A 68,703-nucleotide genomic window follows, 5' to 3' on the forward strand; every position below is an offset into this window, starting at 1 on the left:
ATATTTACAAAATAATAGTCTTTATTGGAGAATTAATTTTAGGAGAGATTAGGTAATATGCTTCTCCTTGCTACAAGTTACATAAAAGTGTCTACTCACCTGTCATAAGGGCAATCAGTGAGCATTCAGTGTGCTCCAAGACATCTTAAACCTTGCTCTTCATTTCCAGCTTTCTTTGGTCTTAAAAGAGAGAATAACTAATCCAGTCAGGCTGGTCTGACTCTCTTGTTTTTCTACTAGTATAAGAGAGTGAGTTCATGCTTAATGGTTGCTAAAGAGAGATATTCAAAGAGCGGATAAGAGTCAAAACAACACTTATTTTGTGTCTGTATTGAAATGTTAATGCATTTCTGTCAAGACAAGTCTGAAATGTGTATAATGGTTATGACAGTAGGATTGGTTTTGGTGGACTAGAAGTGCTTTTATCTTGTTGCTGCACATGCATAAGACTCAATCAGGAGTAGCACTTACACTGACAGCCGGACATGTATGCAGGTGGAACTGGTGACGAGGTATGTAAAAGCTGAACAACACTCATATAGCACAGAGCTATTACACCACAAAAAGAAGGACTAGAAGTGTTTCAATACAAGTAACTCTGTGTTGCCAGCAGCTACACATGGAGTGCTGTAAGTGACATTTCATAAGTAATTTAATTAATGGTAACCTATGAGAGGGGGAGAATGGACAGAAATGAAACTTTTCATGTCTTTATTAAATGATAAAATTCATAATTATAAACAACAATATCCACTTCCTTAGACTGATTGGCCCTGTTTTATATGCAGAGCTCCAGTCTGTAAGAGTGTTTTTGTGGCGTGAGATTTTGGTCCCAATGGCCTGCAGCCTCCTGCCAGAGGGGAGTGACTAAACCATCTAGCATGTTAGGTTACGAAGAAAGGCCACTGACACTATTATTACGCTGTAACTTTAATAAAACAGCCTATTGCAAAGACAATTGTTTGACGTTTGCTACATGGTATAAACTATATTCATATATCATATTGATTCTCATTTATCTATAAGCATTCTGAACAGGATTGTTTCTGCATTCCTGGATGCTTGTTGAACAGTTATTATGTCAGGGTACAATGGCAGACTCAAATGCACGACTCAGCCAGAGGTAAAAGGTAAGTGATTTATTGTTCGAAGTCCAACAGGCAGGAAACGTGGTCGATATACAGGCAATAATGCAGGCAGTGGTAAAAGTCCAACGTGGTTGATAATACAGGCAAAGGATCAGGATACACTGGGAAAACTAGACAAGAAAACGCTGGAAGGTGAGTCACACAAGGAGCTACAACAATCTGGCAAAGGGTGAGCATATATACACGGGGGATGGGAAAACAATTAGACACAGGTGAATCACATTAGGGCGGGGACAGGTAATCAAAAAAGACAGGAAACAAACAAAGACACGAAGACAAGTCACAAACCGTGAATTTCAAAATAAAACAGGAAGTCCATGAAAAACAAACAGAAAACACAATAAGAGCGGAAGCAGACGTTCCGCTCGTCATTTCCGGTTGAGTCCCAACGGCCCTGCCGCCGACCGAACATGTCAGGTTGGCCAAAATGAACGCCGACAGCCCCTCAGACGGATGATGGCACGGGACACACCGAACAGATTTGAGTCACTGGGCGCTGACACATCAGGCCGATTATCGGCCGTGGGACAGTCTGGCGAGGTCAGTGACTCAAATCTGTTCGGTGTGTCCCGTGCTGTCGTCTGTCTGGGGGGCTGTCGGCATTCATTTTGGCTGACCTGACATGTTCGGTCGGAGGCAGGGCCATCGGGACTCACCCGGAAATGACGAGCGGAATGAAGTGACTAGAGTCTCTCAAAATCTGATGAAAATCTTTTAAACTGACCTTTGTTGAGCTGAAATGAAGACAGATTCAGCAACTGCATGGCCTATTTCTCACTTAAAATGTTTTAAGAAAGTGAACTATTTTAGTACAATATGAGATCGTATTCTGAACGGCCGCCATGGCAGTCAGGCTTTGAATTTCCGGAGAAAACAAACCCATGTGACACGTTCCTCCAATCAGCTGCCGGTTTACATTTCTTGGGCAACATTACAGATTAGCGCTGCCTGCTGTTATAGAGATGTATTACGTCTCATCTCATCTCATCTTTTTGGTCTGTTCTGTGGCAGTTTTTTGGACCTCTGGGACGCGACTGATCATATCAATGGGGTTTTCTGTCAACGGTCGGCCGTCGGCTATATGTGTCGACACCTTTAGTCTTGTTGAAGTATACATACGGGGGATGGGAAAACAACTAGACACAGGTGAATTACATTAGGGCAGGGACAGGTAATCAAAAAAGGCGGGAAACAAACAAAGACAGGAAGACAAGTGACAAACAGACAAACAGTGAATTTCAAAATAAAACAGGAAGTCCATAAAAAATAGGGTTTAATATTTTTGCCGAAAATTAGATGAATCAGATCCCGGGAAATAGACAGCCCATATTCCCAGGAATCCCAGGAAATGGCAGAGAAATGGCTGTTTTTTTGGTTTGTTTTTAGCCCAAGTACTGTATCGATATCATTCAAATATGCGTTCCCAAAATCCCAAACTGACTTTATATTATTTGTATCATTTTTAGGACTAAAGAACACAGTTTATGTCCATCATCAACACAGTTTGCAATGATCAATTCTGCTGCGTGATCAAGTGAGCTGCGTGTTGCAGCGTGACATCTGCTGCAGCGCTATGTTGGGGACCAAGAAGCTGGTTAAACAGTGATTTGGCTCAGACTGAGCTGACTGCAAGACAAAGGATCTTGGCCTACATGTGAATCCCAAAGCCAGTTTCACCAAACTCCTACAAGCCGCCACTTCGCAAAATGGAGAATGTGCATTCAACACGAGGACGGCAAGGCAGACTGGTGGTGAGACAAAGAACTGCTTCACACCTGTGATAAGATTGCATTTTTCCCATTGGCTGTCGGGTCTTTGAATGCACCACCCCGCCACTAGGAGGCGGAGGAAGGATAAAGGCTGTCGGTGCGTTGTGTTTCTTCGCTTTCACGGTAACCCCCGGTTGCTGACAGGAAGCACTAGTCCGGACTAGCTAGCCAGCATCACCTCGCTGGTCGAGTTTTGAGCTGGGACAACTTTATATCGGTCTGATATACAAAGGGGATCCGAGGAAATACTGGCTGAGGATCTCCTCATCTGCAGTGGGTTTAATCAGCCTGGATTCAAGAAAAGGACGGCGTTCTGTTTCTTGTTTTGGTCGACCTGGATCACGTTCGTCCTCTGCTCCGGACGAAACCGATCGTTAAACTCTGGCAAGAGATTTAACTGACAAACGACGCACAGTAAGAGGCTTACACAGTTCTGGGCAGATGTTAGAACTAGTGCGTTTTGGTTTGTTATTAATGAGCAAAGGGCTCGCTACCGCTTGTGCCATTTATGTGATCTGATTGTAATCATGTATTGGCCATATCTGGTTACTAATCTGTTTCTGTGAATGTATCAATAGATCACGACACGATACCGTTGATTATGTTGTGTTAAGTAGCTTGGTATAACTGTAATCGCTACCTGCTAAATCACTCCTTTCAGGAGTTTAGTTACTGTCTGCGAGAAAATCGCAAAAATCAGCTGTTAGCCACTGGAGTGGTTATAGTGACGTTCTCCTCAGCAAAACAAAAGTCTCAGAGTCTGTCCTAACTATACGTTAGCCCAGACCTGAGTGGCTGAGGGGGACTGGGTCATTATCGATAACTAAGATCAGAGTGCCTCTTTTCTTTACTCTTCTTCTCTTTCTTCTTTTACTAACACACACACACACACACACGACACAGGCTAGCCGCGTAGCTCACGAGCTAACGCTGTAGTTTAGCCACGTGGAATCGGCTTACGTTCGTAGAGAGCTAACACAGGAACTAGCTACCATACCGGCTAAGCGTGCGCGTTGCCTAGCAACCCCCCCCCCAGCTTCTTCAGCCCTTTCTCCGTGCACCCAGCACCACTACCGCCCTCTTGAGGCTAAATAGTTTGTGCAGCTAACAGGAGTAGCCATTTTTGGAGTTGTCTTTGTGTTAGAACTACATTTCGACACCGCCCCCTCCCTTTTCACTCACTCTCTCTCACACTCACACTCACACAGACACAGATGTGTCCATGCTGCTTTGTTTTCGCTTTTTTTTCGGTTGTGATATTGTAAGAAGGTATATAAGTTTATTATTGAAGGATTATTGATTAGCTACTGATAATTGTGACGTTAATAAATCTTATTATACTTAATTAGCAGTTGCTTGTGATTATTTGTGTACTTGTTGTAATAATTGCTGGTCGATCAGGTCCGTGCTTGGATTCACCCCTTCCTTTATTTCCCTTTTAAAGGATTACCACAGAGATGAGACTGTTCCACAGTTTGATTATTGGTCCCTGACTTGCAGGGTGGTGCCCCGTTTTGATTGTTTGTCGATTTGATAAAGTTATTAATAACCATATTCATAACTTTATTAATATTGATAAAACATCTTTGATAATTTGCCAATGATCAAATCTGTACCCTACGAGAATCCTACAGCTAATTATGAAATGCCAGGTGGAATGTCTGGGACTTGTCTCTGAAAATCTAGGCAACCCTTATATAATCAATGTTTTATAGAAATCTATTATACAAACTAACGAAATATGCTTAAGTAAACCATTGAATGATTTCTAAACCATTACATTATTGAAATCCATTCTGTGCCTGTTGAGGATGTGTAAGAGGCTGCAAACGGGAATAATCACTCGAAATTAACCAAATACAAATACACCTTATAAACCGGTCACACAACTTGCACTGAGCTGTTTCATTGTCCGGTCTTTCAAAATGCTCCCAAACAAAGCTGGCCGCAGACATCATTAGTGGAACTAGGTAGCCCAGCTGCGTAGTGCGTGCTGCGTAATGAACTTCTTCTTCTTTTCTTTTTTAATGAATGAATGTATTGAGCCTGTGTAATGATTTAGGGAGCCTGTATTACCGTAGCTACCGTCGCCTGCATCAACGTTACCGTATGAGAATAATAGACACGCACTCCTTGCCTTTTTTTATTAGGGCCCGAGCACGAAAGTGCAAGGCCCCAATGGTGCCTTGCACTGAAAGTGCGAAGGAACCTATTGTTTTTCATCAGATTATTATTTTTCAGAGTCCTTTGTCACGTTTTTGAGGGCGTTAGCATGCACGAAAACTCACAAAAATTTGCACACCTGTCACAACTGGTGAAAATTGCAAAGTTCTGTAGTGCTTGGCCTCGGGTGTTGCCAGGGGGCTCCATAGTGCCCCCTAACATGCGCCTTAATTCCGAAAAAAGTAAGAAGTTAATATACCAACTTTTGAGGGAACATAGGTCTCATCTTGAACTCCATGGAGCTATTTTTAGAAAAAATTACAAAATTCAAAAATTTCCAAAATCTTGGTTTTCGTGCAAAAATCTTCATTATACGAACACTTGTTTGAGGACTTTAGGATGCACGAAAACTCTCACAATTTTGCAGCCATGTGCAGAATATTAAACTCTTTCATCTGAATACACATTTAGGCCTTGGAGTGGTATGGTTGCTCTATAGCGCCCCCTAATTGGTTTTAGCACTTGGGCACATTTTTGACGGCCTCAATATATACGAAAATTCACAAAAATTCACACCTGGGAGCTTTGCGAGACTGTACAGCTATTTGGGCCATACCTCTAAGCGCCCCCTAATGCGTCTAAGGCCTTAACTTGGACAAAGTTGCTCCGATCTTCACCAGACTTAAAGGTCCAATATGTAATATTTGTACTGTAATAAATCCAAAAATGACACCAATGCCTCATCAGATATTAAGGAAACATGTTAAACTGAAATACTATCTTTTCTGACAACAATGCTAATGTCAGTATTTTTTCTTTTTGAAATTTACATTCCGTGACGGAATTTATGTTTATGTTTTGATCTGTGTGTTGTTATCAACGGCCCAGTTTGACATGCAGGCCGGGTTGCCAGATATACCTGTAAAAACGTAAACCCAGCGTGCTACAGCTGTAACGGTAGTACAGCCATGAAAGCAGCAAACAAACGAACAGGATCAACGGAGATAGATTCTACATGACATTAAAAAAAAGAAAACTGCACGTTTCTAACAGTTGCGTGACCAGAGACGTAATAACCCACTGGTAAATATTGGAGATGTGTTTGAAAGATGGAGACAGCTTAGATCCCAAAAGGACGCAGAGTTGGCTTATTTCCTCCGGAACAGGTAAGCATTAGCTTCAGGCTAATTTATCACAGCTACTAGGGACGGGCATTTTTTGTCATTTCAACATTTGTGTACTCACATAGAATTATATAGCTAGAGTACCTGAGTTGGTTACTCGCAAAAACAATTGAGACATAGCCAGTAAAGTGATCCCGACTGGTCCTGGCTAATGCCGCCATGCTAACCCTGCTAACTGTTAACGTTACCGGGAGGACCAGGCAAGCAGCCCATGGCTGTTTACAGCGTGTAGCCTCTTCAGCGGCTGGAGCCGACAACGGTGAGTTATTTTAAACCACGAGAGGGGGGCTGTAAATCGGAAAGAGGGGACTGTGAGTTTGCAGTGTGTTTAGCGATTTTTGCCGTAATTCTAAGCCAAAGAAGTGTGTTCCGTCGGCAAGGTAGTGGTATTTTTAGCGTTTCGTATTGTAATTCTAAGCCGAGGAAGTGTGCCTGACTGTGTGGAGAGGACAGTGAGGTTGTTGTGTTTTTAGCGGTTCATACTGTAATTTTAAGCCGAAAAAGTGTGTCTGTCAGTTGGTTACAGAGCTCCGCGTGAGCACAGGCTTTTATGACTGTCAATATAGCCAGCATCTACCGTTAGCTACTCCGCTGTGCTGTGGAGTAATGTCTGGCTATGTGAGAAAAGCGTCTAGCAACATTGTTGTGAATGCTGCGGTCTCAGCCTGGCAACCCCCGTGAACTTCGAGTCTGGGCAGGAGGGGGCGGGGGAGACGACTCTCCAGTATTTTGAATTGGTAGTGCAGTAACTATTTTAACCGCTAGCTGCCAGTATTACATACAATATTACATATTGCACCTTTAATACACATATTGCTCTAATCATTGCATACATATTTCCCATTTACCTTAATTAGCTCCGCCCAACTGAAAGGCGGCCATTTTTAATTATGCATATTTCAGGCGTTTTACATTCTTTCGAACTCGTCCTAGGCCGTGATTTCAAACTTCTCGAATCTTTGCAGGTAGTATCTGTTGACCCTCATGACGAAAAGTTATCCAGAGAATTTTGATAGTTGAAAAAATGCGCAAGTTATAGGAACTTCCTGTCTCAACAGGCAATTGCCTTATTGGGCAACAATTATTCGGATTGCCGCAAAACTTGACAAGGTTGTTCCTCATGGCCAGTTTAGCATCTGTGTCAAACCTTGCGGCAATCTGCCATTAGATGGCGCTGTTTAAATTTTTTAAAATTAGTCAGCAAAATATTGATATATGGGAAACATACTCTGTCTAACTACTCCTGGGGCGTGAGTCCGAGGGGCATGAAAACTTGCAGATAGACTTGGAGGACCCTCGTGACAAATACTTATCAAAAGAATATTGATAGCTAACACAATGCGCAAGTTACAGAGGACCAACTTCCTGTAGGTGGGTGTCGAAACAGGAACGGTTGTATCTTGCACACAGCTATTCCGATGGACACAAAACTTAAGACAGTTGTTCCTCATATGCCAATGAGGCTGTTTGCCAAATATGGTGTCAATCGGCCTTTAGCAGGTGCTGTTTTCATTTTTCTTAATTAATTAGCAAATTCGCTTTATGCGAGGGGCTTGAGCATCCATGCCAAATTTAGAGTGAATTGGCCATTAGATGGCGCTGTTAGAATTTTTTTTATTAATTATACACATTGCGATATATGGGAAACATACTTTGTTAACTCCTCCTGGGCCGTGAGTCCAATCTGCACAAAAACTTGGATATAAACACGGTGGACCCTCGTGACTAAAATTTATCAAATGAATTTTGATAGCTAACACAATGCGCAAGATGGGTGTCGAAACATGAACGGTTCTATCTTGGCAAAAGTTATTCCGATTTACATGAAACTTAGAATGTGTGGTCTACATGTGATGTTGCATTTGCCAGTACCCCCCGGGGCAAGAAGCGAGGGCCCGTCATCGCTGCTTGTTTTATTTTATTTCCCGTTTCCCATCATAACATTTCCCGGGAAACGGGAAATGGTTTTGATCAGATTTCCCGGGAATCACGTTTCCCGGGATTAAACTCTAATGAAAAACAAACAGAAAACACAATAAGAGCGGAGGCAGACTAGACAGAAAAGACACACAGTCATATTTCACATTGTGTGTAGTCATGTCGGTGTGCCTTTATAAATTTGGTAGAACATCATATTGTCTGTGCAAACACAAACCTCAAGGCAACTAAAGACACTAAAGAGCAAGCAAACACACAGCCAGTGGTTGAAGAAGTATTGAGATTATTTACTCTCGTAAAAGTACCAATATAATAATGTAAAAATACTTAATTACAAGTAAAAGCACTGCATTAAAAACCCTACTTACTAAGTAAAAGTACATAATAATAATAATAATAATAATAATAATTATTATTATTATTATTATTATTATTATTATTATTATTATTATTATTATTATTAAAGTACTAGCTTTGCTGAAACATGTCCCCTGTAAATGATCTATTATTATATATGACCTTATTAGATGTATACAGATGCATCGATGTGTATGCATAATTATTTTGTTGTAGCTGGTTGAGTTGGCAATTGTACATTAAATATAGTGGGGTAGTTTTAGAAGAAAAAACAAAGTGTTACATAGAAATCTGTTTTAATTTGTTGACTTTTCTCCGATCTTTTTTGTGACATTTTGGTACGTTTTACTTCTTTTGGCCTCAGATAGTTATTTGAATATAACCATCTGAGAAGTTTAGAAGGGAAATGCTAACAACTCATAGACATCTGAAACGTGACAAGAAGCCCCAACAGACACTGCTTTTCTGCAGGGAAAAGGAGTGGATGACACTTTACAGTCTACAAACACTTTGCTATAACAGAGAAATTACACATACATATTCTGTCAATAACACCTTTTTTTCTATTTCTCATAAACATGGGAGGCAACACTGAACAACATTACTAATAATAGTAAGTAATAATTTACTAAATGAAATTGATCTAGCAAATAACTTTAATAATTATTTTGTCTCCATTGGGAAAAAACTCTCTAACAAAATAAACCAACCTCAAGGTATTTCGGTTAACCATTATTTATCTGGCAACTATGTCAATTCCTTTTTTATGAAGCCTACTGATTGCCATGAAGTTTATAAAATCATCACAAACTTGCGAAGCACATACACTGCTGGTGAGGATGAAATTTGTAGTAAAATTCTGTAAGCCATTGCATTTGATATCATGGAGCCACTTACTTATTGTATCACTCTATCAATGCTATCTGGAATTGTGCCGAAAAGGGCAAAAATTTCAAGAATTATACCAGTATTTAAATCTGGGGATAAAAATGATATGACCAATTATCGTCCAATATCAATCTTGCCTACAATCTCTAAGGTCTTAGAGAGAGTAGTGTACAATAGGTTAAATGACTATTTTAATAAATTACATATCATTGCTTCATCCCAATATGGTTTTAGGAAAGGAAGTACTACATGTATGGCTGTACTAGATCTGATTGAAAAGATCAATGACGCCATTGATAAAGGTGACTGTGGTATAGGTATATTTTTAGATTTATCTAAGGCATTTGATACTATTGATTTTGATATTTTATTGAATAAATTACATCACTATGGAATCAGAGGAGTAGCACTTAGTTGGTTTACAAGTTATTTATTTGGCAGACAACAATATGTAAATATTAATGAACACATTTCCATAAGCAAACCCATCAAAGCTGGAGTCCCCCAGGGATCCATCTTGGGCCCTCTTCTTTTTATATTATATATTAATGACTTTGAAAATTCCACCATGATTTTACACAAAGTCTTATTTGCCGATGATACAAATTTATTTATGTCACATAAGAATCCAGTTGAACTACAAGAAATAGTGAATAGAGAGTTAAGAAAGGTAGAAATTTGGTTTCGGTGTAATAAACTATCTCTTAACATCAAAAAGACAAACTACATTGTGTTTCATTCCAACAAAAATGAAATGAAAAACATAAAATAAAATAAATGACCAAATTATTGAAAGAGTACATACCACTACATTCCTTGGTGTTCATATTGATGAATGTTTAAATTTCAAATGTCATATTGATCATTTAACAAACTAATTATCTAAATATGTTGGGTTATTTTTTAAGTTAAGACATTTTGTAATGTCATATGGTGTAATACTTTTCCCAGCCACTTGAAAAACCTACAGATTTTACAGAAAAAAATCATACAGGCATTAATGTGGTCTGAGCCTAATACTCCCACTCGTCCTCTATTTCGTCATCTTGGCATATTAAGGCTTACTGAATATAATGTCTATCAGAATGCCTGCATGATATTCCAGGTTATCCATAAGTTAAATTACTGTTTGTGTGAGCTTATTCCAATAAATCGTCCACTGCACATTTATGACACAAGGAAAAAATATCTATTTACTGGCAAAAAAACGATGGTTGAAGTCTACGAGGTTGAGTATAGTTTGTAGGGGACTGCAGATTTGGAACGAGCTTGAGGAAAACTTGAAAGTGTTGTATTCTGTCTCCATCTTCAAGAAAAGCCTAAAGGAAAATTGCTCATTACATATGATTGCTAATTATTCTTTAAATGTTTAGTTTGTGCTGGAATCGTTTGTGGATTGTTTGTAGTATATTGTCTATGTTAGTTTAAGTATGTCTCTATTTTGTTGTATTTTTTATTATTTATTTTGTATTTTTGTAAATTGAGTTTTTGGTTTGTATATTTTTTGTTGTTGTTTATTGTTATTGGGCCCTCCCAAAAAGCTTTTAGTAGCTTATTTGGGGTTCCCTATTTCACGCGCCCTGTACATGAGGAACATTGTACTTTATGAAATTATGTTAAATGATACATTGATGACGTGTGAAATAAACGTAAACGTAAACTATTGCTTGCTTGTGTAGAAATGATTGAGATTGGGTAAACAAAGCAATGTCAACCCTAGGCCCCATTTTAGCATACTGTAAATTTAGTGTGATGCTTGTTCTTTACTTTAGAGGCTGCCAGGGTTCCTGTAGTATGAGACAGTGAGGGTTTTAGGATGTAAGGATGCATACAAATGAGAGATGACCTGGATTAATTCCAGCTCAGTAACAGTGGATTATTACTGCTTCTATTTTTTGTTCTTTCTGGCTTCTTTCTCTGCATCACAAACTCTGTTTTGAACATTTCCAGTGTTATTCATCCCTCATTTCCTGCAGGGCAAAACAATATTTATCTCTGTCCTCGTTCATTTCCTCTTAATATTTAGATTGAGAAATAGAAAGTTGGGGTGGGAGTTTAGGGGGGAAGGTCACACTGCACAACCAAAGGGATTAGAAGAGTGGGGAACACTTTCTTTTTTCTTTAAACTTGACAACAATCTTGCAAGTTGAAACATTGCATTTATATAAATTAAGCTTGCAAATTAGTGTGCATACAGCCCACCCCTTTACAATAAACCAAGACTAAAGATTTGCCGGATTCAGATTTAAGAGCACTTAGAGGTTTGGTGTGCCTTGCTCAAAGGCAGCTTGGCAGTGCCCAGGAGGTGAACTGGCACATTACCAGCTACCACAGTGCTGACTCTGTCAGTCAGTAAACAATATTGTATGAGCTGACCGTGCATGCCATTTTCTAGCCCTGTACAGTGTGGCTAGATATTAAATAATGTTCTCAACCCCTCAGTTTTAAGCACATCACATCAATATCTTAATCAATATCTGGATCTCTGCACATTCAGGGCTAAGCACCAGCTTGTCCTGTCCAGTCTATAAAATTATAACATTTGCTAACTTTAGCTCAGCAGCCCAAAAGAGACAGAGAGCTGTATTATGTTCATTAGGAATATGAGGCTGTCCTTATTCAGTAACGTAATCATTTTTCTCACACTTATATGCCATTGCTTTGATTTTACTTATCATCATGATCGTCTGCCCCTTAACCACCCCACCCTTTTCTTGCTCTAGTTTAACACAATCACACTTGGTGCTAGAGACTCCTGCCTTGTGCGTTTTGTATTTCCTATTTCACGGTGCTGCACAGTGACATGTGTCTGTTGGGTTCTGCTCTATATAGCAGAATGCAGCTTGGATTCTTCAGGGAGTATAGAGCCTATTCTGCCAATGTTTGTGTGTGTTTGTGTGTGTGCAACCATCTCTATAATGGTTATTTATCATGTGGAGTAGACATAAATGCATGGAATCTAAGCATATGATATCAAAGGGTAGGTAGACTGATTAAATGTTGATGGTTTAGAGAGCGATATAGAGAACATGGGGTTGAAAGAGGAGCAGTGACAGCAGCAGAGTTGTGGTGAGAAGGCGAGCCATACTGTTTGGACATGATGAATTGGCCCCTGGTAAGGATAATCCATGTAACAGAGACCAAAGACAAAGAAGTAATGGAAAAGATAGTGTGGAAAGCTGTAATTTGGAGAATCCTTCACTGGCTATTTTGATGTATTCTAAAGTTGACTGAATCTCTAAAATCATCACACACAGCATGTTGCTGCAAGCTGAAAAAACAGAACTAATTGGAATTCAAAAACATCACAAAACAATTTCCTTTTATATGTATGCAAGCTCTTTTATGACAACATATGGGTTAAGTCAATGTATGATGGAAATGTTAAAACATTCCCTAAATCATTTAAATTATTTAATTTAATTAATTATTTTGCATTTAGCGCAGAGCATTTTGTGAGATGTGCTCAGATACAGTGTAAGATGAAGAAGGGAGAGTTTGCAAGTCATTTTCAATGAGTAAGCATTGAATGATGAAGTGAACATAAGCACAAGCGAAAGGTTAAACAAGTGAGATGAGACATGAGATGCTGCAACAAAGAGAAGAGGGGGAAGGAGTAATGAGAGCAGGCAAGCAGTGAAGGACATAATCAGGCATGGAAAAATGAAATATAGTCAATACAACATGAGTAAGGGTCAAATCAAAAGAAATATACATTAAGAAAAAATAAAAGGCATCCAGCTGCAAAACTGGGATTTATCATCTACCACACAAACATGCAAGCGCATGCACACATACAGTTCAATATGTTATGCTTAATTAAAATACAGAGCCATATGAATTTCAGTCTTCAGTCACTGTATGGGTCACTACTTTGCATTTAGGAGGGGAAAAAGATCATAAGGTGATCTACATTATCTAAACTGTAGCCAATTAGCCAATTTAAATGAAGGTTGGGGAAGAAAAACGTAGCTATAGTGCAACAGAACCACGTTTCAGTGTTTAAAGCTGTTAGACGATTCATGAAATGTGCTTGATGTGTACAAAGTCAATATGGCCCTGAGGCTTGCATGGATGATGGAATTTATGTTACAAGTGACTGCGGACACTTTCAGAGATTGTCTATCAGAGCATATACATATAGACATATAGTGTTCTGCCAAACAAGAAATACGTTATGTATACAGATTACACACAGAGATCTATACAGAGACAGTCCACCATACAGAGACCCTCTCTGTAGTATTTATGGTACAGGCTCATGTATTTACTGCATACATTACTTTGTTAGTGAGTGTATTTGTTTGTTCATACCAGAGGCAAATGCATTTTCCTTTTGCTTGTTTACTGCAGCCCAATGTCACTGTTATCGTTTTGTTACTTTGTAAAACTCAATTAGTCATTAATTACTTTGTTTCAGTTGGCTGAGCAGATAAACATGCTTCTGTGGGAGTTGACTCATCACTGCCGCGACAAATGTAGCACGAGGAAGAAATCAAGTCTCGATTTCCAGTTGATGTGAAAGCTCAGGCTTAAACAACTCTTCACTTGATTGCCATGACATTCTGCAAAGACGTTATGTTCTCCAGAGGATGAATCCTACTGACTTTGGTAACATCCTAGTTTTTTCTGTAATGCCACCAGCCAGTTAATGTTTTCCCTTATCCAGTAAAATATCTGAACATGTACTTGATGGGTTGGCACAGAATTGTGTGAAGGCATTCATAGTGCCCAGATGATCTTTATACATGGTCTGGCTTTTCTGGCTTTGAGTGAAATGTCTAATCAATTATGGCAACTACAACCTTCCTCTTCAATTTGCATCACTTCAATAGACCTGGCGGTGTGTCCTTGTCAACCTCCCTTTTAGGAGTACTAGATTTGTCAATAGTGTGTGCACATGTGTATGCATGTGTTGTCCTGTGTGGTCACAGGCTGTGTGCAAAATGTTCATTTCAAATCCCTGTAAACATCATTAGTGTCTTATAAGGTGTCACACTGGGCCACAAGACACAGCAGAGAGGGCCAGAGGGGTTGGAGGGGTATGGAAGGAGGGTGGTCTATCTAAACTGGATTGCTCCTCACTGTAAAAGACACAAAACAATGCCGGAACCCCTGCTAAGTCATAAAAGTAACTCTTCCTCAGCTAGAATTTAGGTTTTTCACAATAATGATATTAAACCTATTAAAATGTGAAGATAATGCTTATTGGCTTGTGCTTTGCCCCCACCGATTTTTTTCTATCCCCCTCTCATTTATTCCACATTCACAGCTCTGCACTGAATTAAGGCATATTTCTACATTCAAATATATTCATGAATGGATGCAATAATACTATCATTGTCATGATAGAGAATATATTAATTGCATTTTTTAGGGTCATACATTAATTCATTTACTGTATGCAACCTATTTTTTTATGAATAATGCTCCCAGTAGATTGTCTAGTGTGTTGCATTCAAACAGACTAGCGAGCAAAGGCGTACACACACCAGTGTGCCTTTGCTGGTGGCGAAAAACTGTGTTCGCTAGCAAATATTAACCATGACATTTTGCTTTCATTTGCACTTCAAAGCCAAACCCCTGCCCCATTCTCAACACCACCCTGCAGATCTCTCCACCTCCAGATATCCATTTTATATCATGTAATTTTCCCATTGCCTCTTGTTGTCACTGTTATCTTTCTGTCTTGGTCTTTTCCTCTTCAGTGCCTCTATATCTTCCTCCTGTATACTGTACAGTGTACATTTCAAATTAAAATGAGGGGTTCACTCAGGTTTTGTGCAGCAAGAAGAAATACTGTCAAGAGAGTGCATTTTGTGAATAAAATGAATAAAACAGGCAGTTTGAAAAATAAGTGAACTATAAAATATATAAACCCTTTGAAAGTAATTCTGCATGCAGGGTTCTACGACAAGAGCATGCTGTGTGAAGAATAAAAAACAAAACATAAAACGCTAATACTGAGAATGTGTGTGTGTGTGTGTGTTTGTGAGTGTGTGAAAGAGAGAGAGAGAGAGAGAGAGAGAGAGAGAGAGAGAGAGAGAATGTGGGGGAGATGGGGGAGATGCAGTGTGGAGAATGCATATGTGTTCAAGAAAGAGAGGGAGAGCGGAGCAACAGAGACTGGGGGAGAGAGTGGGAGCTGCAGGCTGTTAGAAACAGAGCGAGAAGGAGAGACCAGCAGCACTAGGCAGCATCACGTCTGTCTCTATCTGTCGTCTATTGGATCTTCCTTAGCACAGCTGTCTGAGATCTGCTGCCTGCGAGTGGATCCTCTCGCTCAGTGACTTTGAGGGACTGCCTGAGTGCGTAGCCCACACTAGAGTGTCCCAGCGGCTACGTACAAGTCTGTTTTGAACTGTTCTGGTTATTGTGTTGCCACACATTGGTTAAGGTCTGACCGGTTTTTCTCTGGACTTGACTCAACACCAATGATCCCCAGCCATCTCTGGCATACCCTCTCATTAAGGTAAGCAGAAAAAAAGGGTTTTATTTACTGCATGCTGTGTGGGACTTGCGCTGGATACTTTTGTTCTCTAAAGATAATTAACTGCAAACCCCAATGACATGTTTTGTTATGTAAGCATGCTGTTGATTTAGAAAAAAACAAGCTTGGAACCCAACAGCATAGTATATCCCGTTGTTCTAGGCTCAAGTTTCACTGTTTATTGTGTCTAATTTGACCTGATTTATGTGTACAAACGTCCAAATGGACTTGCCTATATAAAGTGGTGAACGCTATGCTATTTCTTCCCGGCTCTTGTGTCCATGTGATAAATATACATTACTTTATTACTAAACTATATTTGCCAAAAGGCAGTTGGCTGATTGATTTCATGTGGCTTAAGCAGATTGTGGCCATGTGCTTTTATTAGTCTGTAGAATTCAACCTCTTTTAATCACACGTGCTGAAGGTTAATTGAACACGTACAGTACAGTGAAAGTTACTTGGAATTTGCCATGTGGATTGCGTTAGCCATTAGCAGTCCTATCACGATTAAACAAACTACATTTGAGTCTGGCATACATTGTACAGAAAGTGTATGTTTAATACATCATATAGATGCAGTAGTAAGTGTCAAGTGTGAGTTATCATAGGAAGTGTTTTTTTTAACTATATAAACTGTTTAAAATCTTAATTAACAGGCAAAAAAGTGGTTCCCTGTCCCACTTTTCTGTCGCTCCTTTTCTAAGTGGATGGGGGAAGTTGCATTGAAAGTGCTTGTAATAAAGACTTTCATGAAAAACAAATGGTATTAATCAAAAGTCTCTCAGCAGCTTTTTTTACATATACATGTTTCCTTTTGAAATGTGAACCTTAACTTTCTGAAGCACTCTCTGCTGTTGCGTCTCTCTGCATCATTCTCTTGGGGTTTTGTTTTAGTCTGTTTTATTTTGCAACGTTTTACTTCCTGTGATTTTCACATCTGTTTACCACCACACCTATGTTCATGCATTATCACCTCATTCCCCTCACCTGAGTTTCTCTGACCATCTCTGCAGCTGCACTTCATCCACTTGTCAGATTAGTTTGTATTGAAGTCATGGTTTTCAGTTCAGTCTGTTGGATCATTGGTTTTGTTATCTTGAGGCCAGTTTTGCCTTACCTGCACTAACCCTGTAATAAAGAGTGGTCTGTTTTCTGCAGTCTACCTCAACCGTGACACATGTGACGTGTGTCTTCTGAATGCATCTGCTTTTAGAAGTTAGTTATTATGAACATTGCATACCCATGGCCACTACTTAATATGCATTTTCTTTAAGCTAAAACGTTTAGCAGCTTTTCTGAGCATTTTAGGGATTTTTTGTAGCCTGACATGGTCATACTCTAGTCAGAACTTCCCAACCTCGAATGTTGTGGGCGGGGCTAAGTTCGGCTGGCATCCAGGCTAGATTTTTTTGGTCATTCTAAGGATAATTATTTTATTTTGGAAAATATACTAACTGATTAGCTAACTGAATTGCTGCCTGGAATCAATAGATGTTAACTTGATTTATCTAATTGGTTCTGCTTAGTTCAATGTTGCACAGTTAAACTGTTGTATAACACAAAAGCATGGTTCAGTGTGCACATAACTGATTCAAATTTGATTTTCAAGGATTTTTGTTCTGATTGAATCAGGGCAGAAATAAATATTGATACAAGGTATTTAGGGTTCAAGGTTTTATTAAAAAAAATTAAGACTACAAAATTAATCCACTTGTGTGACTGGTATTTTAATAGTCAGAGGATGATGGACAGGACTAGAGTTGCCTGTCATCCTTGTTACAGTTGCAGAGGATTTATGTCCCCATATTAGGTTGAGGACTAGACATCCAAACATCCTATGCTGCTGATATTCTACACTTGCCCTGCTAGCCGCAAAAATAATCAATAATCCTACATCCAATATCCAACATTCAATTTTAATTCAATTTGATTTATAGTGTCAAATCACAACAGGAACAACAAATATCACTCAGCTTTTCTTAGACATAAATAGGGGGGGCGCCAAGGAAAAAAGGTTGGGAACCACTGGTCTAAACCACACTATATCCTTTACAAAGACCCAAGAGTAAGCATTTGGTGCGACGAATATCACCATGAGAGGTCTGGGGACTGAGGGTATAGACTGTGATGGGACCCACTGGAAAATACAAATACTTCATATTAATCATGGGATTGTTTTCTCTGATTTGTGACTTCATAAGTTAGGATTGATGAAGCTGGTCTGTAAGGGGACGCATATTTAGAATAAAATACAGCTTTTAGTGTTATGAGTGTCAGAGCAAGCGTAAACCAAATACTTTCCTAAAATTTTGATATTTTGATTTAGTATCTTGTATCGAGCTCAAGAACTTTGCCAATAAAGGAGACAATAAGTGCTCTCACATTTAAACACAGCAGTCATTGACTTTTTATCAGAAAACCTTCATCTTTGAGAGATACGGTTCTTACTGTTATGAATCAACTGGAGTCACAAGACACGCCTCAGGGATGATGCGACAGTGAACTTGAAGAGCACAATTGCACAGCTGAAGAATATTGTATACACTTGGTTGCTTCTTTGAACATATAAAGCTACGCTAGTCAATTATTGTATACATAAAAAAAACCTACAACAAAGAGTCTTTGAGCTAGCCTGACAAGCCAGACCCACATCAAGATGTTGGGTCTGGGAACTCACCATTGACAGGGCTCAATGCGAGGGGCGGGATAAACGGTTGTCTTTCAAATTCCCTCTGCATGCAATAGGATAGCGCTACAACCAACCAGAGCAACGAAGAAGGTAGCGAAGCTAGTTGATAGATTAAACTTTTGCTGTATCTGGTCGGCAAAACTCCGAACACATCTTCCTTTTTTAAGAATGATTTTAGTGCCATCAAAAAAAAGCTTAACTCCAAGTCTTCCAGAAGACCGCTGTTCCCAGCAGCAGCAGCAGCCATAAGCCCGACCACCGACTCTATACACGATGTGATTGGCCTGACTAGAGTTTGGTTTTTCCAGCTCGCAAGTCAACGGAGAGTGCCTAGACCCCCCTGGCTGCAAATTAAATTTGCTGCCACTAGGGTGTGACTAGATTTTTAGGCTACCTTTGAGCACCATGGCAGAAAGCACATAATCTGAGTCATTACGTTTGAAAAACAATTTGTCCTCCAAGTGGAGGTGAAAAACGTACCATTTACAGTCCTCGTCATTCTCAGTCCTAAGGTATGCCTTCATGTACTTCCATTCACTTACCATCTTCCATTCTACTGATCCTCATTGTAGTCCTAGACCTTTCGACCATGTAATGCAATGCCATGAATTGATGATGAATTATCTTTTCTGTCTTTTCTATAGGTTTGCATACAGATAAGAAATAATCAGTAGTCAAACAAGAGGCATAGCTATTTAATAGCTGTGAATTGTTATTGTAACCCTTTCCTGTGGTCAGTGGGTGTAACAAGCTAGGGAGGCGGGTTGTAAATTGAACTGGCTTTAGTCTGGCTTTAGTTTATTTTCCTTTTCATGTATATTCACATACAAGATTACAGGTTACAAGGTAAAAGGTACAAGATGTTCTCAAAGCTGGCCAAAGAACAAAGCTGGTTACTATGCCTTAAAGAGACTGTCCAAACACAACATCCAATTAACATTTTAGAAGTCACACAATGTCAGAACAACATTATTTGCTAAATTATGAAATAATCTTCTACTGTTTGTCAAAATGTTTGCAGGCACAATTGCAGTGATGTTACTCACACTCATTCCCACTGTGTCGTGGCTGGTGTGGGGTAAATCTTTAGCCAGCTGACAGAGAGCTGAGATCACATTTTCAAAAGCTGTGACCACAACTGATACCAACACTAAATGATTACATAAAAGCAAGTGAAACTGTGTACAGTGTGCTTGTTTCTCAACTGCAACTTTGTGGAATAAACTACTAATGAACTCTGATTATGGCAGTTACAGTATATATTACCATAATTAACCATTGCCTCTTAAATTATACTTAAATTAGAGTTTTTGACTGTCCCATGCTACACCGTTCCACCAAGTTTAATAAAAATTGGGCCAGTAGTTTTTTTCCCGTAATCCTGCTGAGAGACAACCAAACCAACAAACAAAAAAACAGACAAACCCAGCCGAAAACATAATTTCTTTGGCGGGGGTAATTAGTCTCAGGTTCATTAAATCCTTGCTCATTCCAAAAGAATCAACAAGAAATTGAAAAATGTAACCGGACAATGATTGGGCAGCCCTCCAAATGCTTTGTTGTGACAAGTTCCCATCATTCCCGTCACTTGTGTCTCCTCACTGAACAGCCAGTTTAAAAATAAAAGTGTGTTTCCAACAGCTGAGCAGCTGCTTATCCATGACTCTGTGGGAGTGTTAAGTGTGTGTCTATACTATGCTGTGTGTTTCAGTAGACTACATGGATTTGTAAAATAGGCTGCTTGTGTGCCGAATACGATGAGAAATGTAGTGTTGTCATACTACCAAATGTTCTGGCTAATTTTAGTCGATCCATGCCTGCCTCCAGTTAAACAACGTCACACAAATTCTCAAGATTAAATGTAAGATATTTGACTCTGAAATTACCATTGTAACAGCATGTAATAAAACTGTGAAACCTCTCTGAACCCATATTGTATAGTGTGTAATATATTACAGCATGGAAAGCTTAACAATTGTTTGTATGTTATACAGAGATTGGGGGATTTGCCTCAAAGCTTACAGTTTTTTCCAACAGCTTACACACGTTTTCAAAACTATGTCTCCTTTTTTCAAAACTCTACACACAATTCCCAAAACTGCACACAAAATCCAAAATGCCTCACATCTCCTTCAAAATGAAACACTGCATTCAAAATACCATAAACACATCTCAAAATGAAGCATTTACATCAAATGGCAAACGCTTTTTTCATAATAGTAATTTTTTGGATATACCATGTACACACTGTACAAAGCTCTTTTGACTTTCATAGGCTTATATCTACATTTACAATGTTCTAGAGAGAAAGTAATCTGCTGAAAGTGGTTGAAAAGTGAACTGTAAAAAACAATGTAATGTTACAATAACACAGAACATATTTATTGGGGAATTGCATTGTATGCAAAACAAAGTCTGATTGATTTATAATGCTGAAATAGTCATTAGATAATTGCATGCCTGTTCTCATTTCTGAAGGTTTGAAGTATGGACGCCACTCTCTCATGGTCAATCTGTGGTTGATCACATGATGAATAAGTGTGGCCTTGAGCTCATCAGAGATGGCTCTACTTCTTTCTCTCCTCCTCCTCCTCCTCGTCCTCCTCGTCCTCCTCCTCCTCCTCCTCCTTCTCATTGTCATCCCCTGTCTCTCCCTCCTTCTCCCCTTGCTCTCTCTGTCTATTGTTGGCATCCATTGTTCAAAACAGATCATCTGATCCTTGACCTATGTATAGGCCTACACTAAAGCAGTGATTGGTTAGTGTTCAGTTACTGTAAGCATAATGTGTTTGCACATGTGAGGAGTGTGTGTGTGTGTGTGTGTGTGTGTGTGTGTGTGTGTGTGTGTGTGTGTGTGTGTGTGTGCGCCATATTAAATAAGTGTACCATTTTGATTGGTTGTGTTTGGAAAAGGAAAGCAAGTCACTTCCTGTTAGATTTTTGTGACTTAGGTAGATAATTGTGTGTAGTGTTTTGACAAAATGTGTTTCATGCAATTGAAAACTGAGTGAAAGACTGAGAAATAGCTTATGGTTTTTGAGATTTGGTGTGTAGTTTTGCACTTTGAGTGAGAGGTTTCAAAAATCGAGTGACATTTGTTTGTCAGCAGTTGGAAAAAACTGTAATCAAGCCTTTGACTCTTTACAGTACCCTGAAGACAAATCGATTTGGCTTTTGTACAGTATGTGTTTGTGCATAAATACCCGCGTGTGACTATCTGCGAGCATGGACATTTCCCCAGGGTAGATACAGTATATCCTGAATGACAAGCAACCAAATGTCAGCTATCCTTATCCCCATGTACTGTGTGCATTATGTATTAGGCTGTCACAGAGATGCTCACAAATCTCTGAGCTAGAGTCCAAGTCATGTCTTATGTGTCTCATGGCTATGAGTGTAGTATTTTTTGCAACATTAATAATTAACGTGTTGGCAGCCCACAGGACGTAAATAGACCACTACAAGTTTGGCAAACAAACGCTCATTCATCTTTTTATAATATCTTGCGAACAACAGTCAAAGTTAACCTCCAGTAGGTCATAGTTAAAGAAAAAGTGCTTACAGCTTGTTCTGCTGCTCACAATTGGCCAAATACATAAATTAATATGATCTTAGGTGTATTTTTATGAGTTTTTCACAGTAAAGTTATGCATTTGGTGTACTTTTTTCAGTTATTTCTGGTTTTCTCATTTGTTCTGTGTGATTGCTGCAATCCACTGTAATAGTTGTGTAACTGCTTTCCCATCAGCATTACACCAGATGCTTTGCCATCATCAAAGCAGTTGTTCTAATGCAAACAATTTGCAATTATGAAAGTTGTTCCCAAGTTGAATCCATGGAAACAGTCATATAGTCACCATGTATTCTCCTTTATAAACCTCCCCTAATTTATTCAAACATTACAAAAGACTTTCATGCAAACACATTTGCTAGATTAAACATACACAATGAAGATACATTCAGTGCATACTGCAAACTCTCATGTATTATGCACACAAGCACTCCAATCCCATTAACTTTGAAATGACTAATTTCTGTGGATTTTGGTTTGAAGTTAGTGGAAAAAGCCACATGTCTTGCTGTCTCTTCTCATCTCATGACTTTCTTTCTATGTTGAAAAGATTATATCACAGTCTCCCTCTCAGTGTTACTCTCCCTCTGGTCATCTGCCTCTCATGTCTGTCTGACACAGATCCTAAGCTACAGTATTCTCAACACATACAATTATGCCACTGTGTCAGGTCTTAGGGTGACACAATCTAACGAGAGGACAAGTCATTTAGGAGGTGGAGTAGAAAAAGGTGTTCAACAGTTCCAGGTCATCAAATGAATTTTAAGTAGGGAAAGCAAAATGTAAGGGTAAAAGGATGAGAAGATAATTATGAAAGATGGTTGGTAAAAGTAGCGAGCCTGTCAGGGAAAACAAAGGTAGAGGGAGAAGTGCAAGGAAGACGTGTTGCAGTTTTACAAAACACTAAGGCTGATCCTAATTAGGAAATAGTAGTTAAAAGCCTGAATGGCATACCATTAAGACACAAGAGTCCTACTGGTGCCTGCAGTATGGTGAAGTCATCTATCATCAACCATGTTGTATGGTGAATTCTTGACAGGGTGGTGCTGAATGCAGCAAAATTGAATTATAATGCTTTGGAAAATGCAATAAATATCACCTTATAAACTCCCTATAAATTGCGTAGTGTAAAGTCTTATACTTATACTTATATGTCATACTGCAGAGATATCAGACGGATTACTGACCTCTATGCCTGGTTGGCCTGTTTGGTTATCCATCCATGCATTTGGTTTCTGAAATTCTCTCAAAGACCTGCAGGATATACCACAGAAATAAAAAATAAATTGATGGCCAAGCCAACTATGATGTGTAAAAAATTATCTATCTCTACATAATGATGAAAGACTTTAGGAATTATCTGTTGTATTTCCCTCTTACAATACAACAGACTGGATATGTTCTAATCCACACACAAATTCAAGTTATTACAGAGGCTCTTACACTTCATTTTAATATCATTTTCATTTAGTGGCATTGCTCTAGAGATGATAGTGTTCTTCTCTTCTAGTTGGTCGGTCGATCCACCACTTTGGTCTAAATTGAAAATATCTCAAAAACTACAGGATGGTTTGACTACTGGCATTTAGCTCAAAGCACCACTGTGCCTCAGTACAGCCTCACATAGACTATTGGTCTTGTTAAATTACCTGTGAGGCTAATTGGTATATGTTATTGAACTTTCTGTTTTTATCTACTGATAATCTACTGAATTGTGAGGGAAGCGGTGGTTTGGTTGGAGGGGTTGCTTTCATGATGGTAGAAAGAAAAATCTCTTCCCACAGTCCTCTGATGTGGAAATGCTTTGAAACTCTCCCTCAATAGGAAAAAACAACTTAATTTAACATCCCTACATGAAATCTGCTGAGGGCTGTTTTTCTCCAACACAGGAGTTATCTGTTTGCTCTAATCCAGTGACTGCAGATTGGTGTGTGGGCTGTATGACAATTTTAGGCTGAATGGAAAGATTGTGTCCTAATCTGAGGATTTACCAGAAAGTGTGAAAGACAAATTTAGTTTTATAGTTGCATGTGTGCAAGATGGGGCTTCATTGACTTGATTGGCTTGATTGATCAAGCCTTTGGGCTGTGGTCAGGCAGCAGAACTGTATGACAGTTTAAACTCTTTTAACGTACAGTAGGGTTGTAATTGTATTGGCCTTGCATTGCCAGACCAGTGTGAGTGTGCGGTGTAAGCTCTGGAGTATTTTCTGGCTGCATGAGTTAATATTCTTGTATCGGGGGGAAAAGAACGCTCTGGCTGCTTTGTATTTATTCATAATCACAATTGTCTTTAGTGGTGCTAAGCCTCAGATGCAGCGACAGTCCCTTTGCAAAATAGATTGCGGAGATAGCAGAAGTGGAGGAGAATGCCCCATGTCAGGCTTTATACCCACACTCTACATCGGTAAACCAGACTGTATCATACTGGCAATATTTTTTCTATTTGGGTGGATACTACATAGTAGGTCATAATACAAGTAACCTGCTCAGTGGTCTCACTGAAGTGAATGTTTTTTTTTGCTGCAGTGTCATTGGGTATTACTTTCTGTATGCTACACCTGTTTGTCTAAATCCATCCAACACTTAAAGGCTTCTAATCTTTTCCTTCAACCTTAAACGATTGCTTCAATTTATTTTCTAACAAGAATTGATCCAGGTTTCATCGGTCTATCAGTCACATTCTCAGTCAATACAAGCACAGAAAAGCCTTTGATGTGGAACACTCAAACTGATATCTTGAATGTATCCTGACTTGTAGAGTAATTGACACTTTGTTGCTTGCTCTTGGGGGAATTACTGGAATTGTTGGGTCCTTGTATATTATAGAGCGTGGTCTAGACCTAGTGTCTGTAAAGTGTCTTGAGATAACTCTTGTTATGATTTGATACTATGAATAAAATTTAATTAAATTGTTGAGAAAGAGCCTTTTCTCCTTGTCTAGACAGACCTAAAATACTAAATAAATGGATTTAGGGACTGCAATGTTGGTCTGTCCGTTGGTCGGTCCACAACTTTGATCCAGACTGAAGTGTTTGTTTATGACCAAATATCTGCAAAACTGGCATTCCCATCAGCTTCAGCTGCCTTTGCCTTAGCATGCTAACATGCTAGACTGACAGGGTAAACAATATACCAGTAAAACATCAACATGCTACCATTATCATTGTCAGCATGTTAGCATGCTATTATGAACATTTAGTCCTAGCTGAAATGCAGCCTTACACAGTGTGACTGTAGACTTTTAGTCTTGTTAAATTATCATTTTATCAGCTAATTATTTTTTCAAAATGATGGACTTTAGCCTTCTTCCACCAAACATTCAATTAGAGACAAGTAGAAACATTACATCCTATAATGCTGCACAGTTCACTACTCTTGCAATATCATTTTCTTATAGAGAAATAATGTTGAATCAGATAATTGAGACTTTTTGATGGAAGTTCTAAGTTCACCCTTTCACATCTTGTGACACAATACCGTTTAACAGATGTGCTTCGTTAAACTGAAATCTAGTCTAAAAATAGGATTGCAATACATTAAATTATGGAGTATGTGGGAGTTTAACATAGTAGTCAATTAATAGTCCAGCAACATGCATGCTTCATGTGCAACTTTCTAAGCGTGGTGTTTTAAGGCTTGTTTTAATTCCTAGTTGAAATTTCTGTACTCGATGCTCTCCTTTTAGTGTTTTTTCTCTGTTTCACCCAGCCACTCAGTAATTCTCAAAATCTTGAGTTTGAGAAGTCATCTTTAATAACAAAGCAGTAAAACACATTTAAAGGGATACTTCACTGATTTAGCATTAAGCTTTGTATCAGTAGAAACTAAGTATTCTCGTATTTTCGAATGACGTGCTTCCCTCCCTCATGTGCCCCTAAGACAAGAGATCTCTGTATTGTGGGTCTGGAAAAAATCTTTGATGACGTAAAACAACGATTTTTGCGTCATCAGAAGATTTTTTGCCCAGAGCCAATGGACTACAGCCAGTAGTAAGAGCTACTTCCGCATGTTTTCAACCCGCTCATGGGGGGTTGGACTGTCGTCTTTACCCGAAGCTTGTCGAAAGCAAAACGAGCGTCAGCCATCTTGAAGCTTTGCTAAACTGGCTTTCGTCTTTTCAGCAGAAAACTTTTACAACAATTATTTGCATTCAAACTACCGCACATGTGTACCACCGGGATACATTGGTACAGATCGGAGAATATGCAGGACACTTTATTAGAGATGGAATACTCGACACACTACGTGAGCTTTGCCTGCTATGGAGACCAGCACCTCAGCCTGCGGTGTCGCCCGATGCTAGCTAGCTAACCTAAAACCAACCAGATGCAGAGGAGCATGCAGAGACAACTCAAATATTATCTGTAACAATGGTATTGTATTAACAATAAAATGACCATTGCAGTAATAATGATTTAATATGTCAATTAATAACTTTTTTAATGAATGACAGTGTTACGTCATCATACATACTTAGGTCTGTTTGCAATAACTATTTCATAGGGGTATGTTTTCCCCCCTACCCCTTACCACTCGCTTTCGAGGGACAAGGACTAGGGGTAAGACGAATGGGTAGGGGTAAGGGGAAGGGGTAAGAAGAGAAATGAGATTCAGCCTTAGTGTCAACAGTTTATAGTATTTCTGAAATGTTATAGCTTTATTAATGGTGTCAGTGAAACAGTTTTTTCATCACTGTCAGACAAAAGTCTTACACAAGGCTCTGTGTCTTATATAGCATTTACAGAATGTGATCAGTTTGTTTTCCCTTAGTGTTGGTCAGCTCAGCAGTTCACAGTTAAAAGAGGAACAAAAGCTCCACTGTATGTATTGTTTTTATTCTTTCTCGATGACCTCCTCAGTGCATCATCTGCCTGATGACAAATCAAATGACCAACCAGATGACAAGAAGGCCCCTGGCCCCACCTGAGGATGCAAACTCAGTCACAGTCTGCCACATTGAAGAATGAAGCCCATTAGGACATTATTCAACGTAATAGGAATAAACAGTTTATTCACAAGAGTATTCACAAAGGGATAAGGGATTGGTTTTACCCAATTTTTGCCCTGAGTTACACAGGTTGAGTGAATTTTGTTCATACATTTAAGAAATAAATACAGGCATTTTTAACCTCCTGAAATGGTATAATTTAACCCTTGAGTCTTTATTTTACCAGTTTCTCTGTATTCAACCCATCATTGCTCTTGCTGTATTTTCATTTTTTAGTTTAACATTGGAAAGCAGAAAGGGAGACAGAAAATATAATAAAAAGGAGCAAAAGCTCTGGAAGAATTAGGTGACCTTGACCGATGGTGACATATGGATCTCCAGAGACAACAACCTTGAGAGCTGTTTAAGTAAGATTGAAAGGGTGAAAGTGGCATCAGCAGAGAGAGTAATAGTCCTTGCAGTGTGCCCCCTGGGACTTATTTCCTTTGTAAGGCCAATTGCAGTTACTAAGTGACTGACAGCTCGTTCTAATGTTAAGGTTTTTTGTCATTTTTGGACTCGGGTCACAAGCCTTGACTGTAACAGCCTGCATGTATTGGAAAATGCTCTGTATCTTTCTTCTTTATTGGTGGGTCTGAATATACACAGCCGACACAGCCGACAGCCCTATTGGACAACTGTTAGAATTCATATTATGGCAAGAACCAATCAGCTAAGTAAAGAGAAACGAGTGGCCATCATTACTTTAACAAATGAAGGTCAGTCAGTCCGGAAAATTGCGAAAACTTTGAATGTGTCCCCAAGTGTTGTCGCTAAAACCATCAAGCTCTACAACGAAACTGGCTCACATGAGGACCGCCTCAGGAAAGGAAGACCAAGGGTCACCTCTGCTGCTGAGGATAAGTTCATCCGAGTCACCAGCCTCAGAAATCGCAAGTTAACAGCAGCTCAGATTAGAGACCAGATGAATGCCAGACAGAGTTCTAGCAGCAGACACATCTCTAGAACAACTGTTAAGAGGAGACTGCGTGAATCAGGCCTTCATGGTCCAGCTGCTAGGAAACCACTGCTAAGGAGAGGCAACAAGCAGAAGAGATTTGTTTGGACCAAGAAACACAAGGAATGGACATTAGACCAGTGGAAATCTTTGCTTTGGTCTGATGAGTCCAAATTTGAGATCTTTGGTTCCAACCGCTGTGGCCTTGTGCAACGAAGAAAAGGTGAACGGATGGATACTACATGCCTGGTTCCCACCGTAAAGCATGGAGGAGGAGGTGTGATGGTGTGGGGGTGCTTTGCTGGTGACACTGTTGGGGATTTATTCAAAATTGAAGGCATACTGAACCAGCATGGCTACCACAGCATCCTGCAGCAACATGCCATCCCATCCGGTTTGCGTTTAGTTGGACCATCATTTATTTTTCAACAGGACAATGACCCCAAACACACCTCCAGGCTGTGTAAGGGCTATTTGACCAAGAAGGAGAGTGATGGAGTGCTGTGCCAGATAACCTGGCCTCCACAGTCACCGGACCTGAACCCAATCGAGATGGTTTGGGGTGAGCTGGACCGCAGAGTGAAGGCAAAAGGGCCAAGAAGTGCTGAGCATCTCTGGGAACTTCTTCAAGACTGTTGGAAAACCATTTCAGGTGACTACCTCTTGAAGCTCATCAAGAGAATGCCAAGAGTGTGCAAAGCAGTAATCAGAGCAAAGGGTGGCTACTTTGAAGAAACTAGAATATAAGACATGTTTTCAGTTATTTCACACTTTTTTGTTAAGTACATAATTCCACATGTGTTCATTCATAGTTTTGATGCCTTCAGTGAGAATCTACAATGTAAATAGTCATGAAAATAAAGGAAACGCATTGAAAGAGAAGGTGTGTCCAAACTTTTGGCCTGTACTGTATGTCAGAACTGTATTGCTTGGTGATAAAAAGTGTTTTTTGATTTTAGCAGAAACATGTCAGTGTAATTGTATGCTGCATAAGCACTTCAGTATACAGTGGTGTGCTCCTCTCATGCATGTTCAATTGGATTTTGAAGGTAACTTAAAGGTAAAACAAAAAGTGTAATCACCTTTTGTTGAGAAGCTGAAAAGGCAGTTGATCACATTACTAAGAAAATTTGGCCCGATCCGGACTCTAATTGTAATGGGTGATTTATTTTTTATTTTTTTGTGCTGTCTTGTTTTCCATTGCTTTTTGCTTAGAAAAAAAGTGAGTGAGGAGAGATGATAGTTTGATAAATGACAAATGTGTTAACGTCAGAGTTTAAAGAATCTGGGTATTTTGCATTTAAAATTGAACAGGCTATCAAAACCCACCCCTAGGGATTATCCATTTCTGATTCATTCAACAGTAAATGTGTCATGAAACTTTGAAGTGATGGTAACCACGTGAGAACCTGACGTAATCTGTTCTGTGTGCTGGCAGCAGGTGACAGACACAGACACATCCCAGAAAATCTGACCAACACTCATGGTTAGATTCACACCTTGGGCCCCTCTGTCATCCCCATTTTTTTTTTGTGTGTGTGTTACCATTCTCCCCTTTATGAACTCCGGCCCATTGCTCTGAATAAAACATCACCTTAGACTCGCTCCTCTCTCGGCTCCAAATGCCACTGCTTGTTTTCTTCCATCATGCAATAGCTGCATGGCAGAAATCTGAAACCCTAAATCCCATAACACGTACTATAAAACAACCACCGAAGCACGGACACATGCAACACGCATGCATACACAAATAGACCCAGATAAAACTGAACGTTAAATACACATAACAGAGAATGATCATCATAATAATGATGACATTTCTTTCAAAAAAAATGTAAGTTAAGGCATCAGAGCACAGAATGGGACCGCAGACAGTCAAGGATCTACAAATTCCATTTCACGTTGACATAAGTCTAGCAGAAGCCAGGATAAGCCCAGCTGCTATCTATGTATCAAAATCCCTTCGCCACAAGAAACAACAAGAACAACCTCCGAGCTAGCAAGCTACTGTTGCAAGTTTTGAAGAAAATTTGGATTGTGCATTAAGGCAGGACTGCATGGTTCTTTCAGTGAATAATTGTAAAGATTTACATAGAATATGTTTACGGCACTTACTATCTAACTGGGACGTTTTGGGAACGATTGGTGGGGATTGCTATGAACGAAGTACATGCGCTGATACACTGGTAAGAGCAAATTGCGTTCAGCCACGTATCCAGCTAATTTAAATAGCTCACATTACTGGAATTGTGTGAACAGTTAACTTCATTTATTATATATTATGTGGTGTTCTTTTGCGAGGTGCAAATGTTCCACCAAAACAAGTTCCTTCACGAGACTATTTTCCGGAGCCACCTTCACTGTACCTAAGGCTTATTGTGATTGGTTTAAATAAATGCAAACAACCCAGAGCGTTTTTCCTCCCATCCTAGAATGTATCTGTGGTGTAGCCAGACCTTACTCCACAGCGCTGTGAAGGTAGGTCTGGCAATGCGAGATTACATTGACATTGACTTTAATTACCATTTCTTACATTATTTATATTGGCTGTTTATTTAATAATTCCTCAAAACCATGATATTACGGTATGTACTGCAGGCGTTGTCAAGTCTGTGTAGAAAACTAAGAAAACTAGACAAGGAAAAAAACCGAAGTTGCGTTAAGCACAGAAGCATTTGTTCAGCAGGATGAACAGTAGATATTCATCGTTGCACTCTGAAGTAAAGAGGTTGCGCTCAACAGGTTCTTTCTTCGTAAGTATGCAAATGGACTCAAGTGCAGCAACAGCTAAATACAGCTTTTTGTTAATGCTGCCTGGTGTACCTTGGACCATCTTCATGAGCCCCACATTACCAACACACAATAATTCTCACTTGACTTTTCTTTGTGCTGTTTGGAGTAAAAGAGTAGCACACATAGTAGTGGTATGACTAAATTGAACAAGGATATACATATAAAGACACAGGTACAGTAGTAACGCTGTGTTGTGTCCAGGGGCGTAGCACCAGACCCTGGGCCCTATGCATAGGCAGTCCTGATGGGCCCCCATGCTCCTCAACATATTGCTAATTATAGACATTATAGCCTATTATTTTAAAATTAAACATGTTTTAAATTAGGCTATTACAATGGTGTGTTATATGCAAACACCATTGTTAGTGTAGTTTATTTATTTAGCCTTTACCTCAGATTATAACCAAATTATCATGTGAAAGTTTATGTTCTGCTCTTTATATGGGTTGTCTCAGTTTGTTTTTAGCACTAACAGTCACGGAGATATTCAAACAGTTTAGCACCATGGATTTCGTTTTTTAGTTTGTGCTCACCTTTCTTTGAAAAGAAGTCAGTTACCAATTGTTTCCCCTCATTTAGTTTTCTCTCCTCCTCCTGTCTTTCCTTTCTTTTTTGGTAGCATGATTTGACTTTCTTTGAGAAAGACATTTCTCTAGCAGAAGTTTGCGCTCCACCAGACGCTCAAGAGTGCAGATGGACTAAACCATTTGGCGCATTAGCAAGGGGTGGGTGAGACCTTAGTCTTTTTCTGTATACAAAATGTAGTCAGTCAATTAACCAAGTTATTCAGCCAATACACTAACTTTACATTTCATCTGACATGCATTATGAAATTTAATTAGGAAATTAAAATATCCAGGTGAAATAAAAATATATTACAGACTTTTCAAGGGTCCTCTCTCCCCTTGGGCCCTGGTAATCAGTATCGGTTTTACCCACAGTCTGACGCCCCTGGTTGTGTCCTCATTGAAATTACAAAACCACAACACCATACACTGAAAAGAGTGTGCAGGGATAGACGCTGAAAGGTGCTAAGCGATGTTGGGTGACGGCACTTCTTGTTGACGTTCGAAGTATTTTCAAACAAAACGAGGCTAGCTTGCCCCTCCCTCCTCCTCATCCCATTCCCTCTCCTTCCCTTCCGTGGTTCCGCGCACTAACCCCCCAACCCCCACCCTCAAATCCTTCTTGTCGGTTATTGGCTGGAATGCTGGAAGACTTTTTGTTATGTTTCGTGGTGCAGGTTGGTACAGTTTGTTTTTGTTGCAGTTTGTTGAGCCTGGGCTGTCTACAGAGACCGCGTTTTTTTTACAGTGTGTTCAGGGGCCAGGCAGCTCGCGGCCAGTGAGGAGGTGTTTGCTGTATGTGATAAAAAATGTTGTGACAGCGCTTAGAGCACCTTTAAATGCAGAACAACTAAGAAAGGAAGAAAGCAAGGACAGAAGTGTGATAGTACTGTATGCTTTGAACAGCAGGAGAGATTGTGTCACAAGATTTGAGCGACCCACTTTACTTGCTTGCAATGTTCAGAACTGCATTGTCTCAGTTTTTGCAGTTTACATACAAGCTTAAAATGGGAGAAAATATAGATGCTTTGTATTTGACCTGGAATTGAAGTGTCATCGTTTTCATATCTGTATTTTATTTAAAGTCAGATCAGCTCCCAATGTAGCTTTTTCATTCAGCTAAATTATCTAAAATTGATCTAAAAAAGTATCGTAAGAGCATGAGTCTGACAGCCAGGTGTGGATTGTCCAAACTGCCCAAACCCACTTTAGGTAAGGTTAATTATACATTATATATACAGTTTATAAATATAAGGTGTTTTAATGGAAATGTGCAATTAAAATAGATTTAGAACAATAGAAAAAATCCCAGCATTTCAGTCTGTTTGCAGTTCAGAAGTGAAAGCAACAGGATCAAATTCAGCTGCTTTAGGTACAATACCTTAAACAAACACTTCATAAGAGTATTCAAATACCCTCTTTATTACATCAGATGCTGCTGCTTCAGGCCATAGATCCCAGTGTAACTAACTGTAATGTTGAGTTACAGAGGAGCTGTGTCTGTAGCGTTAAAGGATGAATCCTACCAAATCCTGCTAATCCCCCAACCTTTCATCAATTTGTTTGGTTTATGACTAATTACCTGCAAAACGAATGCCATCATTGTCAGCTTCAACTGTACTTTGTGGTTAGTGTAAAAATGCAATGTTTTCTAAAACCTGCATTAGACAATATTTGTGATATTGACAATCAAGTAGCTCTATGTAAGCTAATGTGAAAGGGGTGACTCATTTTGTCAAACCACAAAGAATCAACACCAAACTGCAGTTTTTGAACATTAAGCTCTTTTAGCTCATAGTTTTGGTTTTCCATCAAATACAGCACTTAGAGAAATTGACAGAGAGAAGATTTGGGGGATTAGACAATCTTGGGTAACACTCTTGAGTGAGTGATGACTGTTTTATGTCTGTGAAGGTCAGAAGTCTTTAGAGAGATTGTCAAGACCAATAGTTCTCCCACAAAAGAGACACTCAAACGACATGATATTTAAGTATCCTGTTCCACCTCGAAATATTTCTGCTCTTCCACCCATCATGTCTGTCACAGTTTGAGTGCCTGGTTAATCAATGCACTTGTGTGTCTGTCAATGTGTGTGTAAGTATATGCTCACAAAATTGTTATGGCCACTTCCTAAAATTAAAAGTCACAATTTGAATAACAATCTAGAATATATTCAGTTGATGTAGCTGTATCCCTCTACTGTAATGATACATATTTCAGAAAAAACACATGAGAATGGAAGTGAAATGGAAAATGAAAATGAAAATGAAATTATGGCATGCATGTTTTACTGTTTTCTTACAATTTATAGACCAAACATTTAACTGATGAATCAAGAAAATAATCTTTGAATTGCCTTGTTGCTAAAATGTGCTATATAAATAAAGTTGCCTTGCCTTGCTGCTATCTATATTCATTTTTGATGAAGATCAAGAGGCCCTTACATGAATCCATTTAACTACCTGAGTCAGTGGTGTCTGGGAAATAGTATGCCCTGGAGTTGCTTTTGTAAGGTCTCAGCTGTGGTGACCCAGGGATGTTTTTATTGTCTTTTTGATGTGATTGATTGAGCTATATTATTTGAAAACAGCTATATATTTCAACTCTGACGAGGATGCCAAAGAAAGAAAGAAAATAGCATATAAAACATTCAAATGCTTTGTAAGCCATCATTGTATACTGAAAATGTTTATCAGACATGGCCAATATGTAAATCTATTTATTCACACTTGCATAATATGAAAGTATTGAGGGTAAGTAAGGCCTGCTGTGACTGCTGCATCATAGCAGCATATGAGCAAACAAGAGCAAATATTGTTCAGGTACTCAAAGTTAATAGATCCACATTTCATCAGCAAAAAGACCATGACAACAACCCCTTAGCCACATATCTGATTAGTAATGAGACGTGCTTTTGATTAGTAACAAGTTGTTCATGGATCCCAAATTCTGAATGGAAGATGATAGCTACATTGCAACAGGACTCGCAACAGGACTCTTACAATATTGCAAGTGCCTGCTGTCTAACAGTGTGCATGTGAGTGTGTCTGTCCCTCTGTCTGTCTGCCCTCGGAGGTCCTGCACCTGTCTCTTGACTTGGCTCACTCTCGTCTAACTGTTGAACTTGCCAAGCTAATCTTGCCTTGGCAGGCTGCAACAGTACATCAGTGTTGTTTATATACTGTCAGTAGTGGAACCCAGGTTGAGAGAGCTTAGTTTTCTCTGAGGTCTTAGCGTGCAAGACAAGAGAATAAGAGCCCTAGATGGGCTACTGTCAGCCACGTGCCAAACAGGAGCACAGACAAGCTGTCATAACCTTCTTGTCTTTCTTTCTTTTCTTACTTTCTCTTTCTGTTTTCTACTCTATGTGGGGCTACTTAAAAGATCACCAACCTCAGTCATAGTTTTCCCATGAGCCTGGTGCATTTTAGTTCTCCACGCCGACCCTGTTTGTTGATTATCGCTGCTCCAACAGCTGCTCTTTGGATGCACATACATGTGGGATGTCATGGCGATTGGCTTATGTCATTTGATTAAGACAAGTGAGGGTTAAGCATATATAAATCATTGAAACTTAAACAAACTGTGGTTTTGCTTTGTGCCGGCCGCAGGACAGCATGATGCAGCTGGAAAGCCCATCTGAGATTTTCTGACCATGTTTCTGCTGTAGGAATGGTAGAATTGGTCTGAGGCATACTACATCCAACAAACTAAATGCAGCCAACCTTTTCTCCTCTAAACTGCAGTTTCCCAACTCAAAAATGTATATTTGGTAGACTTTTGTGTGGTGCAAAAAGCTTTAAAGTACATTCTGATAAATGATATTTCTTCTGGAAGGATTAGCGGTGGCCATGAGATGAGAATGGGAGGCAAGAAAGATTTAAAGCTGTAGTCAGTGGGAGAGACAGAGTAGTGAGCAATATTTACTTTGCTGTATATGCACTTAGCTAGTATTGTAATTTAGTTATTTCCATCATTTACATATGCCAACATGCATGTCTCTTGTCCTGGAAGAAGGATGCTCTCTTGCTCTTCCTGAGGTTTCTCCCTTTTTAGTTGGGAGATTTTCCTTATCCAAGTTACAAGTCTATGGTAAGAGGGTGTTGTATGTTGTTCCAATTGTAAAACCCTCTGAGTTAGGTTGACTTTTTAGTTAGAGACATTCTCCATATTCACTTTGCAATTACCACTAACATTTTTGTAGTTTTGTTGACTTGCACCTTTCCAGACCTGTGTTGAGTTTAAAAAAGTTAAAACAAAGTTGATATTTGTTATATTAGTTGATACTAATGTACTTTTATGTTTTGAGGTATTCACAGATGTACTTTGCAGCTTGCAAGCGGCAGGGTGTTGTTGTGTTGATTAGGTCGTGTCTGTCATTTTGCATACTGGAAAAGACTCATTGTCTTCACAGGAAAGATACCTACTCTCTCAGCCTTCTTGGGGCCAACCCCCCTGCAGGCGTAAACGAGATTAGGACAAATGAATGTGTATTTCTGTAAGCTAGAGTGGGATTGACATTCACACGTTACAAACCTTTCATCTTGACCAGGAGTAACCTGAGAATTCAGAGGTGTGCCTTGTCTTGGGGGGCAACAGACCAAATAGAGAGAGTTTTCATTTGAGGCACCGCCCATGACTTCAAGGGAAAATAATTGTGATACTGAGAAATGTGACCCCACAAGGGGGAAGCATGTTTTCAGTCCACTGCAGAGTGCAATTTCATAATTTTGTTTATTAAACCTTTTGTTAATTCTTCATTGGACCAAGCCTCACTCCTTCCTCATCAATTCAAGAAACATGTCTTAGATTTTTTTCTAACAGACGCCAATGCCTTCTAACTTCACTCTTGTAAAAAAAATATATTTATAAAGATATAAAGATACCCTGCAGATGTTTTAATTAATTTCAAAATATTTTGCTTCGAATAATAATGTCTGAGTTTTCCACACAAAAAATTAGTTACAAATTCTTGAAATTACATTTAGTCCTCAAAAATCCAGAATATACGAATATTCAAATATTGTTAATTTCAAAGGTTTAACTACTGGACACAATGTGTCCTACTTCACTGAAAACTCTATTCTCAGTCTATGTGCACTAGAGGTTTCAGATTGGCATTCAAACTATTGTGATGTCACATAATCATTGAGTATGTACACATCTTAAATTCAGATTTCCCCCGTCATCAGATGAATGTAAAAACTAGTTTCTTCTAGTAACTACATTTTGCACAATCAAAGTTGAATTCTCAAGTGAAAGAACAATAAGAAACCCATTTTTGAGTGGATGTGGACTTTTAACATTACCTGTCGGTAGGTCACATTGTCACTGCATACCAACAACGCGATGAAAATCCTTCTGAAACACAATGCTGTCATTACGTTTTATATCACACTGATACAGTATATACACAAGACACATACAGTGTATTAGAGCTTGTTTTGTTCCAACACATATCTTTTAACCCATCCATCTCTGTCAGGTATCCTGCAGTCGCAGCAGCAGGCAGGTCCTGTGGATAGAGTAAAGGTCTGGGTTAGCTACTGGATCTCTTTGTTTCCCACATGGAACCCTCTGTTGGCCTCGTGGGAGTCCTCAGGCAGGGCAACGGCAGGGCATGGAGGAGTCAGATGGACCTACATAGCTCCACACTTATCATCATTCACCTACAAATGCACAAAAAGACACAAGTTTAGGAATATATTATCCATATTTCTTCCCATTGCTCGGTTTCTTCTTTCTTTAGAGACTGATAGATGACTGTGTATGCCCATAGATTGTATTTTGTAATAGCTGAAATATCAGATACATTTGTTTTATGTTGTTGTTGGAAGATTACACTACTTTGATACATTAGTATCAAATAGAGATCTTGTAACGCACTTTGTGGGTGGGATGTACGTGCACGGCTAGCGAGCTTAACACACTTCCAGTAAAGGTTGAAGAAAGGAGTTGGCCTCTGAAGTTTGTACTAGAAGCTATTGTAAAACTGAAAATAGTGTTGGAAAAAGCACAACAAATTCATGGATAATTACTACAAACACACATGGGAGAAGTTTCTGCTAGAAAGCCTTTTCTCCCAGAATAATTCTTAAAAAACAAAACTACTTGGTTAAGTTGAGAAAAAAGATAGTGGTTTGGGTTAAAATAAACCCTTTCTGGCAACAAGCCCTGAAGGCTAACTTCTCTGGTGTGCCCTTTGTACTCCCACCATTCACCACCGACCACCTCCCTATGTCTTGTGTGCAATTAAAAAAAGTAACACTTCCTTCAACAACTTTGTCACTGAACATAATCCATGCAGTATTTACATTTGCATCAAAACATATTTGACAGCAACAAATCTATCTATAAATATATGTAACAACAGAGTTAGAGAAGTCCCCATAGGATGAGCAATCAGCAGCCTATTTAGCTGTATTTTCAGATTGTGTTAGTTGTTTTCAAAGGGAAAACAAGTGTGCTGAAGTGTATTGTCTATTTTACTGCTCATCTTCAGTACATAATCGGATAAACCAAAGATGCTGAATACAGTTTGCGATACCGATTTGCAGAGCTGAAAGCAACATGCACAAAAAGCTGAACAGTGAATTTCAGACAAGATTTGAGGATTAACAACAAACATGAAAACTTCTGCACTACAATTAGGGGACTAGGATACAAAAAGATACCAGAAAAAACTAAACCTTGCTTTGAACCCACAGTTCTGTGTATACACATTAGGTTCTTACCAATCGTGTTTCAGATTTCTATTCAGAATCCTGTTTTGATGTTTTCAATAACAGTAACAATATTTGATTGTTTTTTTTTTTAATTTAATTTCTGGAACTGTTAACATATTTTTGAGACATGAACAGAAGCAAATTTCCCCTGTTGACCGAGTGTATGCACTTCTCTCTGCATGTTATGAGATTCAGGTTTGAGGTTTGCAATTTATCAAACACCTGCTTGTTGTTTGTGACACATGCTGAACATGAAAATTACTTTTAAAATGATTTACCCTTCTCCGTATTCCATGCAGTCATCATACTTAAATTGCCCTATTTAAATGTTAACACCGGAAATTATACAACATTGCATTTCTAAAAGCTCCTATAGAGAGAAGCTGAAAAAGAATGGAGAGAGCAGGAAATTGTTAGCAAATGGGAAGGATAAGGCAGGGACATACAGTACATACTTACATACTGTACATACATACATACATTCATACATACATACATGCGATATAGCAGATAATATATGGAGGAGGAACGTGTGTTGTCCTTTCGCCCCAAAGTCTTTAGCACACAAAGAGAACAAGAGTCCTGCATGATGTAGCTTGAACCCTGAACATTTTTCCAAATAAATAATTAAAACCTTTGGCTGATTCCTTTGAGAAATGAAACCCAAGTGCAACCTGTATGTTTGACACGCACATATACATATCACCGGTCTGTTTGTCACAAAGATAAATCCCTCTATGAGATATGGAAATGTTGAAGGCTTGTGTTTGGAGCAGGCAGCTGAGCTTGAGTTGAACAGATGAGTGAGGTATGAGGTACTGGAGTCGCTCTTAATGTTAAAGGCAAACCAAGAGAGAATGTCTATTTTGAGCATTTTGCTAAGATGCGAAGAGTTGAACAGATGGATGTATAAATGATAATGAGACAGGGCATGTGGGAAATGCAAGAGACTACTGCAACATATATTATTTGCCTGAACCTGAGTAAATGTTTAGATTAAAAGGAGAGTTGTTGGATCATGGCAGGATGACTGGAAGATGGAGAGGAGTGTTTGGACATTGGAGCAGGGATAAATGAAGGGACGATATAAACTACTGTATAAAGGTCTTCCTCATAATTAATTTTCAATGAGAGGCGAGCAGGCAGGTAGGGGGGCCCTGAAGATGCACGGACAGTTTACAGCATGTTATACAGTATAACCGCAATCTCCATCTCCCTTTTATACTGACTGAGAGGGAACTGCAGTGACACCTCACTCTTCAGTAATTTAAGGCCCATTTTGTCCTGTCATTTTCTACCTGTTTAACCTCCGAGTCAAGGATTGATTTTACTACATTAGTGTTCATGAGATTGACAGGCAGAATATTGCCCCTTCTTTTCTTGAGGTGAATTATAGAAGGCCTGTCAGCAATTGTTAAGTGTCCAAGGGAACAGGTGCTTGTCTTCCAGGATTCATCTGCACTTTTAAGTCATTACAGAACAATGTGTTCTCATTAACAGGTCCATATGATATTAAACAGCAGCAGTCATTGTGGTGCATAAAGCAGGAAATAATGTGGAATGCTTACAAATTTCAGTGCTTAACTTTTCATAGCTACGTATATGTACATAGTGGTTCATGAAAAGAGCCTGTACAGAGACATGTTGATATGTTTCCAATTGGAAAGGTTGATAATGCATGTATTAAATTATTTTATTATGCACGAAAGAAAATCTGTCATATTCACATTACACTGACCTATTAAAGTGTTATTTTGTTCAGAATTATTGAATACCACTGGACATTTAAAACTATAGGAACGTTTTATTTTTTATTTACCATAGTAAGTAATTCTGCATGTTTCATACTGTATGGAAGATACTGTATATGAAATGAAATGTCATTGGTACAATTTAACAAACCAAAACATTTCAAAATAAAGAAATACAGCACGTAGACTGGCACTACTCAAGTGAGAATGTGTGTTTTAGAGATGTGGACACTTTGATGGTTTTAGGGTATGGTATTTCAATCTAAATCATTAAATAGATACAAAGACTTTAAATGGATTGAACAATTCAAACTAATATGGTGAAATGTGGCCTAACAACCTGTGTTTCTGAAAAATAAAGGATTTATTCATTCAACAAATGAATGAATACCCTGAGGGAGAGCATGAGGATGAAATATGAGGACATGAGACAGTGGAGGGGAAGAAGAGAGATGGGGTAGATCTAAAAGCATTTTCACTTTTCCTCACTTTCGTTCTCTCGCTCACCAAGTAGCAACTAGCAGGAAGTGACAGGAGGTTGAGGAATGAAGGGAGCGAGCCATAATGGAGGCCATTTGGAGCAGTTTATATTCCACTCCATCATCAAAAATAGACACGTGTTAATAATGAAGGGGCACTGTCAGAACTGAGACCATACCTGGAATTTGACTCACAGCCAACATAGTATGTACAACTACTGATGCTAACTGGCAAGTTAGAAACTACCACTGAGTTATGATATTCATTATACTCATATTTTTGATTCTCCCACTGTTTTTTAAATTCTTCCAGTGATTTGCTGTTCACAGTGAGCTTGTGTCACTTTTAAAAACTGATATGACTTCCTGTGAAGGGTACTACCTGTGTGTCCTACTGTAAAGGAGTGATGAGTTTTGATCGTAGAAGGGTAAGGGACACAAGACTGAGGAGGAAAATAAAAAAGGGTGAGAGAGGGATTCTCATTCGTCTGTATCTCTTTCATCAGTAATATCTGGGGGAAACAAGATAATCACTCATGCCCTGTTTACATAATCATGGTTATTTAATAGAATTGGCTTACACTGTATCATCTCAGCTCTTGAAGATACATCCCTTTCTGGTTGTTTCTATTCTAATTTTTTTGCCCATTTCTCTTTTTTAGCACTGTGGGAAAAATATTTGCCTAATTTCTGCTCTTCCCTGTCATAGTGTAGAGCATGCTTATGTTGAATTTCCCCTTGGGGATCAATAAAGTATCTATCTATCTATCTATCTATCTATCTATCTGTCTGTCTGTCTGTCTGTCTGTCTGTCTGTCTGTCTGTCTGTCTGTCTGTCCGTCCAGAGAAAATCAGGCTCAGTTGCACCTATCTGGACCGGATGATTTGGAAGGTAATGTGTGTTCCCCCTCCAGAGGGCTGGATCTTATATCATGCAGTTTAGGTCACTGACGCAAGGTTTAAACTCATTATTCATGCGTCTAACTAGACTTGTAATTGCTCAATAAGTGCAGAGCTCTGAGTAAATAGAGTAACTTGTTTTCACACTGTAATATTGGAGTGTGTGTTTGTGTTTACAGTACACACTTTGGATCAAAATTCAGTCTTTTCTATCATTTGTCGACCTTAAAAAGTTATCCAGGCTGGATCACAGCTGGAATAGCATAACAACTGCAATCAGGATTCAGAAAACCATTTCCCAGCTCCAGCTAATTCAATATGCAGAAACTCAGCTTCATCGTAATCTGACAGCCAGGATCATGTTACATCTATCCTTGCCTGTGACACTTTAAAAAATGATGTTAAGATATCGCCGATAACATTCAAAGCGCTACAGGCCAGGTTACATTTTGGATTTGTTGGTTCTTAATGAGCCTGAGGGCCTTTAGTCAGGCCCTATTGGTTGTTTCTAAAACACACATCATTAGTGAGGATAAACTTCTGTTTGCTGTCTGGGTCTTCCACCTGTGAAACCACTTGATTTCAGGCTCAAAATGTTATTTCTTAAAATCTCATTTAATATGCACGGACATTTTCATAGTGGTATTATATACCATCTATCTATTCTTTATATTAATTGCAGTAACCATTGTGATTCTTTTTGCTTTACCTATGTAGCAGCTCATAATTATATAATTTCTTGAATATCTCTTTTTTCTTCTCTTTCTGTCTTTTTCCGAAATGTGCATTAGAAATTATACACTACAGATTTATGACAGCTGAAGATATGAGAAAACACTATTCCACAGATATAAACAGATTTAAAATGGGTGTCACTTCTACTTCATTTCAAATTATCATGGAACTGATCTGTCATTGTTCCCCCTGACTGCACTCTAACTAGCATCATGCTTACTTTGTGTCTATCTGCATACTGGAAAAAAGTGCTTCTGATGAATAACAGATATGATGAGTGATGCCTTGCGGAAATGAATGGGATGATCAGCATTACATTTACATAATCCCGCACAGTATCTTGGCTTAAAGGAACATGCCGACTTATTGGGACTTTAGCTTATTCACCGTAACCCCCAGAGTAAGACAAGTCGATACATACCCTTCTCATCTCCGTGCGTGCTGTAACGCTGTCTGACGGTTCCAGCATTAGCTTAGCCCAGCACAGATCCTGCAGGTAACTGGTTCCAACTAGTCTACTGCTCCGAATTGTGACAAAAGTGACAAAATAACGCCAACATGTTCCTATTTACATGTTGTGATTTGTATAGTCACAGCGTGTACAAAAAACAACATAATATGAGACACAGCCATCTTCTAACCGTAAACAAACCGGGAACTATATTCTCAGACAGGCTTGCTGCGAGCATATCACTCCGCCCAAGTACTATATTCTTCCGCCTGAGAATATAGTTCCTGGTTTGTTTACAGTTAGAAGACGGCTGTGTCTCATGTTGCGTTGTTTTTTGTACACGCTGTGACTCTATAAATCACAACATTAAATAGGAACATGTTGGCGTTATTTTGTCACTTATTCGGAGTAGTAGGATTACTGGAACCATTCACCTGCATGTTCTGTGCTGGCCTGATGCCGCTGGAGCCGTCAGACAGCATTACAGCACGCACGGAGATGAGAAGGGTATGTATTGACTTGTCTAACTCTGGGGGTTACGGTGAATAAGCTAAATTCCAAATAAGTCGGTGTGTTCCTTTAATGTAGCAGAGAAAAAGGTGGATGAGTGAATTAATTTATGAGATTTGTAGTCAAAATGTGTGCCAGTATAATAAAACTCCAGCTTTCTGTGGTATTAAACCTGTGTGCGTGCGTGCGTGCGTGCGTGCGTGCGTGCGTGCGTGCGTGCATGTATTTCTATGTTGTGCTTGGAATATTCTGCAACCAGTGTTCATCATTGACCAGAACTTTAGGATCGGAAAATGTGATGATCTTTAATGATTTTCATATGATGCATAGGTACAGTTGAATTAAGTAAGCCATTTTGGAAACTATTTACTGCATATTTCCTTATTTTGATAACATTATTATTTTGCTGTTTTACCTCTGTTTGTTGTTCATGTAGCAGTGTACTCAGATAAATGTGATTTATTTAGTACCTTGCTGTTGATCTCAATGGTGAGCTAAAGTTCTGATATAAATCATTATTTTTTACTAGCTCCAACTGTGATTCATCGACTGCTGCTTAACACTATAACTCCCAACCTGGAACCCTGTAAATTAAAATGTGGGTTTTGCCAGTTTGATTCCATTAAAAAAATAAGAAGGCAGCTGCTTTTGTTGTGATAGAAGAAGATCAGTCTGACAGTGAAGTTGGTGTCTAGTCTGTGTACTGTAGTATTGGAGACTCAAGGGATCAGCGTATGTGTAAATATTACTACAGTTATCTGTTTCCCAAATATATTTGACTCTCACCTTGCATTTCCTAAGGGTATTCATTGATAAGTGTGGATGATTTCAGTTTTACTGAATTTTGACATTGTCCCTTTGTCCCATTCGGCTTATGAGTAATTGCCATCATTCTGCTTTCAATCCCAACTTCTGACAGGTTTAGTTATATTATTTCCATCATCCTTCATTTGTCCTCGCTTATTCGTTCCAGCCTCCCATTCATTTATACCAGTCTCTGTCTCCTTCACTCTCCTTGACAATTTTGCCCTCTCTTTCTGTTTGTACTGTATATGTGTGTCCAACTGCCTTTTCTGCCAAGGGTCAGCCATCTGGTCAGTGTGTCTGCAGAGTTACCATAGAGAATGAATGGTAAAAGTTAAGAGAGTTAAAGGTACTGTTAGCCTTAAATTTGGTGTATTGTTAAGCATTCTTGCATAGGATGTATTTCTCATTATATTGACACTTCCATCACTACTTGTGCTACTGGTGTATTCTTTGTATATTCTATATACACAACGTTCCACTTACGGGATTGCTACGGTACTGCCAGAAATTCCGCTGGATGTCACTCTTTTCGGCAGGATGTCCTTTACCTTCTGCTTTCTTTGTGTTGTTATTTTAAACTCTGGTCAATTTAAGAGGACTATTGTTAACTGCTCCTCAGAGGGTAAATCCAGACAGCTAGCTAGACTATCTGTCCAATCTGAGTTATCTGTTGCACAACTAAAACAACCTTTGAAAGTACACGTTCCACCAAAACAAGTTTCTTCCTGAGGCTATTTCGCAGCAGCATCGTGGCTCTGTCCGTTGCTTAGCACCGCCCAAGACAATTGTGATTGGTTTTAAGAAATGCCAATAAACCAGAGCACGTTTTTCTCCCATCTCTGAATGGTGTGTGGACTAGCCAGACCTTCCTCCGCAGCTCTGTTGAGAACATATACAAGGACAATGCAAGCAAATACTTGCATTTGCACAGAAACCTGTGCACGGAGGCCACATCAAATTGTAATAGAAGGTCCATGTAGGAAAATAATAAAATAATTTCCTCACCTCTGGTTCTCTTTGAAGATGATCTGAGTTTTGTGTAATAGGGATTTATCTACAAGCAGCTCCACTCTGAACCCTCAAGTGATTTAACGTGTCTCTTCCTTTTGTTGGCTCCCTTTAATATGTAAATAGAGGTGAAGTCATTGAGTAAATAGAAAGGCTATGAATACATTTACATGTTATCTCCACCAATGAATTCCTTTAAAAAAAGATTGCCTCAACAACTTGCCTCGGCCACAATGAAAACTGCATTGACCGCAGGCCATACTGTGTATGCAAATGACTCAATTTGAAGTGAAGGATGGTATTGGATTTGTACATGGGAGCAGCCTCTGCACTTTGATCAGACTGTTTATAGCTTTCAAATTTTAAAAAGAGAAGGAGATGGAGACATTGTAAACGTCCCTCATGGTTTTTTATGTCACCACTCTTGTGATGCGGGTTATTATGCATTATCTCAAGTTTTACCTGGTAGTAAGAGTGTTGAGGGTAGATGCGGGGAGTAGTCGTGAGCAGATGTTGACACTCAAGGTGAGACGAAGATGAAAGTTTAAAGGATGGGCTTTTATTCTCATTGACCCAATTAAGGCCAGATAGGCAAAAATAACAAAAATTAACAAACTTAAGGAAAGTAACAAAAAAGATCCTTTCAAGAACATAAAATAAAAATTGACTTAAGTCACAAGTAAATAAGCTAAATATACGACAGTTCAATCATTGACATTAATTCAAGTCATCTCACTGAGGACATCCAACAGACTTACGTCCTACTTCCGCTCTCTCGAGCAAATGCTACCATGGCTCTATATAGCCTGACGCCAGCCCCTCAAATTGGAACATACCAACATAGAAAATACAGGGGTGGCGCAGGTGTGCAGATAAAGCTTAATACAGCCAAAATACATATAGCTTTAAAGCTAAACTAATACAGCGTATAATGTATACAACGGTCATTACAATTAACCACAGCCACAAGACATCTTGTTAGCTGTAAAATATAATACATGAGATACAGGACAACTTCCTGTTACCCCGGAAGTCACAAATAATTCAAACAAAAGGACAGCAGTAAACCTTCCCCCACAACAAAGAGCACATGCTGGTAAGCCCACAATATTTGACCCTCTGTATACTTTTAAACTCAATAAATGAACATTAATTACCAAAGACTTAAGTGCTGCGTTGTTATTCTACCAGGTGATGTCTGACAATCTGAACGGTTTTACACAATAAACAATGATGTATAGATAAATATAACTAGGCCTGTAGCAAATCACCGCAGTATTATATGTTAAAAAACCATGCACACCACCACGGGATTAATATGGAAAATATGATGAATAACAGATGATATTAAACCATTATACAAACCGAACATATAGACTTGTCAAACATATATATGGGCAACCTCTTCACTCAGTCTTTGTAATAAAAATAGGTAGCGTATCGCCACAGTGACGGCAGCCATGTGCCCCGTCACAAGCTCATCTAAATATTCATGAGCATACCATATTTGGAAGAAAAGCTCTTGTTACAAATAGGGCCAAAACACAGGGATGCATAAGGGCCCATAAAATATCAACCAGGCCATTTTCAGCCCAACCAATGTTACATACCCCATTAGGAGACCATAAGGAACAGTGTGAAATACCCTATATAATCATTCTATCACCCCTTTAAAGTGATTAAAGTAATTTCACCCTAGGGTCCTTTGCACCATGACATCGAGTCAAACACCCCCCCCCCAGAAGCTTTTTTCAGCTGGGTCTAGCATTGGGAGAGTTAGCGTAGCAGTGTTATCAGCTGAATAGCTTAGCGCAGGGGCTAATGGACCCACGTTTGTATCTGGTAAATGACCCCACTAATAATGCCCGAAATGATACCAAACGTCTACAGTAGTACATATAGGTTATGTACTCATAAAACGATGGATTGGAAAAGTTTGTAAGTACACCAGAAGTTTATGAACACTTGCCTGCTGGCTTCTGCTCTCTGTTGTTGTTGCTGCTGCTAGCAGTAAGACTTAGGCTGTTTACAAATTACTACACCGAAAAGAGATGCAACAAAAATATTTTTTTTATTTTTAAGTTTTTTTTTTAACTAAGTGCTGTAGTATAACTAGCAGGGGACAAGTAATAACTGAGGTAAGTTTGGAGACATTACTTTATTTAATCATTAAATTAATTAATATTTTTGTTGTATATCTGTAGTGATTTGTAGACGGCCCTAAGCACTCGTCTAACTGCAGGTAGCAGCAGCAGCAGCTGCAGCAACAGAGAGCAGAAGAGAGCAGGCAAGTGTTCATAAACTTCTGGGGTACTTACAAACTTTCCAATCCATCGTTTTATGAGTACATAACTTATTTGTACTAGTGTAGAAGTTTGGTATCATTTCGGGCATTATTAGTGGGGTCATTTACGAGATACAAACGTGGGTCCATTAGCCCCTGCGCTAAGCTATTCAGCTGATAACGCTGCTACACTAACTCTCCCAATGCTAGACCCAGCTGAAAAAAGCTTCTGGGGGGGTGTTTGGCTCGAGGTCATGGTGCAAAGGACTCTAGGGTGAAATTACTCCGAACCATCACTTTAAGAACAATAGCAACAATTTTAACGTAATCATTTTTCTCTCCCTATCTTTTCCCCTGTTTGTTTCGATGTTTGGTCAAGATGGGAAATGCGTCTGAAACATTTCTGCTTGTGTCCAGAATATCAAAAGACCTTGACTTCCTCATGGGAACTATCTACATCATTTTTGGTAAGTAATGTGATTTTGTTTTTCTCGGTTTACAGCCTTTATCTGTCAGAATGTGTGTTCAAAGTTCCTGCCACTCTGTCTCCTAGGGATGCTATCGGTGGTGGGAAATGGTATCCTGATGTTTGTGGCCTATAGGAAGAAGTCCTCCCTGAAGCCGGCAGAGTTCTTTGTGGTTAACCTGGCTATCAGTGACCTGGGCATGACCATAACCCTGTTTCCACTGGCTATCTCCTCAGCCTTTACTCACATGTAAGTGGCCATTTAAGTTATCACCACTCTTTCTCCTCTCATCTATCTATAGAAGCAGGGCTGTAGCTGCCATCGAGGATACCAATGTCATGTTTTCAGCACTTTGGTCAACTGTTGTTTTTAAATGTGCTCTATAAATAAATTTGGATTGGATTCATTGTTTTCGGAAAATCAGGGGGTTATAACAACCTTAGCCGGAGTTTACATTACCATATACATTACAAATAAAAGATCAATATTAGACAATCTGAATTTGACTGTTTTTAGATTTAAGCAGATAATAAAGTACATTTATAAATCTGCAGATTCAGGTGACAATTTTGAGTTCAGATCCATCATTGTGAGTGTCGTGGACCAAGCAGTCAAGAAACACAGGAACACAGGTTTAAAGTTCAAAAGGTTGGGTTTATTTTCCCCCAAACAAATATTCACAAGCAGATAAGGCAACCACAAGCCCCTGCTGCTGCAGGCAAAGCATAGCTCGTTAGCTCAGCAAGCAAGCAACATGTCGGTAAAGGATATTTGCCGTTTGTGTAACGAGAATTTACGAATAAAAGGCACCATTTCAGGTTCCCGGTCCATATTCCAAAAGAAGGATCCAAGAGAAAAAAGCATTAGCGAGCAGCTAACAGAATTAGGGCTACCGCTGGCTGAAAATACTGGTTAGCTGATTGGATAAACCATCCGTCTATCACCACCTAAACCTGCCTCAAAACCAACGCTGATTGGCCCGGTCGTTTGGCAAACGGCTCCAAATTTTCTCTATCTCAAGATGCCAGACTGATCTGCGAGTGGAAAACGGGAGCTCGCGAGATCAGGACGGTCTCACGAGGCTACAAGACTGGGGCTTCTGCATAAAATGTCCCATCTTTTGTTCACCAGGAAGAGAACTGCAGCCAGGTAACTTAAAGACAAAGAGAAATTAATTAATACAAAACTAAATTACAACATGACAAACACTGTAAACTGTGTGGTAGAACCAGTGTATTGTGCTAATAAAGTAATTTTAAACCAAACAAACTGAGTGTGTACAACCTTAAACCTTCAAGTGTGTGGCTGTGACCACCACAGCGACCCCTTTCAAATGGTCACATTGCTTTCACATAGTCACTTGAAACATTATATTAAAAAAATATTGATCACAGCAGCTTTAAACTTTACAAGCAGTGATGTGTGATTTTGGGTTTTCCCTCTGCATATTGCTGCTCAGATTTTATGAAGTGCACCCCACCTTGTAAAGGTGGTTAAGACTATGTGTAGTCGTCCTCTTAATATGATAAAAAATCTTTATAAAATACATTTTATGTCATATTCAATATCTCCAGATCACTACAGTGTAAAGACTTATTTTTTGTGTAGGAGCAGAGAAAAAAAATGATTGGGTCAAAATGCATCACTGCTCACTACAGTTGTATTTGACCCAGGGAAAGGTCAGCAAATGTATCACCTATTTCAGCTACTGGGTGTAAATCACCAGAAGGATCTTGCAGAGAAATCAGTCAGTAACAAATTAATGTTCTCTTCGGTTTCTCTCTCCATCCAGGTGGCTGTTTAATGAGACGACCTGTATTGCCTATGCCTTCTGTGGTGTTTTGTTTGGACTGTGCAGTCTGACCAACCTCACGGTGCTCTCCTGTGTCTGCTGGCTCAAGGTCTGCTGCCCAAACTATGGTAAGACAAACACTCTTTATGCTTTAATTCAGTATTCTATGTAAAAAAAAAAAAAACACCATCATCACAGTAAAACAATGTACTATTGCAAAGCCAACTGTGCCAATCTGCCCCACGAACCATAACAAACAGTGTTCCAGCCAATAACCGACAAGAAGGAGCTGGTTAAGCCATCACTGCAGTAGCGTTAGCACGTAGGCTACTTCCACAATGCGTATTCATGACTCAACCAGCTCCTTCTTGTCTGTTATTGGCTGGAACACTGTTTGTTATGATTCGTTGTGCAGGTTGGCGCAGTTTGTTTTTGTTGCCGTTTGTGGAGCCTGAGCTGTCTACAGAGACCGCATTTTTTTTTATAGTGTGTTCAGGGGACAGGCAGCTAGTGGATAGTGAGGAGATGTTTGCTGTATGTGACAAAAAAATGTTGTAGCCTAAAAAACGCGTCACATCACTTAGAGCACCTTTAACTACTTCATTTTCACGTTTACTACGTGTTTAAAACTGAGCCTTTTTAAACAGAATGACCACATGATTACAGTCACATGATTAAACTACCACCTTGCAACAGTAAACAGAACAGTCATATGTGTCGTTTTGGGAGTCTTTGGAAATGGACCTTCCGTGACGTTTAGGTATGAGGTGTGTGTTTTTTGACAATCATTTATTGATAATAAAGAGATTTGATTCTCCCCTGAAACCAACAAACCTTGAATCTAGAGAGAAATATTATTGTAGTTAGACCAGCACCTTAAGGGCTTGTTACTTGTTGTTAACCTCTTAAAACAGCAGGATATGTAAATGAGGAGATGTTTACAAGGCCTTATAATGTACTCCCTTCCATTTTAATGTATTCCCCTGCAGGGTTGCATATGAAAAACTTACAAACCATCCAATTATTGGAATTGCATGTTTCCGTAGCTGCATGTTTCGGCTACATCCACACTGTCAGTGTTTACTAATGAAATTTCAATTGGTGTTCATCATCAAAAGCAGAGTAAAAAGAGTAATTTATTTAGCTAATCTCATGATAGCCACAAATAACCTCTGTAAAGGACTGTATGATGAGACACTTAATTAAATTTAATTGTATTTGTTGTGTAAAATCTTCATCAGAGAGAGATAATACCTAACTACCATAAATAATATTACTTAACTACAATAAATACATACAACTTATTAAAATGATTATTATTATTAAATGATATTGGTGGCTTTTTTGGCTTTAAGGTCATCTACTCTTCTCCTTATGACCATCCCTTCTTCATCTAGTAACACTGCTAACATGTGACTATTAGTCAGGAAGAATGTATGCTTCTTAATAATTTCTTAACATTTACTTTAAATTTCCATATTTACATTTTTTTTTACATTTTTAAGCAGTATTCAAACATGTAATACATGTGTTATAACACAGTATAATGTAGTTGTATGCAGCTATAAGAACATGTTAAACTGTTAGTTAATGTATAATTATTTGTCAACAATTATAACTTCTCTTATGAAGACATATTTTACATTATTATAAACTGTGATTACTATATATTTTTTCATTTTCTGTTAATACATCAGCCTCCACTTATGGGTGCCCAAAGGATAGTTGTTGACAAATACATTAATAAATTACAACTACATTATAGTGTGTTAATCACTCATGTGTAAATAATTTATTCGCAAACAGGTTTTTGTTTAGGTTTAGTTTTCATTATAATCCAGTGGAGATTCATGTAAACTGTTCACAATTTACATTTTAAATATAACATTTAAAGCTTTGGTGCGTAACTTTTTGTTATTATTGAACGTCTGTTACATTAAAGCCATTGCCAAATGAGTTGCTACAAGGCTAATTAAGACTATCAGCTCCACACAACTCTCTCTGTATTTCTCAGTATGGCTGTGTTCAGAAGATTGTGTCGTCAGGCAACTTTCGCACGCAGAAACTCGAGTTAAGATAATTACCTCTTCAGAAGAAAAATCCACCATCAGAGCTCAGTAGAAGAAAAACAAAGATGAATGAATCTGATCAAACACAGCTGGAGATTAAATAGATCTGATGCTAAACATGTATATGCCATTAACTAATTTAGGCTTTGAATAGAATAAGAGGTCTATACCAGACTTTCAGTAGGTTCAACAATTGCTGCTAATAGGCACAGTGTATTTGAAGTCAGGGCTGTGTTTTTAAAGAGCTCCTCTTCTCGGTTTTCCAGAGGAACAGTCTCAAAATGCAGAGCATAAAACCCAAGAGACTGCAAGCCCTTCAAATAAAAGTGTGCAATGCAAATGAGCATAATTAATTACACCTTTATGAGACTTCCCTGCAAGGAACCTTGTCCAAATGTACACAGCTTACAGCAAACTGTTAAAACATGCTGTCCTCTTGTTTCTAAACTAGCTTATACACTCTAGCGGACAGCTCCTCTATTCAGACACACAGACATGCTCATTCTCACAAATACAAAATCAACAGGGACACACGCCATCATTGATGCAAAGATCCAGACAGTAATTTCAGACCTGCAGCGCCAGCGGGTTCAGACAAACTCATTTTCAAACACCAATTGAAAAACACGATCAGCAGCAGGTTAGACATGCTAATGTACACCATCAATAAGGAAAACAATTACTATGCAATAATTATGCAATCTTTACACGTGTGACACAAACCGGCAATGAGGCACAGTTCTGAATTTTTTATAGCTGTTGTGTGAGCTGTTTTGCATTTTCCCACTGGTTTGTCACTATTGCTGCATCTCCACTGCATGGTATGGCACTGCATGGCTCTTCTCAACTCAACTCGCTTAAAACCCTTCTTTTTTTGGTTTTCCATTAGCAAATGTTTTGGATAATACCTGGTACTTTTTGCTGTGCCACTTTGGTCAAGGATCGTAGCGAGCTGATGCTAGAAGGTGTAGTTAAAACACTGCAAACCACTGATTGGTCAAAGAGAATAGTCACTAGCACGACACGGACATTCTGCACAAACTTGCCATTTTAAAAAGCTATGCTACCGTCAATAATGACCGGAATGATTTTATTCACTTCAACAAGATTTAAAAAAAATGTCAGCCTGCAAAACTACGCCGTACACTACACCGTACAATTGACGAATTTCAGACGTTCCTCTGATCTGTGGTGTCGCACTGAAGAGGATGTCACGGCAGTTCCGCATGTCATTGTTTTGATGATAAGCTAAGAATCCGGCCTACACAGAGGGGGTACCAACTGCAGTGGAAAATTTAATTGAGAAAAGTACTGGTATCAGAAGTGAGTTGAGTTGAGTCAAACTATATCAAACATTGTTTTCTGGGTACTCTGGAGAGGTACCAATGGATGGGGCATGGGATACAGATTTCCCCTTGTGAAGAATCTGCCAAACATGAATGAGTATGGAGTACTTCGCATAAATATGAGAAAAGAAACAAAAGGTGTAAGAGCTGTGTTTATGGAGTAACACCAAAAATGTCAGAGGATTGGGTAACTGAGGGGAAGGAGAGTACAGCAACAACAACATTTATGGGCTGATGACACAAGGTTCAGATTCCACTTTGAGTTATTATAGAGCAGTTATCTCTTTAAATTCAAAATGGGCAACTGTTTCAGTTGTCAAGGAACGAACTCATTGAAATCAGAATTAGAAACGTTCAAATTGTTTTGAAACAAATCATTTCTATGCTGCTGTGAAAAGAGGAAAAATGTTAAAGAAACTGACTATGTAAAAATATATCCTACTGGGAATATTATTTAGAGCATGGAGTCTACACATATCTTCAAAGAAATGATGAGACAGCAAACTATTTCTATTTCTGAGTCTAAATATTCAAGCTACCAAATGAGAAGCGAAAACAAGACTTTGCAGTTTTGGTGCATGGTTCAGGGGCAGGTGTATCTGTACAGGTTAAAATGCTTCACACACTTACACATACTAACTGCTACTAAAAACATGTATGTTTAAAAAACATCTAAACCCTTATAAAAAAAAAACCGAACTTGTTCATATAGAGGAGGGTTGGCTTCATTGTAAACGCTCATGTAATGGAAACTTTATGCCATATTCAAATTAAAATATCCTTGAGCAAAGCACTATAGACTGTGCTTAAATGTGCAACTGATGAAATAAACACTTAAGAGATGGAGAATGGGTGATGGAGAGTGCTTCTTCCTTCCTATCTTTTATTAGTTTTTTTTTTAGAGACAACTTAGATCCATAAATCAATTAGTGATCCAACAGCAGCACGTGAATCTACAGCCACTGACAACTGCTGATGAACTTGTTTGTTATAGATCAAAGTCAATGAAACAGAAGTCTGAGGGTGGATGACTCTTCCTCATTAACAAAATAAGAGGCATCCAGAGGTGTCAAGTAACGAAGTACAAATACTTCGTTACCTTACTTAAGTAGAAATTTTGGGTATCTATATTTACTGGAGTAATTATTTTACAGCAGACTTTTTATTTCTACTCCTTACATTTTCACGCAATTATCTGTACTTTCTACTCCTTACATTTTAAAAATAGCCTTGTTACTCCTATTTCAGTTCGGCTTGTTTTCATTCGTTCAAAAAAACACACACAAAAAAAACCTATCCAGATAAATCGTGCCATCCGGAGAGAGTGAAGTCTTTTCAAACTCTAGTATCTATATTTCTACTTGAGTAATGAATGTGAATACTTTTGACACGTCTGGAGGGGTCTAATGAGAAAAGGTGAGAGATGAGGTATAAATGGAGGAGAATGAAGGGTGGCTCTGAGGATTTGCTTTACAGTTAAAGAGGACTGACACTGGTGGCAACACAATCAGTGTGGGCTATCTCACTTAATGTTAAGTTGTGTTGGCTCTGAAAATTGACACATTTCACCATTTCCGGCACAATTGAGCCTTAATAGATCTCAATCATAGTCAAAACCGACATTGCTCACAATATATGGCAGAACTTGTACATTGGTAAATAGATTTTAAATTTGGGGACAAAAGGGAGAGCTGGTATTGGATCGGTAGTCAGTACCATCAAATAACCCGAGTTGAGGTATCAGAATCGGTATCAGGAGGAAAAAGGTTTGGTACACATCCCTAAATACAATGTAAGAACACATGCCTGAAGGCTTTTGTTTAAAATTGAGTTCAGCTATGTGAAAAAAGAACTCAGGTTGAATCCTTTAAAGCAACACCATGTAACTTTTCCCTCTTCGGTCCCTCTACAGGTTGTCTCATTGGGATTAAAAGGTTGCGCGGCTCGCTGCTTCGGTCAGGGCACCAAAGTGGGAAAAGTTACATAGTGTTGCATTAAGTGTTAATCACCACCCTTCACCCTCAGCTTGAAGGGTAAGAGGGGCTGACATCCAACTGAAGAGGCTGTGTTGTATCGTAGCTTAGGTTCCCTGTTCTCCTTCTTACTTATTCTACACCCAAAGAAGCCCTCGTCTAAATCAATTACAGTAGACAGTGCAGTGTTTCCCATGGGTCCCCTTATTCACATTCACGAGTGTAATGACAAGCGAGTGCTCCACCACTAATCGTGCTATAAACAAATGTCTCATAAATGTAGTATACTCACATTTAAAGCTATAGTGCGTGGATATTTTATATTAATGAACATTACATTACATTACATTCAAGCAATTGCCAAATGAGTTGACACAAAGCTAATTAAGCCCACAGCTCCACAAAACTCTCTCTGTATTGCTCAGTATGGCTATGTTTACAAAACTGTGTAGTCCGGCGACTTTCGCGAGCAGCCGCTCGACTAATGCGTTTTACATCACCACTGAAAAAGGACAACAAGAGCGTTCAGCTTTGGAGACGAAGACGACTGCTGCAACAGGTGACGGCATGGCTGAAATCTCAAAGAAGCAGCCATGAAATGCTTCAGTTAGTAATTGAACTGCTAAGAAAACACCTACACAAAAGAAAGTGACAGACGGACCGACTGCATTTCTGTTGCATACAAATTAAAAGATAATTACCTCTTCTGAAGAGTCCATGTTGGTTTTTTTAATCCTCCGTGTCCTCCTTGACTTGATAGGATAAACGCTCTAAGCAAATGCGTGGAGGAGGGGTGGGGGTAGTGCGCAATCACCGAAGGCTTGCGTTTTGCGGATGTGCCGACAGTTTTGTTGTCATTACTTATTATGTCTTAACTTATAATTCCTCATGGGGGTGACTGAAACTATGCACAATAGCTTTAATATAAGTTCTGATACGGATAAAATACAAAACCAATCACATAAATTAGACTGTACAAACATTACACAAGGTACTGAAACAATGGCATCTTGTACAAAGAAAAAATGGCTATTGACTATAGATTTTATGTGCCACATTATCACTAAGAGAAGTGGTGAGTGGAGTCATAATATCATTATTAGTTATTCAGTGAATGCGAAAAATAGTGGAGGGAACTGAAGGTACTGTAATTAGGATAATATTATTACTTACAGAAAATAATCACACATTACAATCCACACATTTTCCATTCAGATCCTTGTATGCAGAAAATAAATAGCCAAATACTGAAAAATAGTTCTGATTGGATTTTTTAATATGAGGTCTTGTATGCACTTTTCAAAGTTCTTTTCTATGGCCTCTAAGTAATCATGCAGAGCAGCTACTCTCCATACACAAAGAATCATATGTTTGGGTCCCTGGCATTATGAAAATTGTTAACTTCACGTGAGCCGTGGGATCTCTTATCTGAACATGCCTGAGGTCACATTAAAATATGCATTCGTTGGAAAAAAAATCTTAATGTGTATCCGTGTTCTTGTTACAGTAAACAACGTACTTATTCATCCGAGGGGAATTTCCTATCAAGTTGTTCATCTTATTGTATGATATCATCCCGCTTCCTCCTCCTTCTGTCCTCCTCTTTCTCCTCCTCAAACATTGCCTGTTATCAGCATCAGGCAACCAGACTTAATATGCTTTAGTAGCATATTGTTACTATGCTGTTGTGTCTGTATCCTTCCTCTATGTCCTCATCTGTCAGTAATCACCCCTCCAATCTCCCTCCTCTGCCTCTGTCTCTACCCTGCTATGTTTTTCCTTAGGTAACAAGTTCTCCTACTGCCACGCATGCTTTCTGGTTGCTGGGGTCTGGTGCTACGCTGGAATTTTTGCTGTAGGTCCCCTGTCGGGCTGGGGAGAGTACGGGGCCGAGCCTTATGGTACAGCATGCTGCATCAACTGGTATGCTCCAAGACAAGACTCTGCAGCTATGAGTTACATCATCTGCCTCTTCGTCTTCTGCTACATTGTGCCCTGCACTGTCATCTTTCTGTCCTACACATTCATTCTGCTGACCGTCCGGGGCTCCCGCCAGGCAGTGCAGCAGCACATGTCCCCACAGAACAAAATCACCAATGCACAGGCATTTATCATTAAGGTAAATGCCTAGGTTCATTTCCTAACATATTATATAGACATAAGTAAATAAGGCAAATTTATTTTATATGTTGTGTCTCTTTTCAGCTTTCAGTGGCAGTTTGCATTGGTTTCCTGACAGCATGGAGTCCATATGCCATTGTGTCCATGTGGGCAGCATTTGTTAACCCAACAACTGTACCACCCATGGCTTTTGCTCTGGCAGCTATCTTTGCCAAGTCTTCCACCCTTTACAACCCTATTGTCTATCTGGTCTTCAAGCCCAACTTCCGCAAGTCCCTGTGTCGGGATGTGGCCAAGTGCAGGATGACACTCTGTGGATGTCTGTGTCAGGACATCTCTGCACAGAAGGGAACTTGCACACAATCCAGTCACAAAGAAGAGTGTAACTCAACAAGGTTCTCAAATGGGCTGCCGGAGAACCACGGGACCTGCAGACACTGTCCTTACCCTGAAACAGCTACTGGTACCAGAAAAAACTTTACAGAATACAGCCCCCAGCAGACTGTGAGAATAGTTAAAGGATCAATACATAATGAAGTTGCTATCAGTCAGCTCTCCAATGAGTTGCAGAGTGACTTCCTGTAGAGAATCAAACAAAGTCAGACAGTGAGAAGGTAAATAAAAAGAGGAGTAGTGGAGAAAAAGATGGCAAGAATGAAGGTTTAAAGACACTAATTGCAAGGAAAAATGGAGTGAAAGACAAAAAGATAATAATTGAATGAAGGAAAGGAGTTTATAACTTTAAAGGTCAAAGTTTTAAAACTCAATTAGGTGATACTGCCAAAAAAAAAGGCCAAGAAGTTAGAAGCCAATAAAGGAGGATAGGCTAGCCGAAGAGCCAACATGCAACCACAATATTCATCAGGTCAAATTAACACACTTTAATAGCTATCCGATCACTTTGACTGTGCAACATTAAGCTTTTATGTATTTATTATGACTACTGTATTTGATGATGTGTTTAATTTGAAAGGTATTTATCAATGCATGCCTAAAATTAAAGGACAGCTCTGTCTCCTCATTGCTGAGGGTAGATGAATGTCTCAGAGGCCCACTTTGAACATGGACCTCCTATAATTTACCCAGGGTATTGTATTGAGGTATCTGCAAAGAGGTGTTTCCAATGTCAATTTTGTCTAATCAGCTGTGTCCAGGACAGAAGGCATGACTGAATTATAAAAGCAGAAGGATTGGGGCAGTACTAAAGATAATCAAATCTGTAACACCGAAAAAGCTCTATTCTCTCTCAATATACTCTGTGGAGTCCTCTAGACAACAATATTCAAGTTAGCGACACAAAACCTGTTTTAGGATAAATCACAGAATCACGGAGAACTATCAGCTAAAATAAGCTACAAATTTAAAATGTGCCAAACATATGTTGCATAGGAACATATGCTGGATACAGGTTTTTTTTCGATTGCTAAACGACACTGGGCACAACTGAAGCCAAATGTGCAAAACTCAAACTACAGTCTGCACCTACCAACAGTCACCTGAACTAAACAGTTCACATCACCTGCAAAAGTCATTCCAAGCAACACAACTCTTAACACACGTCTCAAAACAGGCTCAGTGCAGCCAAACACTATGAACAATCCTCATCTAGATAACACACACTGTCACTCGGAACACAGTGAGATTAAAAACACTAGCATCGAACACCAATACAGAAATTACAAACTTTCTAACAAGAAGGAATGAAAATCAGCAGTTTTCTTCAATATAGTATTTTGTCTCTAGTACTTTATGGATTTACTGGAAAAAACTAAAAGGTACATAACAGTAACAAAGAATAGTGTGACTAATCCTGCCTCTCTCCAGCATCATGCGGCACGTTTTCTTCATCACATTGGATGTCTGCATCATCTCTAAATACAAATGAATGTGGTGTTTCCATTGCTTTCACCTCATTACTTTCTGAAAAACAGTAAGAACACAGTTTTACTATTGTAAAGACATAGTGTTTTTCACTTTTTTATAGCTGTGTATATAACCTCAGACATCTTATCTGGACATATTGGTATCTCTGCTCTTTTACCTGTTTCTCTCAAATGGTACAGTGTATAATTGTTTCATTTTTTCTATACAAAAAAAAATCTTTCTGAGCTTTCTCTATATAAATACCGTATATGTTCACTAAGTAGTCTAAAACAAGACACCTACTTAGGCTTTCAGCTAAAATTGCAATAAGCAGTGTTTGGTAGGCACCAGACTGAAATCTATTCTGTTTAGAAAGTGTGGTTAACAGTTTTGACAGCAGTGTGTTAGCATTTCAACAAACTGCTGTAAATCCACAGTGTTGTGCACGTTGTGGTTAAAGTCATGGGATAAGTGTGTAGAGTTTTGAAAACTGTGTGCAAGCAATGAAAAACAAACTAGAATGTGGTCCGCATGAACTGCAGCTGTGCAGACTGTAGTTAGAGTTTTGCACGTGTGGCTTCAGTTGTGCCCACTGTCGTTTAGCAATCGGAAAAAATATATATTTACTGTAAATGTTTTGTACAAATGACAAAAATATAACAAAAATAGGGCACGTAATTTCTGAGATCTGGAAACACAGTGACAGATTATACAACAAAGTCAGATAGGGCAAGGAACGAACAGGCCAATCATTTAGTCATAAATAATGTATTGCTAGTTACAATCCCTAATTGCAGAGAAAAACTGTGTGCATAATCATGGCAAATATAGGTCAACATTTCCAGGAAGTCTGTCTGTAAACTGTTTACAGCGGACACATATGGAGATTTATTTTCAAACTTGCATCAGACTACTCGTTAGTAATGTTGTTGCTTTCCCAGATTTCATAAATATACCTAGTCAGTATGTAATTAGCATCAACAGGAACGATGTCCAAACCTATGAAAATGCATCCCAAAACAGGAATCAACTGGAATGCTCTTTTTAAACTGGTCAGATAACCTTTAGTGAAGACTGTGTGCGTGCATGCATGCGTGTGTGAAAGCGGGAGAAAGAAATATAGTGTGGTTTATTTATACTGTGTGTGTGTGTGTGTGTGTGTGTGTGTGTTTGTAATGTGCCTCTGTAAGCATGTGCTTTCATGGGCAGAAGTACTATTGTGCAGCTCCTCAGGGAAGCTAACAGCGTATCAGCAAATTCTTTTGAGTCTGACGCACAAACAACAAAAAAGAACATTGAAATGGACATATTAAACATTCCACAAGCCATTATAACAAAAGAGGACAAATTAACTTTTATGTGTATGCATGTATATAGGCCACTTGCATTAATGCTCCTCTTGCAAAAGAGAGGGCCTGGATTTGTAACATGAGAGACATAAGGCTTTGCTTCAGCACCTTCCAACATTGTTCCAATAAAAAAATGCCCAGCGGGCATAGTAGAGCTTAACCACAGTGTTTGTCCAACTAACAGTTTCTGTACTTTTCCTATGGCAGCATAACTCATCAAATGGAAGTACAAAAATACCTGCCATGGACAAGATTAATAAGATCTGCTGGAGCGCATGTAGTGGTTGAATGAAGTGACTTTCATGCTATGTCATTATTACTTTAATTACTATGGTGAGAGGGAAATTTTTAGTTCAGTCCGGTTTTACAGAATACTTAAAACTATAAAAGCGTTTCCAATTCCGATCTCTCACTGTCGCTTTGTCATGAAATAATTTGCTTTAAGTAATGCAAAACAAGCATGTCAGTACATGTGATGTATTCAGCTGCTGGCTGCACTCCTCAAAGTACTGGTCTGACATTGGTAGTAATAAGACAATGTATATATATATATATATATATATATATATATATATATATATGATATAGTTTCAAATAATAAAACCAGCTATAATCAAACCAGTTGCAATATCTTAGTCCCAAATAAAATCTTATGATACTTCTACTGTACTGTACAGTACTTGTTGCTATTTAATATTTTAATTGGAGGATGGAATGTTTGTATCGTAGTGACTGCTTCTTGAAGAAATTGATACTAAACCACCCATGCCACCTGAATCAATAGACTACTTGCGCTTTTCTCACAACACTTTGCCCTGAAGTAAGACCTTTGTTAGTTCGGTTTACAGCTCTCTTCTCAGCTGTGGGTTTAGGCTATGTTTAGATTGACATTAGCACTGCATGAAATAATGTGGCTAGCATCATTCATTTCAATGAGGCCACTGCATTGACACAGAGGTCAATGCAGAACCATAAAACGGCCATAAGGTGTGTCCTTATTTAGGATTCTAGTGGTCTGAGGGTAGAAGCTCTTCCTAAGCCTCTCAGTGCTGGCCCGGTATATCCGATACCTTTTACGGACCTCAACTGGGAGAAAAGGCTGATATCCCATTGGTTGTGATCCTTAATGATTCTCGTTGCCTCATTTTCGCAGCGCCTGGTGTAAATATCCCTTAGGCAGGGTATAGACTGCCTATTGCATGTTAAAGTGAACCAACCACTCTACATGGCCACAATTATAGAATGAATTGTGGTTTTAAATTTTTTTTCCAACTGCTTACAAACATATGTAAACCAAAGGTATCATTTTTAGAATAAAGAATGTGTGTGTGTGTGTGTGTGTGTGTGTGTGTGTGTGTGTGTGTGTGTGTGTGTGTGTGTGTGTGTGTGTGTGTGTGTGTCTGTGTGTGTGTATTGTTCAAAATAGGTAATCTGACCTTTGACCTATGTATTGGCCTATTCTAAAGCAGTGATTGGTTAGTGTTCAGTTATGAAATAATGTGTTTACAAATGTGAGGAGTGTGTGTGTGTGTGTGTGTGTGTGTGTGTGTGTGCCCTAGTAAATAAGTGTAGCATTTTAATTGGTTGTGTTTGGAAAAGGAAAGCAAGTCACTTCCTGTTAGATTTTTGTGTCTTAGGTAAATAATTGTGTGTAGTGTTTAGAAAAAAGTGTTTAATGCAATTGAAAACTAAGTGAAAGGCTGAGAAATAGCTTATGGTTTTGGAAATTCGGTGTGTAGTTTTGCACTTTGAGTGAGAGGTTCAAAAAATCGTGTGACATTAAAAGATTTTGTGTGCAAGCAGTTGGAAAAAACTGTAATAATAACCATTGTTATTGTTATTTAGCGTTTTGCTGACACATGTAAGTGTGAAAGTCTTACTGCTATTAAAAGAAGCACCATTTGCAAAAAACAGGCTTTTTCACTGACGTATACAGTCAATGATTCTTATCAGGTTGTCAGAGAAAATGCTGGTTTTGTCTGTGTAACTAATTCAACTATATTGTATACAACTTCATGGATGTACAGGGTAGCAGCTCATTACTGGTCCTTGCTTAATAACCTCCAGGTTTAACATAACTGTGTATGATACATTTTTTGCCCAGGAAAAACTATACAATTATACTTACTACTTCAATCTGTGAAAGATGTTGCTGGTTTCATGTTGGCTATATAAGATTTAGGAGGAAAATTATGTACACGCTGAAGGATCTGTGAAATACAAGTGTCATGCTGGAACCAAAGGTTGCAGTCACCTTTACACTCACTGTCAAAGACTAAATGTTGTTTTGGTCACTGGTATTTTTCTACCAATTTGCAGGTTACCAAAGAACATACATATCAAAGACTTGGCTTCCAGTCTTGTGCTTGGTGGGCTTTGTTCAGCTAACTCTCTTGGGTAAAGATGGATGTACAAACCAGGAAACATAACTGTGAAAATCTGATTTTGATGTCTCTTTTTTCTATTCTGTGTTACTCAAGGAACAAACTCTGCACGTACATGGGTGTAGATTCTTGAGTCACAAGCCATTCCTACCTGGGTCATCTCCACTGACTTTACTCATATGCACATATATATTTATATCAGATGTCAGGGATTTCATGTAGACATTGGTTTGCATGTATGTACATATGTGTATGTACATATGCCAAATTTAATTAATATATTATTGAATATAAGCCTCAACGTGTAAATAGGGGATGGAGAAACCCTTTCAGTGTCTTAAAGTGGGGGGGGTCCATTTATGATGTTATTGTATATGCAGCTTCTATAAAAGTGATTGTTTCTACCTCCCAATGAATCATGGAATGTATTTGTGGTCTAAAGTTGAATTGGATATATGAAGCATTTAATATTTAGAAATCCATGTAGCAGAACTCATTGATGCCATTACAGCAGCTTAAACGAGTAGTTTCCTGCGAGTGATTTTAATTATAGAGAAATTAAAGTGCTGATATGTCAGAACTTGGAAATGTGCATGAAACAGCTTGAGCTGGATGCAATTATCATTTGCCCTTGCACCAAGAAATCCTTGTTGTCATCAGTACAGTGTAAGGCATCAATACTTTTGTTAGACGTGGTTATTTAAACGCTCTTTACTTTCTGAATTTTACAAAGAAAGCAGCCTGGAAACATGACAAAAAACTTTGTTAATCCCATTTGAGACATGAGCAGAAATATTTCAAATGCAGTATTTATAATGGTTTATTATGCCGTTACTGAATTCTCGAATAGTACACTGATTCTGAATTATGTGCTAAATCATATACGTGCTCTCAATGTGTCTGTGCTAATCCACTATAAATTAAGTTAAATGCAGTCAGGAGGATGCAACTAGAATCTAAATCATCTGTCTGCAGCTGTGGAGCAAAGTCTTCGTATGAATCCCTATTTTCCTTTTGACTTCTGAAAAGCAAACACCATGTCCTCAGTAGATTTGCAATTTTAGACTGCACTATATTACGCTTGCATACATAAATGCAAATTCATACATGTCAAAGGTTTTTCAGTTCCCCAGTTTCTAAGACACAAACAAGGCTGAATGTGATGTGTTATGTATGTGGAGGTATTGAAGAAAAAATATCAATATAAGTTGTATTGTTACATTATAATTATTAAAATTATTATTGTTGTCAGTGAAGTTTCAGATTAATTGTGAAAAATGTTTACATCTTTTGGTATTCTTTTTTTGTTTAGAAAATCAGGTCGTGGTGATGGCGCAGTGGATGTGACACATGCCTATGGTGTGGCAGACCGGGGTTCAATTCCCACTGTGATACATCACCCAATGTGTCCCTGAGCAAGACACTTAACCCCTACTTGCTCCAGAGGTGTGCGACCTCTGACATATATATAGTAATGTAAGTCGCTTTGGATAAAAGCATCAGCTAAGTGTAATGTAAAATATTGACGATTGTATAAAAAGTCTTAAATATCACATAATTTCTTCTGGGGTAAAATGGAATGATAAATAAATATAATTCAGGATTCCATGAATGAATAACCGACAACTTTTATGTTTACTTTCTTTAATAGTTTTTAATTGTTACACTAGAGCATGACGAAACAGTATGTGCTCGTTCAGCTACAATCTTGAAAACCGTGGTGATATGGTGAGCAGAAGCTTTGTAGTGGAAATGGCTTTGCTCAATGTATTACTGAAGAGGAGAAGATAACTGCCCAGGCTCACTAATCACATTTCCTGCAGTTGCAACGTGTTCTCTCTGTCACACCACTGTAGCCCTGACGTGTATTTACATTTTGGAGAAAGCACATGGTTACAGCATAGCCTACTACATCAATTCAAAAGCCTAAGCAAGTAGCCACCCTAACTACATCATAACACCTTAACACACAAGTATGAATCCAGTCTCTTATGACAATCCATCCAAAAGTTGTCAAAACATTTCACTAAATAACAAAAATGTCAACACATTCTCACTCCCATCGCGTCAAAAAGTGACGCCTGGTCAAGTGCCTTTGGCGCAAAAGTCTCATTTGGTGCAAAAAGTCTCCTTTAGCATCATATTTATGATTTTTGCGATGGTATCTGACGCTGAGAGACACTGACCAAGAGTCACTATTTTACAAGTTGGGGATGAGAATGGGTTGAAATTGTCAATCACGTGATAGCACAAGAGCAAAAGCCAGGGGATCACTTAAGTCAGTACACAAATGAATATATGTACACAATTTCATTGCAATTTAAATGAAAAAAAAAATCAGCAAAGGGGAAAAATATTTAACATATCCGTGAACCATCACCTTATCGTGGTGGAGAGGTTTGTGTGTCTCTGTGAACCTGAGGGCTGTGTTGTCTGGAGCTTTGTGCTCCTGGTAGGGTCTCCCAAGGCAAAGTGGTCTCAGGTGAGGGGCCAGACAAAGAATGGTTCAAAAACCCCAATGAAAAAGCTAGGCAGAGATGGAGTGACCCTGCCCGGAGGAAGCCCGGGGCCCCGTCTGGAGCCAGGCCCAGGCGGGCGGGCTCGCCGGCGAGCGCCTGGTGGCGGGTGTGCCACGGAGCCCGGCCGGGCACAGCCCGAACAAGCTACGTGGCTCCCATCTCTCCAGCCCATGGGCCCACCACCTGTGGGAGGAACCGTTGGGGTCGGGTGCGATGCCACATGGGTGGCAGTGAAGGTCAGGGGGGCCTCGACGGACCAGACCCGGGCGGCAGACGCTGGCTCTGGGGACGTGGAACGTCACCTCTCTGTGGGGGAAGGAGCCGGAACTGGTGCGGGAGGTGGAGCGCTACCGGTTAGATCTGGTGGGGCTTACCTCTACGCACAGTCTTGGTTCTGGAACCATACTCCTGGATAGGGGTTGGACTCTTTTCTTCTCCGGAGTTGCCCAGGGTGTGAGGCGCCGGGCGGGTGTGGGGATACTCACAAGCCCCGGCTGGCGCCCGCTGTGTTGGAGTTTACCCGGTGGACGAGAGGGTCGCCTCCCTACGCCTGCGGGTTGTGGGGTGGAAAACTCTGACTGTTGTTTGTGCATATGCACCAAACAGGAGTTCGGAGTATTCGGCCTTCTTGGAGACCTTGACTGGAGTCCTGCATGGGGCTCCAGCGGGGGACTCCATTGTTCTGCTGGGGGACTTCAACGCACACGTGGGCAATGATGGAGACACCTGGAGAGGCGTGATTGGGAGGAACGGCCTCCCTGATCTAAACCAGAGTGGTTGTTTGTTGTTGGACTTCTGTGCTAGTCATGGATTGTCTATAACGAACACCATGTTCGAACATAGGGATGCTCATAAGTGTACCTGGTACCAGAGCACCCTAGGCCGAAGGTCAATGATCGATTTCATAATCGTGTCATTTGATCTGAGGCCGTATGTTTTGGACACTCGGGTGAAGAGAGGGGCAGAGCTGTCAACCGATCACCATCTGGTGGTGAGTTGGGTCAGGGGGGTGGGGGAAGACTCTGGACAGACCTGGTAAGCCCAAACGTGTAGTGCGGGTAAATTGGGAACATCTGGAGGAGGCCCCTGTCCAACAGACTTTCAACTCACACCTCCTGCGGAGCTTTTCGTGCATCCCTGTGGAGGCTGGGGGCATTGAACCCGAGTGGACAATGTTCAAAGTTTCCATTGCTGAAGCTGCGGCGAGGAGCTGTGGTCTTAGGGTCTTAGGTGCCTCAAGGGGCGGTAACCCACGAACACCGTGGTGGACACCGGTGGTCAGGGAAGCCGTCCGACTGAAGAAGGAGTCTTTCCGGGATATGTTATCCCGGAGGACTCGGAGGCAGTTGCAGGGTACCGAAGGGCCGAAGGGCTGCAGCCTCTGCCGTGAAAGAGGCAAAGCAGCGGGTGTGGGAGAAGTTTGAGAAGACATGGAGAAGGACTTTCGGTCGGCACCAAAGTGCTTCTGGAAAACTGTTCGCCACCTCAGGAGGGGGCGGGGAACCATCCAAGCTGTGTACAGTAAGGATGGGACACTGTTGACCTCAACTGAGGAGGTAATAGGGCGGTGGAAGGAGCACTTTGAGGAACTCCTGAATCCGACTAATACGCCCCCTCTATGTTAGAGGCAGAGCTGGAGGATAATGGGGATTGTCGTCAATTTCCCAGGCGGAAGTCACTGATGTAGTCAAACAACTACACAGTGGCAAAGCCCCGGGATTGATGAGATCCGTCCCAGAAATGCTCAAGGCTCTGGGTGTGGAGGGGCTGTCCTGGTTGACACGCCTCTTCAACATTGCGTGGAAGTCTGGGACGGTGCCAAAGGAGTGGCAGACTGGGGTGGTGGTTCCCCTTTTAAAAAGGGGGGACCAGAGGGTGTGTGCCAATTATAGGGATATCACACTTCTCAGCCTCCCTGGTAAAGTCTACTCCAAGGTGCTGGAAAGGAGGGTTCGGCCGATAGTCGAACCTTGGGTTGAGGAGGAACAATGCGGATTCCGTCCTGGTCGTGGAACAACGGACCAGCTCTTCACTCTCGCAAGGATCCTGGAGGGAGCCTGGGAGTATGCCCAACCGGTCTACATGTGTTTTGTGGATTTGGAGAAGGCGTATGACCGGGTCCCCGGGAGATACTGTGGGAGGTGCTGCGGGAGTATGGGGTGAGGGGGTCTCTACTCAGGGCCATCCAATCTCTGTATGACCAAAGTGAGAGCTGTGTCCGGGTTCTCGGTAGTAAGTCGGACTCGTTTCAGGTGAGGGTTGGCCTCCGCCAGGGCTGCGCTTTGTCACCAATCCTGTTTGTAATATTTATGGACAGGATATCGAGGCGTAGTCGGGGTGGGGAGGGGTTGCAGTTTGGTGGGCTGGGGATCTCATCGCTGCTCTTTGCAGATGATGTGGTCCTGATGGCATCATCGGCCTGCGACCTTCAGCACTCACTGGATCGGTTCGCAACCGAGTGTGAAGCGGTTGGGATGAGGATCAGCACCTCCAAATCTGAGGCCATGGTTCTCAGCAGGAAACCGATGGAATGCCTTCTCCAGGTAGGGAATGAGTCCTTACCCCAAGTGAAGGAGTTCAAGTACCTTGGGGTTTTGTTCGCGAGTGAGGGACAATGGAGCAGGAGATTGGTCGGAGAATCGGCACAGCGGGTGCGGTATTGCATTCAATCTATCGCACCGTTAGGACGAAAAAGAGAGCTTAGCCTGAAGGCAAAGCTCTCGATCTACCGGTCAGTTTTCGTTCCTACCCTCACCTATGGTCATGAAGGCTGGGTCATGACCGAAAGAACGAGATCCAGGGTACAAGCGGCTGAAATGGGTTTCCTCAGGAGGGTGGCTGGCGTCTCCCTTAGAGATAGGGTGAGAAGCTCAGTCATCCGTGAGGAGCTCGGAGTAGAGCCGCTGCTCCTTTGCGTCGAAAGGAGCCAGTTGAGGTGGTTCGGGCATCTGGTAAGGATGCCCCCTGGGCGCCTCCCTAGGGAGGTGTTCCAGGCACGTCCAGCTGGGAGGAGGCCTCGGGGAAGACCCAGGACTAGGTGGAGGGATTATATCTCCAACCTGGCCTGGGAACGCCTCGGGATCCCCCAGTCGGAGCTGGTTAATGTTGCTCGGGAAAGGGAAGTTTGGGGTCCCCTGCTGGAGCTGCTCCCCCCGCGACCCGACACCGGATAAGCGGACGAAGATGATGGATGGATGGATATTTAAAATGCCACACAACAAAAGTCTTGCTGTCCATAATCTGCAAAACTGGACAAAGCTGAAACCACCACTGCTGAGATGCCTCAAATGGGTGTTTGTTCTGTAGTGAAAAAAAAAAGTAACAGCCACAATAGTGGCTATACTCCAAGAAAATTCTACTTTGCTGTAATCATTCCTCCTGTTCATACTGGCCATTAAGAGATCTTTTTTTTACGTAACCGATGGGGTACAAATTCCTCGTTATGTGCAAAAATGTACTCAAAACCTTATCTTAAGATAATATGAGGCTTCAGCAGTCTGAGTTCGTCAAAACAAGTTGATATATTCCAAAGTTACGGTCAGTTTAGAATAAAAGTCCCTCTTTGTGTTTCCCCAGACAGTGTTTTTGTATTCCGCTGCAGTGGAGGGATAGTAAAACAGAGAGGGATTTTTGGACTAAACCAGCTTTGCATGATACCCACTTT

General features: G+C 39.7%; 1 protein-coding gene across 1 annotated transcript; it reads left to right on the plus strand.

Annotated features, from left to right (window-relative positions):
• The first annotated feature begins 47,535 nt into the window (after positions 1-47,535).
• On the plus strand, positions 47,536-57,867 carry opn7b (opsin 7, group member b). The gene is made up of 5 exons (XM_028583451.1): positions 47,536-47,623; positions 47,710-47,872; positions 49,416-49,543; positions 56,588-56,922; positions 57,009-57,867. Exons 1-5 carry the CDS (start codon positions 47,536-47,538, stop codon positions 57,507-57,509), a joined length of 1,215 nt encoding a protein of 404 aa, XP_028439252.1. The 3' UTR covers positions 57,510-57,867.
• The last annotated feature ends 10,836 nt before the right edge of the window (positions 57,868-68,703 follow it).

The sequence above is a fragment of the Perca flavescens genome, chromosome 7, assembly GCF_004354835.1.
Source record: "Perca flavescens isolate YP-PL-M2 chromosome 7, PFLA_1.0, whole genome shotgun sequence".
Lineage (NCBI taxonomy): Eukaryota > Metazoa > Chordata > Actinopteri > Perciformes > Percidae > Perca > Perca flavescens.

Bases quoted from the DNA above. Each gene is read 5' to 3' on its own strand.
- opn7b (XM_028583451.1), top strand. From the start codon at position 47,536: ATGGGAAATGCGTCTGAAACATTTCTGCTTGTGTCCAGAATATCAAAA. The intron at 47,624-47,709 runs GTAAGTAATGTG...TCTGTCTCCTAG, and splicing joins AACTATCTACATCATTTTTG to GGATGCTATCGGTGGTGGGA. The intron at 49,544-56,587 runs GTAAGACAAACA...GTTTTTCCTTAG, and splicing joins GGTCTGCTGCCCAAACTATG to GTAACAAGTTCTCCTACTGC.